The sequence below is a fragment of the Lolium rigidum genome, unplaced genomic scaffold (assembly GCF_022539505.1).
Source record: "Lolium rigidum isolate FL_2022 unplaced genomic scaffold, APGP_CSIRO_Lrig_0.1 contig_28069_1, whole genome shotgun sequence".
In the NCBI taxonomy this organism is placed as follows: Eukaryota; Viridiplantae; Streptophyta; class Magnoliopsida; order Poales; family Poaceae; genus Lolium; species Lolium rigidum.
Genome location: NW_025900086.1, coordinates 218,394 through 278,567, shown reverse-complemented (window position 1 = coordinate 278,567; position 60,174 = coordinate 218,394). Strand labels below are relative to the sequence as shown.

The window sequence follows — 60,174 nt, the reverse complement described above, 5'->3', positions numbered from 1 at the left end:
CCCGCGTGCCTCGGTTATCTCTATACCCGAGCTCTTTACTTATGCACTTTACCTTGTGATAGCCATCGTGCTTGAAGTTATATATATCTTGCTATCACATACTTGCTTGTATTGCTTAGCATAAGTTGTTGGTGCACATAGGTGAACAATAGTATATAGGCTTTGGGCTTGACAAAGTAAACGCTAGTTTTATTCCGCATTTGTTAAGCCCATCTCGTAAAAGTTTTAAATCTCCTATTCACCCCCCCCCCTCTAGGCGACATCCGTGTCCTTTCACCAAGATCTGGGGGACAGGAGTCTCTGTTCCGGCACGCCGCCGGGACGGGGAAGTGCCCCCGGAAGGCTCCTCCATCGACACCACCGCCATCTTCATCAACGCTGCTGTCTCCCATGAGGAGGGAGTAGTTCTCCATCGAGGCTAAGGGGTTGTACCGATAGCTATGTGGTTAATCTCTCTCCTATGTACTTCAATACAATAATCTCATGAGCTGCCTTACATGATTGAGATTCATATGATGATGCTTGTAATCTAGATGTCATTATGCTAGTCAAGTGGGTTTTACTTATGTGATCTCCGGAGACTCCTTGTCCCACGTGTGTAAAGGTGACGAGTGTGTGCACCGTGTGGGTCTCTTAGGCTATATTTCACAGAATACTTATTCACTGTGATGAATGGCATAGTGAAGTGCTTATTTATACCCCTTTATGATTGCAATGTGTTTTGTATCACAATTTATCTGTGTGCTACTCTAGTGATGTTATTAAAGTAGTTTATTCCTCCTGCACGGTGTAATGGTGAAAGTGTGTGCATCGTGTAGTACTTGGCGTAGGCTATGATTGTGATCTCTTGTAGATTATGAAGTTAACTATTGCTATGATGGTATTGATGTGATCTATGCCTCCTTTCGTAGCGTGAAGGTGACGAGTGTGCATGCTATGTTAGTACTTGGTTTGGTTATGTTGATCTGTCATGCACTCTAAGGTTATTTAAACATGAACATCGAATATTGTGGAGCTTGTTAACTCCGGCATTGAGGGTTCGTGTAATCCTACACGGTTAGTGGTGTTCATCATCCAACAAGAGAGTGTAGAGTCTAGCATTTATCTATTTATTCTGTTATGTGATCAATGTTGAGAGTGTCCACTAGTGAAAGTATGATCCCTAGGCCTTGTTCCTAAATATCGCTATCGCTGCTTGTTTACTTGTTTTACTCGCATCTCTATCGTCCGCAATATTACCACCATCAACCACACGCCAGCAAGCACTTTTCTGGCGCCGTTGCTACTGCTTATATTTATTCATACCACCTGTATTTCACTATCTCTTCGCTGAACTAGTGCACCTATTAGGTGTGTTGGGGACACAAGAGACTTCTTGCTTTGTGGTTGCAGGGTTGCATGAGAGGGATATCTTTGACCTCTTCCTCCCTGAGTTCGATAAACCTTGGGTGATCCACTTAAGGGAAACTTGCTGCTGTTCTACAAACCTCTGCTCTTGGAGGCCCAACACTGTCTACAAGAATAGAAGCACCCGTAGACATCAGGCGGTGGTGGTGGAGAACTCCGGCAGGGCTTCGCCTATGCGCTGCGGGAGTAGTATGTGGAGGAGGGGCGCTAGGGTTTGGGGAGAGAGAGGGGGTAGGGCGCCGGCCATGGGCAGCCCTAGGTGGTGCGGCCAAGAGTGGCTGCCCCCTCCCTCTTCTCCTCATTATATAGGTGGAAATCCCCAAGAGTTGTAGTCCAAGTCTTCGAATAAGACCCCAACAACAAAACCTCCCATAGGTGGGAAACCTACTTAAGGAGGGAGTCCTACCCAAGGTGGGACTCCCACCTTTCCTTTAGGTGGGGTGGCCGGCCACCTATGGTGGAGTCCACCTGGGACTCCACCCTTTAGGGTTTGGCTGGTCATGCAAGGTGGAGTCCCTCCGGGACTCCACTTTCCATGGTGATTTCTTCCGGACTTTTCTACAACTTTCTAGAACCTGCCATAAATGCACCGGATCATTTCCAAACTTGGAATATGACTTTCTATATATGAATCTTATTCTCCGGACCATTCCGGACCTCCTCCTCGTGATGTCCTGGATACCATCCGAGACTCCGAACAAAACTTCGAACTCCATTCCTTATTCCATATCTACTTAAACGACATCAAACCTTAAGTGTGTCACCCTATGGTTCGCGAACTATGTAGACATGGTTGAGACCTCTCTCCGACCAATAACCAATAGCGGGATCTGGAGATCCATAATGGCTCCCACATATTCAACGATGACTTAGTGATCGAATGAACCATTCACATACGATACCAATTCCCTTTGTCACGCGATATTTTACTTGTCCGAGGTTTGATCATCGGTATCTCTATACCTTGTTCAACCTCGTCTCCCGACAAGTACTCTTTACTCGTACCGTGGTATGTGGTCTCTTATGAACCATTCATATGCTTGCAAGCTATTTAGACGACATTCCACCGAGAGGGCCCGGAGTATATCTATCCGTCATCGGGATGGACAAATCCCACTGTTGATCCATATGCCTCAACTCATACTTTCCGGATACTTAATCCCACCTTTATAACCACCCATTTACGCAGTGGCGTTTGATGTAATCAAAGTACCTTTCCGGTATAAGTGATTTACATGATCTCATGGTCGAAAGGACTAGGTAACTATGTATCAAAAAGCTTATAGCAAACAACTTAATGACGTGATCTTATGCTACGCCTAATTGGGTGTGTCCATTACATCATTCATTAATGACATAACCTTGTTATTAATAACATCCAATGTTCATGATCACGAAACCATGACCATCTATTAATCAACAAGCTAGTTATACAAGAGGCTTACTAGGGACTCCTTGTTGTTTACATAACACACATGTATCAATGTTTCGGTTAATACAATTTATAGCATGGTATGTGAACATTATCATAAACACAAAGATATATAATAACCATTTATTATTGCCTCTTGGGCATATCTCCAACAGGGGGCGCGCTGGCCTATGGGGTGGGCCCCTCGGGCGCCCTCCGACTCTGCCCCTTCGCCAATTTATTCTCTCCGTCGCGAAAACCCTAGTACCGAGAGCCACGATGCGAGAAAAGTTCCAGAGACGCCGTCGCCGCCAATCCCATCTCGGGGGATTCAGGAGATCACCTCCGGCACCCTACCGGAGAGGGGAATCATCACCGGAGGACTCTACATCATCATGCCCGCCTCCGGATTGATGCGTGAGTAGTTCATCCTTGGACTATGGGTCCATAGCAGTAGCTAGATGGTTGTCTTCTCCTCTTGTGCTATCATGTTTAGATCTTGTGAGCTGCCTAACATGATCAAGATCGTCTATTTGTAATGCTACATGTTGTGTTTGTTGGGATCCGATGAATATGGAATACTATGTCAAGTTGATTATTGATATATCATATATGTGTTGTTTATGATCTTGCATGCTCTCCGTTGCTAGTAGAGGCTCTGGCCAAGTTGATACTTGTAACTCCAAGAGGGAGTATTTATGCTCGATAGTGGGTTCATGCCTCCATTGAATGCGGGACGAGTGACGGAAAGTTCTAAGGTTATGGATGTGTTGTTGCCACTAGGGATAAAACATCAATGCTTTGTCTAAGGATATTTGTGTTGATTACATTACGCACAGTACTTAATGCAATTGTCTGTTGTTTGCAACTTAATACTGGAAGGGGTGCGGATGCTAACCTGAAGGTGGACTTTCTAAGCATAGATGCATGCTGGATATCGGTCTATGTTCTTTGTCGTAATGCCCTAAGTAAATCTCATATTAGTCATCATGATATGTATGTGCATTGTTATGCTCTCTTTATTTGTCAATTGCCCAACTGTAATTTGTTCACCCAACATGCTATTTATCTTATTGGAGAGACACCACTAGTGAACTGTGGACCCCGGTCCATTCTTTTACATCTGAAATACAATCTATTGCAATCATTGTTCTCTGTTGTTCTTCGCAAACAAACATCATTCTCCACACCATACGTTTAATCCTTTATTTACAGCAAGCCGGTGAGATTGACAACCTCACTGTTAAGTTGGGGCAAAGTATTTTGATTGTGTTGTGCAGGTTCCACGTTGGCGCCGGAATCCCTGGTGTTGCGCCGCACTACACTCCTCCACCAACAACCTTCACGTGGCCTTCATCTCCTACTGGTTCGATAACCTCGGTTTCTTACTGAGGGAAAACTTGCTGCTGCACGCATCACACCTTCCTCTTGGGGTTCCCAACGGACGTGTGCTTCACGCGTTATCACTTTCCTGAATAGAGAGTTAGACGAGGAAATTTACATGGAACAACCTGATGGTTTCGTACTAGAAGGTCAAGAAAGAAAGGTGTGTAAGTTAAAAAAAATCTTTGTACGGTCTCAAACAAGCGCCCAAAAAATGGCATGAGAAGTTTGAAAGAACTCTAACATCTGTGGGCTTTGTTGTTAATGAAACCGACAAATGTGTGTTCTACCGCCATGGTGGGGGTGAGGGAGTTGTCCTATGTTTGCATGTGGATGACATACTAATTTTTGGGACAAGTCTCAAAGTGATTGAGGAGGTCAAAACCTTCTTATCTAAGTGTTTCGAGATGAAAGATCTTGGAGAAGCTGATGTTATACTAAACATCAAGTTATTGAGAGATAGGAACAATGGGATCACACTTGTGCAATATCATTATGTTGAGAAGGTGTTGAACATATTTGGTTATGCTGATTGCAAATCTTCTTCCACACCTTATGATCCTAGTGTCTTGCTTCGAAAGAATGAAAATGCAACTAGAGATCAATTGAGATACTCTCAAATCTTTGGTTCACTCATGTATTTAGCTTGCGCTACGAGCCTACGAGGCCTGATATCTTGTTTGTTGTATGCAAACTTAGCCGGTTTGTGCACAACCCGAGAGATGATCATTAGCATGCTCTTGAGAGAGTAATGCGCTATCTAAAGGGAACCATGAGTTATGGAATTCATTATACCGGGTATCCAAGAGGACTTGAAGGGTATAGTGATTCCAATTGGATTTCAGATGCTAAGATGAAGGCCACAAGTGGTTTCACTCTTGGTGGTGGCGTTGTTTCCTAAAAGTCTTGCAAGCAGACCATCTTAACGAGGTCAACTATGGAAGCAGAACTCGTAACATTAGATACAGCTACTATCGAAGCGGAATGGCTTCGTGAGCTCTTGATGGACTTGACTATGGTTGAAAAAGAAATACCGGATATCCTCATGAATTGTGATAATCAAACTGTGATTATCAAAGTGAAAAGTTCTAAGGATAATATGAAAAGTTCCAAACATGTCAAGAGGAGATTGAAGTCTGTCAGAAAACTGAAAAACTCCAAAGTGATAGCATTGGATTTATGTCCAAAGTGCTAAGAATATGGCAGATACTTTCACAAAAGGACTGTCAAGAAACATGATAGACCTTGCATCGAGGGAGATGGGTGTTGACGCGTAAAGCACACGCCCGTTGGGAACCCCAAGTGGAAGGTGTGATGCGTACAGCAGCAAGTTTCCCTCAGTATGAAACCAAGGTTTATCGAACCAGTAGGAGATGAAGGCCACGTGAAGGTTGTTGGCGGAGGAGTGTAGTGCGGCGCAACACCAGGGATTCCGGCGCCAACGTGGAACCTGCACAACACAATCAAAATACTTTGCCCCAACTTAACAGTGAGGTTGTCAATCTCACCGGCTTGCTATAAACAAAGGATTAAACGTATGGTGTAGAAAATGATATTTGCTTGTGAAGAACAACAGAGAACAGAGATTGCAGTAGATTGTATTTCAGATGTAAAAGAATGGACCGGGGTCCACAGTTCACTAGTGGTGTCTCTCCAATAAGATAAACAGCATGTTGGGTGAACAAATTACAGTTGGGCAATTGACAAATAGAGACGGCATAACAATGCACATACATATCATGATGACTACTATGAGATTTACTTAGGGCATTACGACAAAGTACATAGACCGCTATCCAGCATGCATCTATGCCTAAAAAGTCCACCTTCGGGTTAGCATCCGCACCCCTTCCAGTATTAAGTTGCAAACAACGGACAATTGCATTAAGTATGGTGCGTAATGTAATCAACACAAATATCCTTAGACAAAGCATTGATGTTTTATCCCTAGTGGCAACAAGCACATCCACAACCTTAGAACTTTCTGTCACTCGTCCCGCATTCAATGGAGGCATGAACCCACTATCGAGCATAAATACTCCCTCTTGGAGTCACAAGTATCAACTTGGCCAGAGCCTCTACTAGCAACGGAGAGCATGCAAGAACATAAACAACACATATATGATAGATTGATAATCAACTTGACATAGTATTCCATATTCATCGGATCCCAACAAACACAACATGTAGCATTACAAATAGACGATCTTGATCATGATAGGCAACTCACAAGATCTAAACATGATAGCACAAGAGGAGAAGACAACCATCTAGCTACTGCTATGGACCCATAGTCCAAGGATGAACTACTCACACATCAATCCGGATGCGACATGGTGATGTAGAGTCCTCCGGGTGATGATTCCCCTCTCCGGCAGGGTGCCGGAGGCGATCTCCTGAATCCCCCGAGATGGGATTCGCGGCGGCGGCGTCTCTGGAACTTTTTCCGTATCGTAGCTCTCGGTAATAGGGTTTTCGCGACGGAGAGTATAAGTAGGCGGAAGGGCAGAGTCGGAGGAAGCACGGGGGCCCCACACCATAGGGCAGCACGGGCCCCATGCTGGCCGCGCGGCCCTGTGGTGTTGGTGCCTCGTGGCCCCACTTCGTATCCTCTTCGGTCTTCTGGAAGCTCCGTGGAAAAATAAGACCCTGGGCGTTCGTTTCGTCCAATTCCGAGAATATTTCCTGTGTAGGATTTCTGAAACAAAAAACAGCACAAAACAGGAACTGGCGCTTCGGCATCTCGTTAATAGGTTAGTGCCAGAAAATGCGTATAAATGATGTAAAGTGTGTATAAAACATGTGAGTATTATCATAAAACTATCATGGAACATAAGAAATTATTGATACGTTTGAGACGTATCAAGCATCCCCAAGCTTAGTTCCTACTCGCCCTCGAGTAGGTAAGCGATAACAAGGATAATTTCTGAAGTGACATGCTATCATAATCTTGATCAATACTATTGTAAAGCATATGCGATGAATGAAGTGATTCGAAGCAATGGTAAAGACAATGACTAAACAACTGAATCACATAGCAAAGACTTTTCATGAATAGTACTTTCAAGACAAGCATCAATAAGACTTGCATAGGAGTTAACTCATAAAGCAATAGATTCTTAGTAGAAAGTTTTGAAGCAACACAAAGGAAGATATAAGTTTCAGCAGTTGCTTTCAACTTCAACATGTTTATCTCATGGATAATTGTCAACACAAAGTAATATGATGAATGCAAATAAGCAAGTATGTAAGAATCAATGCACACAGTTGACACAAGTGTTTTCTTCTAAGATGGAAGGAAATAGGTAAACTGACTCAACATAAAGTAGAAGAAAGGCCCTTCGCAGAGGGAAGCATGGATTACTATTTTTGTGCTAGAGCTTTTATTTTGAAAACATAGAAACAATTTTGTCAACGGTAGTAATAATTCATATGTGTTATGCATAAGACATCCTATAAGTTGCAAGCCTCATGCCTAGAATACCAATAGTGCTCGCACCTTGTCCTAATTAGCTTGGATTTACATGGATTATCATTGCATAACATATGTTTCTACCAAGTGTCACAAAGGGGTACCTCTATGCCGCCTATACAAAGGTCCAAGGAGATAGATCGCATTTGATTTCTCGTTTTTGATAGATCTCAACTAAGGACATCCATACCGGGACAACATAGAAAACAGATAATGGACTCCTCCTTAATGCATAAGCATTCAACAACAGATAATATTCTCATAAGAGATTGAGGATTAATGTCCAAACTGAAACTTCCACCATGATTCATGGCTTTAGTTGGCGGCCCAATGTTCTTCTCTAACAATATGCATACTCAAACCATTTGATCATGATAAATCACCCTTACTTCAGACAAGACGAACATGCATAGCAACTCACATGATATTCAACAAAGGTGTAATAGTTGATGGCGTCCCCAGAAACATGGTTACCGCTCAACAAGCAACTTATAAGATATAAGATACATAAGTTACATATTGAATACCACAATAGTTTTTAAAGCTATTTTCCCATGAGCTATATATTGCAAAGACGAGGAATGAAATTTTAAAGGTAGCACTCAAGTAATTTACTTTGGAATGGCAGAGAAATACCACATAGTAGGTAGGTATGGTGGACACAAATGGTATAGGTTTTGGCTCAAGGATTTGGATGCACGAGAAGTATTCCCTCTCAGTACAAGGCTTTGGCTAGCAAGGTTGTTTGAAGCAAACACAAGTATGAACCGGTACAGACAAAACTTACATAAGAACATATTGCAAGCATTATAAGACTCTACACTGTCTCCTTGTTGTTCAAACACTTCACCAGAAAATATCTAGACTTTAGAGAGACCAATCATGCAAACCAAATTTCAACAAGCTCTATGGTAGTTCTTCATTAATAGGTGCAAAGTACATGATGCAAGAGCTTAAACATGATTTATTTGAGCATAACAATTGCCAAGTATCAAATTATTCAAGACATTATACCAATTACCACATGAAGCATTTTCTGTTTCCAACCAAATAACAATGAACGAAGCAGTTTTCAACCTTCGCCATGAACATTAAAAGTAAAGCTAAGAACACTAGTGTTCATATGAAACAGCGGAGCGTGTCTCTCTCCCACACAAGGAATGCTAGGATCCGATTTTATTCAAACAAAAACAAAAACAAAAACATACATACGCTCCAAGTAAAGCACATAAGATGTGACAGAATAAAAATATAGTTTCACTAGAGGTGACCTGATAAGTTGTCAATGAAGAAGGGGATGCCTTGGGCATCCCCAAGCTTAGATGCTTGAGTCTTCTTGAGATATGCAGGGATGAACCACGGGGGCATCCCCAAGCTTAGACTTTTCACTCTTCTTGATCATATTGTATCATCCTCCTCTCTTGATCCTTGAAAACTTCCTCCACACCAAACTCAAAACAAACTCATTAGAGGGTTAGTGCATAATCAAAAATTCACATGTTCAGAGGTGACATAATCATTCTTAACACTTCTTGACATTGCACAAAGCTACTGAAAGTTAATGGAACAAAGAAATCCATTCAACATAGCAAAAGAGGCAATGTGAAATAAAAGACAGAATCTATCAAAACAGAACAGTCCGTAAAGATGAATTTTTCAGGGGCACTTAACTTGCTCAGATGAAAAATCTCAAATTGAATGAAAGTTGCGTACATATCTGAGGATCACACACGAAAATTGGCAGATTTTTCTGAGTTGCCTACAGAGAGGTCTACTCAAATTCGTGACAGCAAGAAATCTGTTTCTACGCAGTAATCCAAATATAGTATCAACCTTACTATCAAGGACTTTACTTGGCACAACAATGCAATAAAATAAAGATAAGGAGAGGTTGCTACAGTAGTAACAACTTTCAAGACTCAAATATAAAACAAAAGTGCAGAAGTAAAATAATGGGTTGTCTCCCATAAGCGCTTTTCTTTAACGCCTTTCAGCTAGGCGCAGAAAGTGTGAATCAAGTATTATCGAGAGATGAAGCATCAACATCATAACTTTCACAATTTGTCACAATAGGTATCTTAGATGCTCCATCATCCATAGTGGTACTAAGGGCTTTGTCAATTTTAGGCCTATAATAGTTTTTTGGCTTAGGCACCTTAGAGACATACATGAACTTTTGCTCCTTACCCACATAAGCTTTCTCCTTAAACTTAAGAGAAGAAAAAGTTGAACCCAAGGTTCCCATAGCTTCTTCAAGTTCACTAATACTATGTGTTTGATTATCATGAGTAGCACAAGTCTCTAAAACGGCAATTCTCTCATTAATTCCGCTTAGAGATTTATCAAGTTTATCAGTGTTATCAAGTAATATTCCCAATTTAGTCTCAACACTTGGAAGATTTTTCTCTATGGCCTCCAACTTTTTCATGACATCTTCAAGGGAGATTTCAATTTTAGCTTCATTAACAGGTGGTATTCCAACTAGACTCTCAATAATGCAACTAGCTTCTAAAGCAGAGTGCCTAGGAAATTACCTCCCGCAAGAGTATCAAGAACATACCTATTCCAGCTAGAGATACCAACATAAAAGTTCCTAAGTAGGATAATAGTGGAGTGTTTCTTAGTGCACCTATGATGAGCATCACTAATTCTATACCAGGCATCTTTAAAACATTCTCCCCCTTGTTGCTTAAACGAACGAACTTCAACTTCAGGATTACTCATTTTTAGCAATAGTAAATAAAGCAAACTAAATAAAGTAGAGTAAATGCAAGTAACTAATTTTTTTGTGTTCTCAATATAGAGAACGCAAACAAGACAGTAAATAAAGTAAAGCAAGTAACTAATTTTTTTTATTTTTGATATAGAGAAAGCAAACAAAGCAGTAAATAAAGTAAAGTAAAGCAATACAAAAACAAAGTAAAGAGATTGGATGTGGGAGACTCCCCTTGCAGCGTGTCTTGATCTCCCCGGCAACGGCACCAGAAATTTAGCTTGTTGACGCGTAAAGCACACGCCCGTTGGGAACCCCAAGTGGAAGGTGTGATGCGTACAGCAGCAAGTTTCCCTCAGTATGAAACCAAGGTTTATCGAACCGAGTAGGAGATGAAGGCCACGTGAAGGTTGTTGGCGGAGGAGTGTAGTGCGGCGCAACACCAGGGATTCCGGCGCCAACGTGGAACCTGCACAACACAATCAAAATATTTTGCCCCAACTTAACAGTGAGGTTGTCAATCTCACCGGCTTGTTGTAAACAAAGGATTAAACGTATGGTGTGGAAAGTGATGTTTGCTTGTGAAGAACAACAGAGAACAGAGATTGCAGTAGATTGTATTTCAGATGTAAAAGAATGGACCGGGGTCCACAGTTCACTAGTGGTGTCCCTCCAATAAGATAAACAGCATGTTGGGTGAACAAATTACAGTTGGGCAATTGACAAATAGAGAGGGCATAACAATGCACATACATATCATGATGACTACTATGAGATTTACTTAGGGCATTACGACAAAGTACATAGACCGCTATCCGAGCATGCATCTATGCCTAAAAAGTCCACCTTCGGGTTAGCATCCGCACCCCTTCCAGTATTAAGTTGCAAACAACGAGACAATTGCATTAAGTATGGTGCGTAATGTAATCAACACAAATATCCTTAGACAAAGCATTGATGTTTTATCCCTAGTGGCAACAAGCACATCCACAACCTTAGAACTTTCCGTCACTCGTCCCAGATTCAATGGAGGCATGAACCCACTATCGAGCATAAATACTCCCTCTTGGAGTCACAAGTATCAACTTGGCCAGAGCCTCTACTAGCAACAGAGAGCATGCAAGAACATAAACAACACATATATGATAGATTGATAATCAACTTGACATAGTATTCCATATTCATTGGATCCCAACAAACACAACATGTAGCATTACAAATAGACGATCTTGATCATGATAGGCAGCTCACAAGATCTAAACATGATAGCACAAGAGGAGAAGACAACCATCTAGCTACTGCTATGGACCCATAGTCCAAGGATGAACTACTCACACATCAATCCGGAGGCGATCATGGTGATGTAGAGTCCTCCGGGTGATGATTCCCCTCTCCGGCAGGGTTCCGGAGGCGATCTCCTGAATCCCCCGAGATGGGATTGGCGGCGGCGGCGTCTCTGGAACTTTTTCCGTATAGCGGCTCTCGGTAATAGGGTTTTCGCGACGGAGAGTATAAGTAGGCGGAAGGGCAGAGTCGGAGGAGGCACAGGGGCCCCACACCATAGGGCGGCGCGGGACCCATGTTGGCCGTGCAGCCCTGTGGTGTCGGCGCCTCGTGGCCCCACTTCGTATCCTCTTCGGTCTTCTGGAAGCTCCGTGGAAAAATAAGACCCTGGGTGTTCGTTTCGTCCAATTCCGAGAATATTTCCTGTGTAGGATTTCTGAAACCAAAAACAGCACAAAACAGGAACTGGCGCTTCGGCATCTCGTTAATAGGTTAGTGCCGGAAAATGCGTATAAATGATGTAAAGTGTGTATAAAACACGTGAGTATTATCATAAAACTAGCATGGAACATAAGAAATTATAGATACGTTTGAGACGTATCAATGGGTTTGATACCCACGTGAGTTGCCGAGGGGGTAACCCAACCTATGTGATCGGAGATCCCGTGAACTAGGACCTAGGAAAACAAAGTGAAGCAACTGAGTTGAGAGAAAATTTAAGACTCCCACTCTGCTGTAGATGCAAACTCTCTCATAGTTACTGTAAGGCAGGTTGACAATGTCTTAATATGTTCTGTGCGGCTCTTGATGAGCGAAGACGCTTCCTACAGGGTGATGTTTAAAGAACACACCTATACGAGTGACACTGCTGGTCACTGTGTGGGAGATTTGGGTGAATCGCTAGTAAGCTCATGAAGGGCCGAGGAGTATGACTTATAAGCTCCACCCTAGGGGAAGGCTATGGTAGCCTAGTACCATACCAACATTGAGTGAAACTTGCTGCACAAGGCTAACAATTCAGGCATTGTCCATTGTTCAGTTGTAGTCAAACGTAGGTATATTAAACAGTGAATGAAACTAATGTGCCATATGATGTGCATCTGAGATCTGGTGTGCGATTGTTGGATGTAGATGGGCTGCAGTCCAGTAAGGCAACCCATATAACCTACAATTCATGAAATCTCAAGGCCCATCACGTTGGCAGCTTGGGACAGCCTTGTGGGACAAAGTTTAGTCCCACATTGCTACTTGGGAGGGAGTTGGAGTGGTATATAAGGGTTGCTCTTCTAGTCATTCCAAGTGAGTGAGAATAGAAGGAGCCCTCACGCACTCCTCCTCCTCCGACTGCCCCGCCTCGCCTCGTTACGCACGCACATCGCGTTTTATGACTCGAGTTCGAGTTCTAGACACACTCAAGGAAGCCTATTTTTTTTGCTTGGTGCACCAACTGAGTTAGGTACGTGTCGACCTGCATGTGTGAAAGGACGTGATGTCGCCTAGAGGGGGGTGAATAGACGTTAAAAAAACTCTTACGGATTTGGCTTGTAAGAATGCAGAATTAAACTAACGTTTATTTTACAAGCACAAATCCTAAATATGCTAGGCTCACTAAGTGCAATAACAACAACTAGAGCTAAGCAAGATAGGCACAATATATATATGAACAACAAGTGATAGCAAGATATAATTAGTACTTCAAACTCGATGGCTATCACAAAGGAAAGTAAACTCAGGTATAAAAATAACCGAGGCACGCGGAGACAAAGATGTATTCCCGTGTTCCCTTCCTTTGCAAGAAGGTACGTCACATTTAGAGTGGTGGGGATCCCACGAAGTATTTCCCAACGCCACGAAGGCTCACCTTCTTCTCCGAGCCTATCCCACAAAGGAATAGCCCTTTCCTTATGGCTATCTTTTCCTCCACTCCGGAGATGGCAAGCTCCACAACCACTTCACAAGCTCCACGAAGGAGAAGCCCATGCCTCTTCACAATCTTCCACGAAAATGTCACCAGGACATCAACCAAGCCAACTAGGAGGTCAACCTCCAAGAGTAACAAGCTCACGGACTCTCACTCGAACTAATTGTGGTGGAGAGCTCAACACTATGCAATGATGCAAAGCAAGAACACAAAAGGTGTTCAAATCCTTCACACTCAAATCCCACCAAAGCAACAAATGCTAGGATGAGATTAGAGAGGAAGAACAATGAAGAAAATCAACAAATGACTCCAAGATCTAAAGGGTTCCCCTCACTTAGAGGAGAAATGGATTGGTGGGGATTGTATATCTAGATCTCCTCTCTTAGATCCCTCAAGAATGAGCAAGAATCATGGGGGGAATCAAGAGATAGGACAAGTTCTTCAAAGTCAACAATGAAGGAGAGAGAGTGGAGGAACTTACCCAGCCGAAGGTGGAAGAAGGCCTATTTATAGCCTAGGAGAAAATAGAACCGTTGGGTGAGAAAACGGGCAGAAAATCGACCCAGCCGACCAGCCAGCCGGTCCACCAGGCGGGGCGCCGGACAGGCCGATAGCGCCGGCTGACAGGCCGAACGGGGTGCAGCAGGCCGGCAGCTGCCAAAAGAGCCCAACCTGCGGGGGCGGGGGGGGGTCGACCGGGCGCTGGGCCGGCCGGTCCGGCGGCCACCGGGTGTGGTGCCGGACTTGGGCCGGGAGACCCCCTAGGGTGGGCCCGGTGTGCACGAGCCCAGCAGCCAGTTTCTACCGAGTGGGCCGGCGGGAGGCTCAGCGGTGTCGGGCGGTGGGCCGGACTCCCCAAAAACCTTTTTTTTCTTCTTTTAAACAGAAAATGCTTCTGAACTCCAATTGTCATGAAACCAATTTTGTTGGAAAGATAACGACAAATAGAACCATAACAATTTTGTTGAAAATATTGAGACTCCTCCGATAATATTTTTAGATGATTTTCTTCATGGCATCCATACTTGAATCCAACACATGGACTACAAGTAGTACCTATGGAATATTCCTTCATATAAACTCAATGAAAATATTAGTCCATAGGGGTTGTCATTAATTACCAAAACCACACATATGGGCAATGTACACTTACAATGTGCATGCTCGCCGCGTGTTCCTGGCTTCCTACGCGTGGCAACGCAGTCGGGTCGGCTCTCCTCCCAGGCTATACCAGGAGACAGAACAGATCTGGAGTCTCCAGCTCTCAGAACTCTCTAGTCTGCCTCTCACGAAGAAGTTCCTTTTGTTGCGCTACGCTCTAGTCTTCACCATCCCGACGGCTGCGTGCACAACCGTCCGGGAGAGCAGGCCTCAGAAACCCCGTTCGTCGAGATCCTGCACCGGGAGGCGGGTGATAAGATTTTTGGGGAGCGTCTCGGAGCGACTGCTCGCTGCTGTTCGTGCTCTTTTTCGCCGGTTCGACTGCTTCCTCGACAAATCCGACTACATCATGGGCAACATCAACGCTTCCCATGGTGGTGTTGCTGGTGTGACCTTCCCGGTCGTGATGTACGTGCTTTTCCTCTTTACCTTATACTGCTACTTGTTCCATGTTCAGATCTGATGCATGTGCTTAGTCTGATGTGTGTGGTTAAGTATGCTTGTGCATCTGTAATGTTGTTTTCGTTAACTAAACTCACACGGAAATTTCCTAATACTCTAACATCAAAAAGTTCGGGCCATCAAGAACCTTAAAGCAGTCCAAAAAGCCTCCGAGATAGGCTCCGCTGCTACTGCAGACCAGGCCCGTGCGGGAAGAAAAAGGGAGAAATATTTTGGAAAGCGCGTCTTGCCGCGCGCAAGCAAATGTAAAAAAACATTGGGAAAAAAATATAACTAAGGAAACATATCTAATAAAGATAAGTATCATACCATATTTTTTTGAGAGAAGTATCATAACATATATTGTGCCAGAACATAATACACGTGGACGGCAATATCATTAATGAATGAGTGACATATATACTGGTGGGGCAAGCCACTGATTACATGATGAAAAGAGATGGCATGTGACTTTAACCAACGAAAAGGTTGCTCTTCCAGTGACATGTAGACTGTATGCGAGAGTACATGGTAAAAGGAATTAAGGGGCGTATTAAGAACATAAAGACCACGGGCTGAATCACATGCCGCCACCTTCCGATCTTCTTCGTCAAATCCAGTGAGCCACAACTCCAGGAGGCCATATAAGGCAGATAGACGAGGGATGTTGAGGGGTCCTAACCTCTTGGAGTTGTGGCTTGCAACAGACCATTCCTACTTGAAAGTAATTTTTTCCAACCTGTTAAAAATGGTCTTTCAGCACAATCTTAATAAATAAACATTGTAAAAAATTAAGGTAACATAAATTTGTGTTGAATATATAAGAAGTTGACGTTTGTCAACACGGAATTAATGATAATGCACATTGTCAAGTTTCATGAACCATGCATGTACACATATCTGAGTATTTTACATATGAAAATAATAGAGGAAGATAGTACAACAAAAAGGATATTTCTACTCTAATAAAGATGCCACCCTACTTTAGAGTATCGTGTGATTACCACAAATGCATTAAATAAGAGTACCATAAAAATCTTGTGTAAATGAAGACATTAAATAAATGCATCTGTGATTAGTTTTTCTGGAGGACATCGTGAGAGCTGTTAGCAACCTGATGCAAATAAAAAAGACCAAAGAGAACAGAAATACAAATATAGAGCAGGCAGTGCATTTTATACATGAAGTTGAGTAATCATCATAGATTCATAGATCTTCCAAGAAAATAAATGGTACCCATGTTTAAGAACAGAGCTTATTTTAAGTTCACAAGTGCTATAAGATAGCACCATGAATTACTATGCTACAGTGCAGTGTCATAAAGACTTTTGATGGATATATAGTCATAGTAGACACAACAAAGTAAAATAATGCCTAACAGAAGAGTTCAATAGATAAACTGAAGGAGGCTTCATTAAGAACTCGATCAATCAAAACATGAGGCTTCAAAAAAGCCTACAAATTACTGATGCAAATTTATAAAAACCTATTTGGGCATTTTACACGAAACAAAAGAGTGGACTGCTCTAGAACGTTCTGTCAAGTGTGGTGTGGCTAGCGATGGGAAGGTTTTTGGATGAATTTGGACAAACCCGATTCTTCAAGTGGATAAAATCTATGGTGGTGATCAGCCCCATCACGTATGAACATTATGACCTCAGTTAGTCTATTCATTCCAGTATTGTGGTAATTTTGATAAACATGGTATAGTTGTAACACGATAAGAAGTTTTTTTTTTTGCAAATTTACATACGGTGATATTAACATAATTAAATTTCGATCTATATATATCTATTTCTTGATAAACCTCTAGAAAAATAGAACAAAACAGTGTTTCCGAGAGCCATGCCAATAGAGCAATCCTCTATACAATAGCAAATCGTGAACCGCAATTGTTTTTATAAAGCATTTGTAGAATAAAATGAGTTAAGCCTTCCCAGATATTTAGATCATGTGGTGAGTTGGTTCACCTTCAGTAATTGTGATACGTCACAAATAACCCTGGTAATGGAACATTAAAAGATTTCGTAGTCCAACGGATGATAATACAACTGAACTAAAGAAAAGCATCATACATCATGTAGCAAAAGAAAGAAAAACACGATCTTCACCTGACCGAGGACCATGACTCGATGTGCTGACCAGTCAGAATTGCACTCCCAAAAAATAAACGCCTTATCCTTGTTGAGACTTGAGACCATGCCTTCATGTCTATTCTAGAAATAACATTCAAAGGCAATCCTAGATCAGATATGCACTTCAGCTCGACACCAAGTACAACTATCCGTATAGAATAGTATGTTATTTATAAATATAAGAGATTTCATCATGCAATTTGGCTGGTACTAGCACCTGCAATTTACGACTTCAGACTTCATCATTTCACATGTAAAATAAATAGAATGTTCATATAGAAGTCCTAACCTGGGAAGACAGTCTGGATCATGAACATCTATGTCAATTTGCACCAATAACATGGTTTAATTTTGCAGTGACACATGGAAGCTGAGAAAATGACAGTCAATAACCTCATATCAATCTGCGCAGACAAACAAAAATAACACAAAACTACACATGAGCAGCAGCAGGAAAAGAAGGGAATAAAAGTATAAACAGATCGGTCAGCAAACCTCTATCTAGTTTGCAGATACAACAATGAAGGTAGTGTGCAAACGTAAATTACGAGAACACAAATGAAAACCTATTCGTTTTTTCACTTATTGATTCATCCTACGAACAACTCAAAGTTTCCGCACAAAGGGAGAGAGAGAGAGAGAGAGAAAACATGGCACATGCTTCATCTGAGAAATAAAATCAATTGTGGTTAAGTTAGAGATGCACTTGAAATCTTTCAAACAGGTGAATACATGGGAAAGCATCCACAAAATGCATACACTGCCTTAATAATTCTAAAAAGGGCAACTTAACAGCATGCCTTTGGTGCAATCCATAAAATAATACTCTAGTTAAAATCACAGAAACAATCTGGAAGAACAAACAATAAATACATGAGAACTAATAGTCTGTCAAATACTTGAAGTGGGAATGAAAACAATCGTATTCCAAAATGGTAGGTTGTGGGAAGAAAAGAAATCGAATGCTTAGTTTCTACAATATAGAGCTGGTTGCAAGGCAATTAAGCATATAAATTCAGCTTATTTGTGCTACCAAGAATTTTTGAATAGTTGAAGGCGGGATAATATAAAATAAGGTAAACTGGAGCAAAACAAAGTTTTTTTCGGTAATACAGGTTATTCAGAAATCACATATTTAAAAATGCGCAGCTTACTTTGGTCTGAAGTGATTCTGCAGTACAGGTTCATTGGAAATCTCATTTGGAGAGATAATCTCAAGCTGCAAGAGAGTTAGTGTGTACATTGGTGCTCTAATCACTGCAATATGCCCAAAGTCAGATAAAACAATCACTACATTAACTATGATTAAGTAAAGCCAGTGTGATGCTAGTTAGGTGCAGAACCACACATAACATTTTGTATTGTTGCACCTAGCGTTATATCATATGCCTGTTACTCAGAATTACAAAAAGGTTTGTTATTTGGTCCCAAAAAGCATAACTTAATTATAATACTGACTTGTCGGCTCATTCGAAATACTTGATGTTATGTGCATAACAAATAAGTGGAGGCATGCACAAATTGCGCTAAATGGAGAGAATCTGAGTAAATAAGAAAATTTTAGAAGCAGTAGAAATAGCGACGCATCTCATATTACACAAAATCAAACGTCAAGTCTTTGGAAATCAAAAAAAAGACCATCATATCAAAGATTTGATGGTCTGATGCCAAGGTTTGTTATTTTGTCTCATAAAACACACATTGATAATTATTTTCTGTTCAACTACAGACTTGTGTTCTCTCGTGCTAAGTATGATTTGATATTTTGTAGCTTTGGCCACCTGTAACATGCTTAATCAGTGGATAAGCATTTGACATCTCATACTACAAATGCATCTTGTCCTATTTTCCTAATAATCCCTAAGTTTCACAGTTAATCGTTGATGGCATTTTTTTTCTTTTTTCGGTACATTATGGAGGCTCAGACATTCATAGCAGATTTGAGCTATATCCAGGAATAAGCTAAATATTTTGCACACCTTTTTTTTGCGAATGTGCACACTTCTGAAATATAAATAAAGCAATGCAAAATCAAGTCACGAAAATAGAAGAACAATTGAACTCTACTATCCTAGTGCACACTGCACAATCTAACTGTTTTTCTAGTGATACAGAAGTATGAATTTTAAGCAACAGAACACTATCTCCTTATAAACTATGTACTTTGACTGCATCCATGGAGCTTCAGGTGCCACACGTGCCTTCAAAATGGACAATATGAAACAAGAGGGAATGCTGAATTTTTTATTTGGTTCAACCCTGAAAAGGAGGCACTATGCTCGGTTATCAAATATTGTTTAGTTACTTAAAAAAATAATTGGTGTCGACCCAGCATCCACCTTAACTCTGATCGTAAAAATACTCACAGTAGAACGACCATTCTTCAGTACTTTGTATCATTTTGATGAATATATCAGAAGTACATGTGCTACTAATGATACTTAATAAAAGCAGTGAATATATCGGAGGTACTCGGCTCCATGCGAACATCAAACCTTGGTCGCTTGATTTATCATCTGTCTTGCTTAAAATATTAAGCATTCAACAAATGATATACCCAAAGTGGACGTTGTCACTACTACCTGTGCAGTGATAGTATTGATTGCTGAACTTACCTTGAAGACATCATAATATCAAGAAGTCAACCTGGTGGAAGACTCTAGTACACCATAAGTTAACATATACTTATATTTCCGCTCCGACACCAGCCAGCCTACATAGTAAAGGAGGCTATAAATATAAAAATAAAGGAAGTGTGTGGCAGAACATATATATTTGTGCTTTTACACGACGAAACTTAGTACACCTGAAATTAGAAACACAATCATTTGTTTATGTGAGTAAGAACAGCTTAGAGCCTTAGACAAACCTTAGTACACCATAAGTTAACATATACTTATATTTCCGCTCCGACACCAGCCAGCCTACATAGTAAAGGAGGCTATAAATATAAAAATAAAGGAAGTGTGTGGCAGAACATATATATTTGTGCTTTTACACGACGAAACTTAGTACACCTGAAATTAGAAACACAATCATTTGTTTATGTGAGTAAGAACAGCTTAGAGCCTTAGACAAACCTTAGTACACCATAAGTTAACATATACTTATATTTCCGCTCCGACACCAGCCAGCCTACATAGTAAAGGAGGCTATAAATATAAAAATAAAGGAAGTGTGTGGCAGAACATATATATTTGTGCTTTTACACGACGAAACTTAGTACACCTGAAATTAGAAACACAATCATTTGTTTATGTGAGTAAGAACAGCTTAGAGCCTTAGACAAACCTTAGTACACCATAAGTTAACATATACTTATATTTCCGCTCCGACACCAGCCAGCGGTAGCGGCAGCAACAGCGGAGCAAGAGCCGGCAGACGCGCATTCTACTGCTACACCTGCGTCGGCCTCTGCCTCTGCGTCGGCGACGGAGGAGACGGAGCATGCACAACACCGGACAGATCGCGACGAGGTGATCGTGATCGACGGGCCTACGTCGACTCAGGATATGTCGCCGTCGGCCAACCCCTTCTTCTAATTTAGCATGCACCACCGGTCTGTAATATGATCGCGCGCCCAGTACTTTGATCGCCGCTACTCTGATCGCGACGATTTGGCGGGAACGATCTCTTTTAAATGCAAACTATTTGAATTTCTGATTGGGAGCGGCGTTTGGGGGACGCGGCTGGGAAGCGACGTCCCCCAAACGCGGCACGAATAAAACACGTCCCCCAAACGCTCGATCCGGCGCTCTTTAGAAGACGCTTTGGGGGACGTGACTGGGGATGCTCTAAAGATCCAGCTGAGAATTCCTTGAAAGCCCACCATATGTAGCCTAAGCTACCAAACAAACCGGCAATACTATCTTTTGCATCTTTTGAACGTGCTAAGCTCTAGTGGGCAAAGAACGTGTCTTGCTTCGAAGTTAGATGCAACTTTGCGAGACTATTTGGGCGGTGGGAGATCGAGCTGCACACTCTTCCCTGGAGTGGAGTATGTAAGTCTGAGCATTGCAATCCGTGGCTATCTTAGTCGAGTTTGCAAAGGAATCATAGTTCAGGGTGCGAGATGCAAATGTCACAAGAAGATCAATCCGCTATGATCCTCTCACTCCGATTCAACTGAACGGCTCAGATGTCTGGAATCCAGTAGCACTCAAGTAGACTGTAGTTATAGATATCTTCTCCAAAATGCGCTAACTGTTGATGCAACAAGGATCCTCTGACGTTGGCCGCCCTGCCGTGTCAGGTGGCTAACCCCTCGCCCTGCTGATATGTTTAGCTGGTCCCCCCCCCCCCCCCCCGATGTGTTTAGCTGGTTCTCGGCAGCAGCTTGCTTAGTGTGGGCCGGAAATGCTTAGTTGGATTAGCAGAAAGATTGTCGTATTACTGTGCCTCCACCTCAATTCCTTGCTCGCCGAAATATAAAGAATGTGCACAGTAGTCTAGTATATCGGATTTTGCTGAGAAATAATGTTTTCATTTTAAGCGAGCGTCTGTTCCATTATTTTACCTCCATTTCAAAAGAAGTGTCGCAAATTTATCTGAATATTACTTTAAAACAGGGAAGTAACAAGCAAGAGGATGAAAAAAGAGAGAATTTGATGGACCACGCAATGGAAAAACCCGTTGGCTATGTTCTGGTAGCACCACAAGCCGTAAAAGCAATTAATGGAACTTCATGACCTGGTTCGTAAATACTCACTCCATGCAAACATCGCAAATTTGTCTAGATACAATGCCTTTTAGTGTACATGTGAAACTAGACAAATACTGATATTTGACATTTTTTGCTGAACAGATGGAGTAACCTAAGTGGAGCTACAGTACAGGACCTCACACTTTTTCAGGAGAAAATATCTAACATTTTTATTTTACATTTCCTTTTTTGGCGAATAGTTAGCACTTTTTTCTTGATTCTGGGGGGAAATTAAAACTAGGAAATGTTTATTTCATTTTGCAGTGTCTGCAAAGGCAACAACCAGGCCGATGAGCCCACTAAGTCCATCGTTTACTGTAGGGCCCAATAGTTATCTAGCCGGACCGGCCAAATAACTGGACGGCCCCGGTCAATTGCCAAGACCATATAATAACCAGGGCCGACGCCCGGCGAAAACCCTAGCGCACGAGGCGGTGTAGGCGGCAGCTCGCGCGCGCGCAACCCATTCCCCGCCGCAGGCGGACCCCGCCTCTTCCAGTCCAAGGTGAGAGGTCCATGCCCCGATCCCTTCCCCTAAGCGATGCCTCGATTTGATTCTGGATTGCGCCAGTCTCTGTGCATTACCTGCGTTATTTATGGTTTACTTTATTTTTTTTGCGAATTATGGTTACTTGGTTCTCCTCAAATCAACCGTGCAAAACCTTCTCCGTCCATCTGCGGACGCCCTCATTGCTTAGTGATTGATCCATGCCGTATGAATAAACAGTTGAAATTCTGTAGTAGTTGCTTTGACCTGTTTGACTGTTTCAGTTATGATGCGTGTCGCTTGCCAGTTTAGATGCGTATGCAGTTTAGAAGAAGAATTACCCATGTAGTTGTGCGTGAGAATTTCGTTTCCATGTACCCTGCTCTGTACATCGATCTTAGGATGTGTTGTTGTTTACGACATCCAATGCTGTACTGTATTCAGTACTAGTCTCTTAAATCTATTTGATGAACCCATGCACGGCCTTGTGGCAAAGGCTTCACATTTTAAGCGGTGTTATTTGAGGCAATGCTTGGTATTAATTGATATTGACTGGTATAGTGATATTAGAGGCTTTGGTTGAAGAACCTCATGAAATGCTGTAGTTGCTGGCGTGATTTATTTCAGTTATGATATGTGCCGCTTGCCAAGCACCTCGGAGTTGTTGGTGTGATTTACTTCAGATTATATTTCCATGTACCGTGCTATGCACATTATTCCCAGTAGTTGTTCCTGTTATTGTTCAGAATTTCTGATGATGCAATGTAATTCAGTTTAGTTTGGTAATCTATTCGCTATGCCTTAAGCAACCTACCGTGAGGCTTTGTCTTTGAGGCGGTGTGTTATTGGAGGGCAATGCTTCTCGATATTGGTTGATATTGTGGATGCTGATAGCTATACTTGTTTGTAGGAGAAGCTCTGTAGGTTTGTCAGGGCGGAGAAGATGGTTCTCAAGTATGTTACTCTCTTTTTCTAAGCTTGCCACTTATCAAAATCTGATGGTTTGCAGCATTCGGATATATGTAGCATTGTCTCTGACAGTCTTACTTACTATTTTGTCTGTTGTGTTTCTACAGGACTGAGCTCTGCCGTTTCAGCGGTATAAAGATATACCCGGGAAGGGGCATCAGATTTGTCCGTTCAGACTCTCAAGTAAGCTTCTTGGATCCCCTGTCATAATTCTGCAATGACTTGAAATAATCTGAAACACACTAAAATTGTTTGCCTTGTTCTTTGCCCGCACCCAAAATCAGGTCTTCCTTTTCTTCAACTCCAAGTGCAAGCGCTACTTCCACAACCGTCTCAAGCCTGCTAAGCTTTCTTGGACTACCATGTTCAGGAAGCAGCACAAGAAGGTGCATGCACTTATACCTGTTCTCTTTAATGATATCTATATGCTAGTTCAGCTTATTTCTCTCACAATCTTGATAGTTTGTGCTGCTAGTGTGCTCTACCTACTTTTTCTGAGTGTAAGTGATGCTGTCAACCGGTAGTTATTCATCCTGCTTTATTATTTTTCCTGATAAATGGCATCACTTGTCAATTGTTATTAGTAGTAGTCCCGCAAAGTAGCCTGTTTAATCAATCCTGCGGACTTGATTGATCTGTTGACAGCATGAAGGATATATGAGTCTGTGTGTAATGCATCTAAAGCTTGTGCTTATCAGTTATTTTCTTGGTGTGGCTGTAGGATATTCATGCTGAGGCTGCCAAGAAGAGGCGCCGCACCACGAAGAAGCCGTACTCCAGGTCTATTGTCGGTGCTTCCCTTGATGTCATCCAGAAGAAGAGAGCTGAGAAGCCTGAGGTCCGTGATGCTGCCAGGGAAGCTGCTCTTCGGTAATTTTTCATCCATTGATTTCAACCTTGCTTTATTTGTTAAGGCCTATCATACAAAGTCCAGTTTGCCATGTTACTCTGTTGCATTTGTACAGTAAAGAACTTTATACTCCTCCGTCCGATGAAAAGTTGTCTTGGATTTGTCAAAGTTGTCTTAGAATTTTATACTCATCCCAGTTTTCAGAAATCCAAGACAAGTTTCATATTATTTGTTCTCGTCAAGTTTTTTGAGCCGCGACTCAAAGTGAGTCGCTGTATAGTCCCGAGTTGCAGTGATTTTGATAAAACGGCTTGGCGTCTATACAGCAACTTACGTCGACTATACAGCAACTCAAAAGCCATGGTTCTAATCATGTTACTGAACTGTGTGCCTATGTGGTGGATTTAATGCATTGTAAACTTCTAATGAGCCAACTAGTATTTGTTTCTTACATTTATGGTGTAGCATAATCGTAGTTATGCCTTGGAGAAGATGGCTTTTATTTGTTCTCTGAGAAGCCACTTTTGTAGAGCATGCCTCTGTCCATTGAAAAACATGCACATAGTGTGGCCTATTTTATTTTGTTCCCGTTTATTCAGTTTACCACATCAGGGCAGTCTTGTCAGCTGTTTTTACTTTCTGATTATCAATGAGGCACTTACGAAGTTACAATGGTAACTGCTTTCTAACAGTGAGATCAAGGAGCGCATCAAGAAGACCAAGGACGAGAAGAGAGCAAAGAAGGTGGAGGTGACGAAATCGCAGAAGACTGCTGGTAGAGGCAACGCCCCCAAGCCTGGAAAGGCCCCCAAGCTCGGTGGTGGCGGTGGCAAGCGCTAAGCGTGGCCCACCCTGCTCTTCAACCGCTGAGCAACCTGAGTTCTAAACTAGTTACATGATGCTTTAGCACCTATCTTTAGAAAGCATTTTTTTGGGCACAAGCCTGTGTCTGGGTGCATAAACCTGTGGTGCATCAGTGTGAAGATTGGTCTCTGTTTATCTGGTTGGTTCTTTTCGCACCCATGTTGTCGATGTTTGTTTCTGTATTTTCTTTGCTTACACGTAATCAATAGATACTGTGCAGGAAGCATCAGTAGCCGCTGCCCTTATACTAGCCCTGGTAGGTTGGTGTTGAACAAATGCTGCTGAATTTTTCAGTTTCTTGGCGGATAGGTTTCAGTGCACCCGGCTCTGAATAGGTACCGTACGATGTGCAACGTGCAGATTTAAGATTGACCATTGAAACGGCCAGACACTTGATTAGAAGAGCCGTTTACATGGAACTACCTCTGGACTTATTTAATTGATGTCGATTGAATCCTACCGAAGGGAGTACTAGTAATAGATCGCTTGAATCAACACCGGGAGGAGACAGCTACTCTATGAGAAAGGCCTGCATACCATAGACCATGAATCCCCCTTTGGCTTAGTTTCTGTAATCAAATAATTCAATCGTGCTTAGAGCATGTCTTATAACTCGCCCACCCCGTAAAATTCCGGCGACATACGGGGCAGGCGTGGTTTGGGCCGTCTAGCAGGCCCCGTATTCGGGCCGCCCCGTTTCGGCGGAATACGGGGCCCAGGAAATCGGCCCCTCCGCCCACTATTTATACTGGGCGCAGGTGCGAGTGAGGGGTTAACCCCTCACTCGCAACCCTAGCTCCGCCGTGCGCCGCCGCCTCCTCCTCCTGCTCCGGCGAGCAATTAGTCGCTCCCCGCGCCGCATTCCACCCGCCGCCACCCGCATGGACTCCCGCCGCCGTAGTACCGCCTCGCCGGCGAGCGGATCGAAGCGATCCCGCTCGCCGGACACCGTGGAGGAGGCGTGGCGGCTCAAGTGCAAGAGATCCGCCGTCGGGAGCCGCCGTGCGGCGTGCCGGTACGCCGGCGCGCTGTACATGCCGGATTCTCTCCGGGAGTACGCCGCGGGCGGGCGGTGGTACCGGCAAGACCCGCCGCTGAAGCCGATGAGCGGCGAAGCCTTCGACAAGTGGCTCGCCGAGTGGCAGCGCGACCGCGCGTCCAAGGCGGCATGGGCGGTGTCGAGGGTGCTCCTCGGCAATGCCCTCCGATAGGGGCTTAGGGTTGATGGAATCCTGCAAGCTGACACGAGACATCGGTACACAGACAAGCGGGGAGAGCGATTTACCCAGGTTCGGGGCCCTCGATGAGGTAAACTCTTACGTCCTGCCTGTCTGTTCTTTGATTACGATGAAACCAGGTTACAATGGGGTGCCGAATAGTTCGGCTGTGATCTCGTCGAGATGCTAATTGCTAGGGTAACCTAGTTCTAAGCTTCTGCTGGTTATCGTTGCTAAGGTTGGTTGTCTTTTTCGGCAGCCCCTCTCCTGGCCTTTATATAGGAGGCCAGGTCCCAAGGGTCCTAACCGAGGACGACTAGGTTTACAGTAGTTTTAGATCCAATCTTTTCTTGTTTGTTCGCTTCCTGGTCTTGCCCGTCAAGGAATCTTCTGATGCACCGACCTAGTGGCCCATCTCGCCTTCTGGTAGCTTCATGGGCCTCCATCTTGTCAATATCAGATAGAGCAATACTGGTTACCCGAATGGTAATGCCCACGTCAGGCGGCGACCATCGGCAGCACCAGCGGCGGAGGAAGCGGAGGCGGCGAGGAGGAAGAGGAGGCGGCAGAGGAGGAGGCGGCCTTCCGGCGTGCGGTGGCCGAATCCGAGGCGGATGCCGCCGAGAAAGCTCGGGCGGAGGCAGAGGAGCAAGCGGCGGCCATCGCCGCCGTCCAGGAGTTCGAGGCGCGGGAGGCGCAGGAGGCGCAGGAGGAGGCGGCCTCCATCGCCTTCATCCCCTACGTCATCCTTGACGAGTAGACGTAGGTTGATCCGTAGTTAGATGTAGTATGATCCGTAGTATGATCGGAATGTATGTATGATCCGTAGTATGATCAATGAAGATGAACTTCCCGGGGTTTTTATTTTTGAAAATACGGGGCGAAATACGGGGTCTGCTAGACGGAATGGCTCTTCCGTTAGCAGTTTTTCGATACGGGGCGAAATGCGAGAGTTATACGGGGCAGCGAAATACGGGGCCTGTTAGACATGCTCTTACAACCCCTTAACAAATCGATCCGTATACCCAACGCAAGCCAAGCCTTTTAGTGATCAGTAACAACGTTTACAGGTATCATTACAAAATATGGATTTCCGAGCAAGTATGGCGCCCTACTCTCAAAGAAATCGTACTCTTGGCTAGTCGTGTGCTTAGAAGTTCGAAGCCCTACTTTTGAAGACAATGCTACATTATTGAAACTGAGCCGCTCTTGCTTTTATTTTGCTTCCACTTGTAAACACATTCATCCATGGTAGAAGGCTTCAAACCCTTGAAATGAAATTTAATGACCCAATACGTTGTCAAACATGTTGTGCATGAGTAACAGAATGAAGTCGAAACAGCCCACCAGTTTGGGCCATTACGAATTGTTTGTTGCGCCGCATATAGACGGTCCACGCAACTCCGCATCATCTGCAAGAGGGTTTTTTCTCAAAAAAAAAAATCTGCAAGAGGGGTTTTCGAGTTGGGGATCGGGACTCGCGAAGCCGCCGCACCGTCTCAATCCACGCCAATCCCAAACCACATCTCCGGCGATCTTCCGCCATGTCCTCATCGAGTCTGCCGGGGAGGTTTGCCTGGGTAGTGCTGAGGGAGCACATCCCGATCTTCGACGCCGACGAGAAAGATCCGGAAGACTTGGTCATGGCCAAGGCGATCAAAGATTGGGCGGCCATCAAGGATGGTTCCTCGATACTGGAGCAGTTCTCGCTGGACGCCCACCTCCTCGAGCCCCCGGAGCTCTCCACCTTGTACCTGCGTGCCAAGCTCGAGGTGCAGCAGCGTGGCATCGATTGCATGATCGAGTCTGTTGTGGAGAACTTCGTCGTCATGACTCTGCAAGTCGACACCGGCGCCTACGGTCTTGTCTACGACGCTGCCAAGAACTCCCTCTCACTGTTCCCCACCGCCGTGGAGGCCTTCGCCAACCAGTACTTTGCACAGCAAGATCTCAGCATGCCCTTCCAATTCCTGAGGCAACCTGCCGTCCTGCAACGCGACGACGACGGCTCCTACGATCTGCTCAACCTGGGGCTCTGCTTTGAGAATATCTGTCGCGGTTTCCGAGTGTTGCAGGCTTGCAGCCGTCAGCCATTCTCTTCCGGTGGTCATCGGCGGTGAAAAAGTGGACAAAGCAGGATGCGAGGTTCAATCCGCAGACCCTGCTGCCGCCTGGACACCCCAAGCGGTCAAGCGGATGATGTACGAAGTTGACGTGGTCTTCACTTTCGAAGGGAAGGTTTTCTGGGTTGACCTCCTGCTTGGCGCCATTGTCTGCGACGTGCTCTCCACCACCGACGCTTGCGACAAGGACAGCGTGAAGCTGGACTTCATCCATCTTCCCGACGAGTGCAAACTGCAAAGGCCAGGCCCTGGAGGACAGTTACCGCCACACCTTCGAGGACAGCTACCCCAAGCACCGTCGGACCATGGGCCGAGTCGGGAGCTCCATAAAGCTCATCTCCGTCGTTACCACGGACGGCGACACCCCGAACGACCACACGCTCCCCAAAGACGTCGTGCTGCAGAGCTGGACTCTGGGGCCGGACTTGAGGTCGTGGACGAGGGGCGACGACCTGGAGCTGCCCTTGCCACTGCTCTGGCAGTCGGATTCCTACAAGCGCGAGAGCCTGCCGGAGGCAGTCCCGCTGAACCCAGTCCTGAAAGCTGACGAGGATGGCGTCTACATCTTGCTGGGAGATTACCACGTTGATTGGCGTCTACATGCCAGGTTATGCAGGGAGATGGAGTGTGTGATCAGCATCGACATGCGCAGGAAGTCTCTCCTGTCCCGCAGCCGTCGTCCGATCACAGAGGGCTTGCTTCCGCGGCTGGAAGCCCAACCTTCCAAACGATTCTCTCCTGACATGCCTAGCCTCTTTGGTGTCAGGTTCTGCGCACAGCACACTGAATGGTCCGATGGTCTTGGGCAAAAGGGAAATTGGAATCATCGGAAATAGATGGTAATTTGAGTCTAAATCTAACTTGATGTAATTTTTGCACATTCTCGATTCATAATAATTGTTGTAGGTTTTACCTTAAATTTAAATTAATACCACGAGATACTTATTGAAGATCAGAAAGAGTATTATTTTTGCACATCCGCCTAGATTGAAAATTTGCCTTGTTACCTTTTGTCTGCACATTCTGGTAGATTAGAATTTGCTTGTTACTCCATATTATTTCTTGAAAATTTGCTAGATAAAAAATTTGTTTGTTATTGCTGTTGCACATTCTGCTAGATTAAGAATACTTTTGTTACTGTGCGTGGACATGTTGCTGGATTAAGAAAATCTGTATGCGTAGCATGTCCTGTTTCGCTCTGAACAAATATCTTATACTACTAGCATTCATGTGTAGCTAAATTATTAGTATCTGGCATCCAAGTGGTAATTCTAGTTAGCAGAACTTTGAAGAGGCAAACCGACTATCCGTGTGTAGGTAGTATCGAGTCTTGATGTCCAGGATAAAAACCTAAAATCTTTCTTTCGTTAGTTAGTTATGAGAATTTGCTAAAGGCATTGTTTGGAAAATTTGGATTTTCTTCAATGTTGGAAGCGGCACTTTTGGAGAACATCGGTGTTGTGGTGGTGGTTTGGTTCTATCGGCTGCGAGTGCTCGATCATTGTGGCATGAGTTTTCTTTTTGGCTATGGCATGCTTAATATTTCGACTAGTGCTTTATGTTATATTGAATTATTGATGCATAGCCTTTTTAGTAATATTGATATCATGTTCATACTAATATATTTTTTTATATAAAAGAGCATGATCTGAGCCTCCAAGCTAGGACCATGGGCTCATTTGGGTGTAGTAGGCAACTAGGCATGGACAAAAATCGGATATTCTTGATCCAAAACTCAGCCGTTAATCTGTGATAGGCTTCCTTGGGCGTATCATCGAAATAGGTGCTGCACCGACCGACCACCGCCGACTCAACATACCACCACTTGCGGAGAACTGCCCTGGCTGAACTTGTCGCCAGAAAAGAACATCGACGCCGTACATGGCCCGAGGGAGATGACGCCATGTCTCGCTCGTGGTGGACATGAGACAGGCAGACAACAGCGACCGCCCGCAACCGGGTACCATGTCGTGCCCTCCGAGCGCTCCCCACCAGCGGGGCAGAGCCGCACGTCCTCTCAGTTGATCGATCACACGAAGGCGACCGTCCGCAAATATCGTTCCCTTATTGAATTCGTCGCTGTGGCGGCACTCGGCTTCTCCACTTACTTCGGGTGAAAACCCAAGATGACCGGATCAGGTGGTAGCGGTGTTTCTGCGTCGTGATCTTGAAGATGCCATCTTGGAGTTCTTATACCGTGCGGTTCTTCATTGTTTGGGTGGTGGAAGTCCTCCTTGGTCTGCCCTCTTTGACAAAGTTTTCTACGTGTTGACACCCACGGTGTTTCTCGTGGGGCGCTCCCTTAGCGTTCCTCACCGGTTTGCGAGCTATGTTGGTCGATTTCTGGTGGTGGTCAGCCTTTGGTGGCATCTGCGACGGTGGTGCTGTCTCGTCGATTGGTTGCGGTGGTTGTCGGTTTGCCCTTGCTAGAATAAGCACCGGTTCGACAATGCGGTGGTTGTCGGTTTGCCCTTGCTAGAATAAGCACCGGTTCGACAATGCATCGTGTCATGTCCTTGCTCTTCCTTATCGTAGACTGTAGTAGTCATGTCGACTGTTCATGTTTTCTGGCTGTAGCTATCTCGGGTGGTCCTTGTTTTGTGTGCGTATGTGTGCAGTGCTATCTTGTAAGTTCAACACTTTAACGTCTTGTTGCACCTGTTATTAATTTAACGCCGTGTCTATGGCTTTTTATTAAAAAAAAAGAGAACCTTGATGTAGTAGGTGGCCCAAGGGAGATGACGCCACGTCTCGGTGGCGGTCGACATGAGACAGCAGTGACCGCCCGCAACCTGGTACAACGTCGTGCCCTCCGGGGTCCGGCCACCCCCCACCAGCAGGGGCAGAGCCGCACGTACTCTCTACTTGATCGGGCACACGGTCCGGGACTCGTGTCTACCGGTGAGCCCAGTGGACGATCGACGTGCCGGCGCTTGATCGGACAGTGGCACTGCTTGCGCCGCGACAAGACCGGGAAAGCTCGCTGCTCTTTTCGGCGTTTGGCTCAGCTTCGCTTCCTTCGGTCGGCTTGCACGTAGCTAGTACGTGCCAGCCAAATTAAGCAATGAGCGAGCGGTGACGGTGGTGCAGAATCTTCCCGACGAATGCCGATCTTGCAACTTCGGTGACCGCGACCGGAGCTCTGGCCGTTTCTGTCCATTGGTGACCGGAAAACGGCTTCTTATCGACCGGCACGTCTCTATCCACTTCTGGGCCGTGGAGGTGTTATCCTCATCTCTTCTGCATACGTGTTTGTTGCCTCGCCTGCACAGCAAACAACCCTCCAATTCAAATCTACCTAAATATACAGTATTTGGTAATGTAGATGTCCATAGTTTTGTCTCTAAACTTAGTCAAACTTAGAGATTGTTGACCCTTGCACTACAAGAAAAATAGAGCGTGGAGACATTATTTTGGTCTCCTATATACATTATCACCGCCTCAGAGACACTTGTTAAGTGTCACATAAGTGCCACTATGGGCAGTGTGTCTAGGGTTAAGATAATTTCATAGTATGTCTTTAAATACTGCAAGACATTTCATAGTGGCACGATGAAGAACATTTTTGATGTCATTATTTCTCTAGCATATAGAAAAATAAATTATAAAAACATTGGAAGAAATCCTCGAACTCAACATCTTTAGAAAAAAGTTTATACTCACCTAAAGACTTAACCTCACACAAAATCTTGCTAAGTGTCTTAAAGAAAATCTTATCATATATTGAATGTCTCAAAATTAAGTAAAATGCCGAGACTGAATGTTAATAATGTTTCAAATTGTGTCTCTAGCTATTATGTAAGGTCATTTTAAGAAGTGTCTTAAAAATGCATCTATACGAGTTTTTCGGTAATTTATTAAGTGTCTCATAGAAAGCCTTTGAACACATATTTGATACTCACGACAAAAATGTTTCAGCTAGTGTCTCGATCTACAGTTATGACACTTCAAATGGTGTCTAAAAGAAGTGTCTCTACATCAAGAAAAGTTCCTCTACATGATTATTTAACAATTTGATAGAGGCAAATCATAAAGTGCCTTTAGAGAAGTGCCTCTACAAGCTGTTTTTGTTGTAGTGTTGACTAAATTTATATGTCATTTTATGTAATGGAGGTAGCTGTTGACGCGACTTTGTTCAGATTTCTAAATATACATGCACCGGATGCGTTTCTGTTTCTAGGTTCGCTAATTTTTTTTAAAGAGAGGCTAAATTAACTAATTTTGGCTTATAGGCATAGATGCATATATTGCCGGAAAAAATATATTTTAAAATATCTAAAAATGTGAAAAAAATTAGGGTGCTTTTCTAGACAGTCTATGCCTACAAATAAAGTGTCTTGAAAAAATATTATTTTCTGTGACCTATTTAAAAAATAATATTTCCGGTGCTCCAAAATAATTCGTAATGGGACAATTTTGTCTTTTATACATAGGTCACAAAAAAAGTTGTAAATTCTTCTGTCAACATAGGATGTACGGATGCACACTGAGAAAAAATTCAATTCTTTTAACATTTTAATATAAATTTGAAATATATTTTTCCTGATAGGTGTAGATACACCGATGAGCCAAAACACCGTGTCCGGAAATACATGGATATAGTCTTATCCTACTAGTAGATGAAGACAACAACCTGCATATATGATGAGCCGTTCAATTTAAACTACCAAAACGTTTTACATTAAGGAACTGAGGTTTCCTGCAAAATCGTGTTAACCCAGGCCTTTTGAACTTTTTTTGTTTGGCCGGGGCTCAAGATATGTTGTTACTGTCATTCAGTATGCACTGTCCGCGGTAGACAATCCTGTCGTGTATTAGTGTGACGATTGTTTTAGACTATGTGGTTGAGCTCTGTTATTCTATGACCTAATGATCCAATCTGGTCTTCGTAAAACCTTTGCCATGCCTCTGTAATTACCTCCCCGGTTTCCACGAAACCGTGTGTTCGTCGATGCGGCGCACGGACGCCATGTCGTCAGAATGCGACCTTTGATGTTCCCTGGGGTGAAAGCCGCTGCGAAATGTGCCGTTTCAACGCTCGTAGCCGTCGCCCTTAGATTCACCCCTGGTTTGTAGTCGTTGGAAAGCTGCTGAATTCTATACACCTTGGTAACCGGCTAGGTTCAGTGCACCGTGGTCTGTTGAAATGGTTCAGTGTTTGCCCCTTTTCAGGAGAACACACGTGTTCACCCTTTTTATTTTCTTTCTGGCTTGGTGTTAGTTTGTTTAGCGTGCTTGTTTAGATAAGATTGCTGACTGGGTTGATACCATGATACTAAGCCACTAGGCTTACAGAAAAGATCTCTATCCCCCGACAAGTTCTTTTTTCAGTTGTACTAGTAGTACGGCTACTAGTGCTAAAGACGCCAAGATGTCGCGAGGGCACACCCACCACACGGGGTGGTAAGATCGTGTATGTGCGGATCGCACAATGTTGCAAAACCTCAAAAAAAAGTAGTACGGCTACTAGTCGGCGCCGAAATATCACTTAGCCGACACAAAGCACGTGGTAGCCTGGTAGGTGGCATGATTAATTCTTAATGCTTGCGTGTCCATATCATGTGTAGTTAGAGTTTTTTTTTTGTTTGGCATCAAAACGTACATCGTCGATTTGTTTTTATTATTTGGATGGCCGTCAAATTTGTTGCATGTCGTCTACGCTCTTTGTCTGGTCCGTTTTCTATGTGGGGAACCTTTGTCGACCACTTTCAAAAAATAGTATGACTAATTCTGAACGAATGCTAAATTAGATGTGGTTATTGAATTTCAGTTGCAATCCGCGTTGCAATTCATGGCGGACACAAATCCCAAACCAATCCAATAGTTTAGGGTTTTGTCAATAATGTTGCAACTTATGATTAACATAAATTACGAAAGCAATCCGATTGTCCGTGCGTATTTTCTTAGTTGCGACCCTAATGGAACAGGGTTATAACCTTTAGGATAGAGGGCTTGAACTAGAGTATAACACGTAACCTTGTACTGGCTTGCATAGGCTTGACTAATGTTATGTTTGAAATGTGCTCACTAGGTCTCTTCGATCATATAGGTTTGGCTTCTACTTGTCTAATCAAGATCCTTATTTTTCTTTGAAAAGGAATACTGTAGGGGAAGCTCCTAAATTTGCATCCACAGAAACTTGAATCTGTTGGCTGGGTTGTACGTTCACTTCACTTACCAAGTGAGATAGGCTACAATTTGTAATATACTATTCTCTTTAGGACATCCTTTTATCTAAATAACTTTTTGTTGCTCTTCATTCCATAAGAGTGCTCCTTGGAAATCTGTCCTAGAAATGGTTCTGCTATCCTTGGGGCATGGATAGCACTTAGGGTTATGATATCTTTTTTGGTCCATTTGATATTGAGTTAATTAACCTCTTCAACTTCTAAGTGAAACAGATTATATACTAAAGCTCCAACTCACGAGTTGATAGTGCCTCTTGAATAGGTATAGATCTCCCGGTCTGATATTTGGTATGAATAGATTTGAACAGAGAATAATATGGTAGATCAATTTTTGACGATAAGACTTGTGTTGACTTCCTTGTGATGTGTTCAAGGCTTTAATTAAAATGACAACCCTGAGAATCATTGTAAGAACAAATATTAAATAGACATGGAAAATATATATCAAGACTTGGTTATTAGATTTATTCTAATTTGTTTTACACTTCAATTTTATCGAAGAGTTGTTGTAACGCATATCATGATGTGATCTTTGGGAAGATCTGGTATTTGATCCTTAGATAGTTGATGTTATGTTAGTTATATTCCCATTCGATCTAACCCATAGATTTAAGAAAGGTTGTATTCAAGTTTATCGCGTTCTACTTGATGATCTACTTCAATTTTATAAACATTAGTGAAATTTCAATCATTCAGACAAGTTTTAATCAATATGACAAAATTTTCCTGAATTTTTGATGCATAAATGCAATGCATAGTGTGCTCCCTCTTTATTTCTAGTCACTAATCCTATCACGAATCATAGTGTGCTTCTATAGTTTAGGAATCAATCGAGAATAAAGCTAATATATTCTCGGTCGACTCGGAATGTATTCTCTGTTGACCTAAAAATAGCAAAATCGTGCACTGACACATAAGCATATCACACTTGGACCACACTTGTAAGGACAATTACTCCATGCTAGAATTTCCAAATTTAGTCTCGTAGAAGTCATTAATATATCAAATGTTTCCTTTATCAAAAAGGAAAAGAAAAGCCAACAATAAACGTCAACCAGAAAAGAAACTTGTCATCTAATGAACCGAAATAGGCGAATAGATGTTAAGAATAATGCGTTGTTGTACATAAAGATAGGACGTGAATTTCATTGGTGATCAATGACTAACACGAGAAAATGTACATCTACGAGATATTGGTTTTCTGAATTCAACTTCCACGAAAAGTTTTTAATATTACAAGAGAGTACACGTGGGGTTTAGAATCATACTGGGCCATCTCATTGTCAACAATACTACCTCCATTCCAAACCTTAAGGTCTATTTTTTTTTCAGAAAGTCAAACGAAGTAAATTTTGATCAAATTTTTAGAAGAATTTATGAATAAATATGATATTTTATAGATACCATATGAAAATATATTTTATTATCTATCTAATAATATTGATTTTGTATTTTTCATGTTAGTCAAACTTAACATAGTTTGACTTTCTGAAAAATATAGGCCTTAAGCCTTGAGATGCAGGTAGTATGCATGGATGAGAATTCATATTACTATAATTTAAAACGTGACCTCATGACAATAATTGGAACTGGTCTATCCTCCAATGGTCTCGAATTAGCCCTGCACAGTGAACTGCGCTGAATTTCATATTTTTTAAAGGTCGTTCCATTACTTAATATGTTTAAATATTACACCTGCATCTACGTAACTAAGATGCATATAGCTGACCGAATTCAAAAGTACGGAAAGAAAAAAAATAAAATGTTGTCTCAAAAACTGTAAAGACGCTGGTGTTGATGGAGGACCAATCCGTTAACCGTGTAAAAAGACAGCGGTCCTCCACATGCTATAGAAACGACCATGAACGAAGCGTAGTTGTGCGTCGGTAGATAACCTGCATAAGGAAATAAATTTTATGATTAATAACCTGTGATGGTTGCTGCTTCCGCGTTGGCAAACGCCTCGATCTCGGCGGCCCTCGCCGCCTGCAGCACCGTCGATGTGTCCTCCCGGAACCGCTCCGACACCACCTGCACGGTATGCAGGCCGCCGCTTCCGCCTCTAGCACGGCGTGGAGAGCGGCATACTGTCATGAGGCCTCAGCCGGCGTCCGTTGGGCGATCTTATCGCCGCCCGCTGGGAGTCGAGATCGGCCCAGGCGCGGCGCTCTGCCGCCATGAACATTCACCCGCGCTCTTCCAAGGCTCCATAAATATGGTCTGCCGTTGGGGCCTAACGCTACCAGGAACGGACCGACGCCTCAATTGTGTCAACGGCATACAGACAAAAATGTTCTGATTCCATGTTTAAAATGCGGTGAATGGCCTAAACCATTCCCATCGTTGTTGATTCACTTGGGTTATGGGTAGGAGGAGGTAGGGAAGGTAGGTACTAGGTAGAGGCGGTACCTAGCTAAATGGCCCGTTCAATTGGTCTGCATATAGGATTATAGGAGTAGAGGCGATACTAGGTAGAGGCATGTACCACCTTTTAGGTTTTTGATGCAGAGCATATACTGAAAATCAGAGTCCCCTCAAATGGTATAGAAGATACCCTAGTTTGGATGGCATCTTTACAGTAAAGAGTGCATATAAGCTTGCAACAAGACTGAATAAATCAGACCATAGTGCGTCAAGCAAAAACCCTGACGGAAGCAGATTCCTATGGCAAAATATTTCGAAAACTAATGTTCCAAACAAGGTGCAGGATTTGGCTTCTAATAACCTTCCTACAAGGGAGAATAAAAGGGTCTGAAAATCTAAAACACTTGTGTTGTTTGCGGAAATGCAGAGGAAGATAGCTTCCATGTGACTCTTGAATGTACGTACTCATAAAGAAAATAAGAGAGTTTTAGGCTTTGCCTAAAGAAGAAGATTTGAGAAGAATGGGTACTGATTGGCTGTTGATTCTTGATAAAACAAAGTCATGCACCATACTATTGTCTTACTTCTATGGCGATCATGGCATACAAGGAACGACATCTATCATGCAAAGGGAGATCCTACCATTGAACAATCCGCGATGTTTCTTCTCTCTTATGTTCATAATTTAAATGCTAATCCTTAGAGATGTGGGGTTCCTGTTTGTACAGATACAAAAGGGAAAGGACATGCTCACGAGTATGTTGAAGTACAAAATAAAAAGAAGACAGATGCAAACCAGATCGGGTGGATCGCACCCCCTATAGGATGGCTAAATGTAAATGTAGATGGATCGTTTGTACAAGATACTGGAAAAGGAGCAACCTGTGATGTTATTAGAGACCATCAAGGACATGTCTTTGCTGCATCGGGGAACGTTCTTGCAACTTGTAATAGTGTAGAGGAGGCTGAAGCTCGAGCGCTCATTGATGGTGCTAAATTGGCTAGTGAATGGAGTAATTCACCTATTATCTTCGTATCTGATTGTGCCAATGTGGTACAGTAAAAGAACAACAAAAGGGACAATAATCCGCAACACACTTGAGAAGCATCCATTATGATTTTCCTGTCGCATGTACTGTTTTCCTAAGGTGGAAGTGTGTTTTAGCTAGAAAAGCACAAAATTACTCAGCGCACGACCAATGTTAGGCATTTAGATGTTGGGTGTGTTTGAAAGAATCATTTCCCTGAACGTATGGCTGAAGCTATGGCGTCAGATCATAACCCATCATATGTTTTGATATAAAATGAAGCTCTTTAGCTCTTAAAAAAAGGTAGAGGCATGTAGGGAGAGGCGCATGGGCTCACTGGTCACCTGCACCCTCGATAGTGCAGGCAGGCAATGGATATTCCGGCGTTCACAGACGCACTCCTGAAGCCGGCGCCCGTGCAGTGCTCCGAGAATCCCGTTGCCGGCGTACGTGCGTTGCACTTGCACCTAGCCATGTACGTACTGTACTACCTGCAGCGGCGGCCGGCCGACACGTACCGCCCAGTTTACGGAGCCACGTTCGCCATGGAGCCGATGCGCGCGGCGAGCCGAGACTCGTCGTGGCCACACGCGCCGGCAGATGATTCGTTGCTTCGACACTTGATTGCTCGCTCGCGACAAGGCTGCGAAAACGTGCTGCTCTTTGCGGCGGGCATGTGTCTAGAGCAGGTTCGGTATCTTCGGTTGGTCTCCACGTACCTTTACCCGCCAAAAATAACCAACAGAAATCGTAGAATATGTGCGTGCCACTTTGCGGCACATGACATCTATCACCACTTCTTTTTTTGAACAAGGAGAGGCTCCGAAGAACTTTCATTAATTTAGTGGTGCAGGTACAAATGCAGTATGGACCTTACAAATGCACACAACAGTAAATAAGTCCATGCTAGTTACAGAAAAGACCCTAGAAAGAAAAAAAGAAAATGTCATCGGATCCTCTGAAACCACCGCCGCACAAGAAGTAGAGAGCGCGGCCGTCTTCATCAGCGTCAGGGACATCTTTACCACTTCCACACCCGTGTACCTGCTGACCTCACCTCTTTTGCCGACTACTTCAACCTACATACTCCCTCCATCCATATTTAGAAGTTGGATTGCAATTTTTGCAAAAACACCCTTGGTGTTTTCAACCGAACCCATGGTCCACTCCTTTCGCGTCGTCTTCCCTGCTCGGCCACTCCTCTCCGTCGCGAGGTCCGACAACTACTGTCACAACCTTCCGCATTCTCCCAGGCTCCTTCTCGGTGGCTCCATCAGAAAATGGAGATTTTTTTACGGTACCCCGCCGTAGCTTCCCAGCGGCGCCGCGAGGAGGAGGTCTACGCCCACATGGATCATGCCCTCCTTGCACCGCCGTCTTCACCACGGAAGGGAGTCCGTGCACCACCTCCACACACCGGATTTCAAGGCCGGGTATGAGCGCCCACACCGCGTCGACCTCCAAACTTTAAGGTCAAATTTTTCTCCGTGGAGGTAGCGGGACGCCAAGGTTTTCGTCAAGGTGGCCGCCCCTAGGGTCAACCGCGCCGACAGAGCCCGGTGGCAGGGCAAGTACCCGCCACCGTCTGACGTCTTCCTCCACCCAAGACTCCGTTCCCTCGAGCTCGGGTCGTCCGCAAACAGGCGAGGCCGACGCCCTCATTTGCCCCAAATTTATTTCCCCATGGAGATTGTTGTTTGTGCAGCATGCGGTTGTTGTTCCTGTGCGCCAAGCTCGAGGATTCGCGCGCGTAGTTCATCGGGGAGGTCAGACGCCGACATTTTTAGCTGAGAGCTGACGACAACGTCACAGCTGGCTATCGCGTTTTTCCCTGGGTGGCTCTCTCCCGTAATCATGCAGGCCTTCGCCGTCTCCTTGCATCGGCCGTGTGACAGACAAGAGTAAAATCAGTAACGTGTGTTCTACCAAGAGATGCATGATTCTCACGAGTCACATTTAAAACAACAGATAAATCTTTCAAATTTTTGGTTCGAACTAGCTAATGATTGATCGATGCATCTGGATTTTTATCTGAATTGATGTAAACCCGTTGCAAAAAGTTCTCAAACTCACGATAAGCAAAACTAATGCCCTCAAGGCCTCAACCATAAGACAAATACTGTAGGAGATAAGATCATACAGGTTGTCAAGAAAAGATAAGATCATACAAGGCTAACTAATTCTGTTGCATGATTCTCACGACTAAGAACAAAGGACAATTGTTTAGTAAGATTAGGTGAAATATCATGTCACGCGATTGTTTTGGTTTCAGGTCCTAGACTACTGGAGAAAGATCCAAAGCGAGGAAAAACATACTCCTCTAGGTTCTTGTTCGTTCAAATCTCTACATGGACAAATGAACTGAACTTGTTGTTTCTCCACATAAATATCCTCCAGGTTCTTGCATCTTGATGTGGACCAGGTTTTACTTTCTCTAACGGTTAGCTTACTTCTCTAATGTTTTTTTCTCTCTTATTTTAGTTGCAAGAATGTTACATCTGAGGATCACGAATGGAAGCCACATTAATGAAACATACTAAACTTTTACACTAAACTTTTACACTCTTCTACAACTTGTTATTATAATACAATCTTAATAATCATACATTAATCATTATATAGTTAGCGTAGTTAATCAAATATAAAATGCAACTATTATTAGTTTCTCGTTATTTTGATTGCAATATACATTAATTACTATACTTACATGGGGCTAAACATATGTATTTTGTATGAAAACTTTGTTATTTTGCACCATACATACATTGACAAATTAAATTGTAAGCATACTTGTTTTTGTATCTACATTAATGTTTATATAACGAATATCTTAATAGGGAGATTTCTAGTGTGTGATTATGTAAGAAAATTTATAGAAACTTTCAGTTTATAAATTGGACCGTTTGCTTGAGAGTCTACCTATTTTTTGTGGTCCGACCTCCCACGTGTCTTATAAGTTACAACATATTCAATTATAATCTAACAATGCATGCATTATATATACTGAATTTGAAAATTACTAATCACCAATTATCATAAAAAAAATATTATGAATTCTCCAATTTTTTCGTGCTCATGACTGAATTGCTAGGCTCATGAAGATGCCTTTGGTATTCACAATTATTCATGTCAGTTTTTTTTAACGCCAGATGAGAGAAAGACGTCATCTGGCGATGACAGACAGACGTCCCAGAATCTCTCTACGTGCCGGTGTAAGTGCATCAATGTACCTTTTAACGCTAACGCATCGTAAAAGATTTGCAGCTAGCCATGTATACCCGCCGCACCAACCAAATTTTGGGTCGAAACCTTGCCCCGCTCACGGTCGATCGTGAGAGCATCTCCAGTTGTCTTCCCGGCGAGGCTTCGGGACACCTTTTTTTTCATCCGGATGGATGAAAACGGTCCGGCCGCGTCCCCGAAACTTCGTTTTTGCTCGGATTTGAACTTTCATCCGTCCAGCGAGCCGGAGCCATCCCGGTCCCCCGGGGAGCGCTCGGGGACTCCGGACGAAACGGAAGTGCGGGAAACATCGAGAAAACTTCCCGCGCGGATGGTGGCCCCGACTTGTCGGCGACAGAGGCCAATCGTCTTCCGCGCGCTTTAAAAGCCTGCCGCCGGTCAGACTTCGCCGGACGCGTTGCTTCCACGCGGCGTCGCCTCGGATTCACGCGTGGCTCCCTTTATTTATCGCGGAACCTACCGCGTCTCGCCGCATTCACCACCGCCGTCTCCCTCCTCTCCCCAGCCATGTCTTCTCTCCCCAATCCATCTCCACCAGCGAGCAATGGCGGGCCACGGCGAGGCGAACAATGGCTTCGGCCGCCGTTCTCTACACCAGTGGGAGGTGGGACTCCTGCACATGGCGAGCTACCCGGCGCCACCGGACTTCCGCGTGCCCGGAGGATAGCGCCTGAGCGCGGCGGGGGGGGGGGGGGATCGCGATCCCGCCGCTTCCGGTGCGAGGCGACGAGCTTGACGCCGCTATCGACGCTGTGCTGGTCACCCTCACCGACGAGCAGCGCGCGGAGGAGCGGTACCGCACTGACAACTACGACGATTGGAACGAGTTCTTCCGTCTCCGGCCCGAACGGGAACTCGCAGCCTTCGACGGTCCTCCCCCTTCTCCAGCGCGTAACAACGCCGCCGGCCGCCGCTGGTGGGGTGCGCCGGGCCGCACGCTCGCCCGTGTGCTCGCGCACATCGAGGCCGACAACTCCCCCCTTGGGGATGCCAGCGGCGGCGCCGAACACCGAGAACTCGAGCAATGACGACATGTAGTACTTTTTAGTTTATGTTTGCATCTGGCAGAATTCAAATATATGTACGAATTCAGCCTATATATGTACGAACTTGCCTACGTATGTTAAATACCTTTAAATTTCGCTTTTGTTTGAACGAATTTCGCCTTGTTTTGTGCGAATTCGCTGTTATTTATCAAAAGAATTCATCCATCCTGAACTCGCTGCTAGGAAAATGGACTTACATCCGACCCAAATACCGTCGGATTTCAGCCGGGAGCTCCGGTTGGATGCTCTGAAAGACTGAGAGCATCTCCAGTCGCGTCCCCCAAACCGTCCCCCAAACCGCGCCGGATCGAGCGTTTGGGGGACGTGTTTCGTTCGTGCCGCGTTTGGGGGACGTCGCTCCCCAGCCGCGTCCCCCAAACGCCACCCCCAAACATTTAAAATAATTTTTCTGGCATTTTTATTTCAAATTCCACAAACTAATACATAATTGGGAACGTGGTTTACACGAAGACATAGTTTGGAACATGGTTTTCCACAAACTAATACATTGTTTGAACCATGGTGGACACAAATATAAAATATTGCAAAGAAACTAAACCTAACTAGGCCGTGCATCGAAGGTTTCGTGTGTTCGCTGCTAAGAAAGAACACTCGAGGGCACACCCAGTCACCTAAACTGGAAAATCCAGCGGGAGGATGATGCCCTTGTTGGTTCTACCGATGAGACGAACATGCAGAAACCTCCGTGCACGTATTCGCTGCGAAGAAACAACACTCATTCAGTCGTCCTCCTCGTCGGTGCTGTCGTCGTCCCTGTCGACGTGGTAGTCCCGGAGGCAGCGCCTCTCGTCGAAGACCTTGACGCTCATGTCCCTGTTGCCGAAGTAGGAGAACACGAGGATGAAGCCGGCTTCGAGGCTGTGGTGGCGCGCGAACTTCTCCCGGCCGATGTTGAGGTACATCTTGCCGCGCGCGTCGTAGATCGCCTTGACGATCCACCGGCGGTAGCCGCACGAATGCTCCCGCGGATGCATCGTGCGCGGGCGTACGCCGCCGACGTACTCGGCGAAGGAGTCCGGCAGCCTCCGGATGCCGCGCGGGTCGCCCTTGAGGACGTGGACGAACTCGAACAGGACGTCCGGCTCCACGTCCATCTCCGACGATGAAGACGACGGCGTGGGAGGCGACGGCGAGCGTTCGAGCTGTGCCGCGGCCACGACCACGACCACGACCACGGCCGCGGCCGCGAGGTCGGCCTCCGCCTCTACCGGACATAGCGTCGAGTCTTGTTGAGAGATGGTGGCGGCTAGGGTTTGGGAGAGAGGCGCTAGGGTTTGTGTGTGAGAGGGACGATGAGAGGCGCCCCTTTTTATAGGCCGGAGGGAGGCGGAGGAGCGGTGGCGCTCATTAACGCCGGCACGCGAGCTAGGCGCGACGGGACGCGTCGCTGCGCCCTCTGCGGGAACTGCACCGTCGCTGCGCGCCAATAACTTCCGTCGCGAGGTAGGCGACGGTTAGGTTTAAATTAATTGTGCCGCGGACGGGTCGGCCCCGCCACTCCCCGCCTCGCTTTTCGTTGTGTCCGGCGTCCCCGGTGCGTCCCCTGTGGGACGGGGACGGGCTCGGGGCGCCGGACACCATATAGGGGCGTGCCGGACAAAAAAGGGCTTTGGGGGACGCGGCTGGAACGCTTTTTTTGTCCGGCGCGCCCCAAATCGCTTTGGGGGACGGTTTGGGGACGCGACTGGAGATGCTCTGAGACGTTCGGCCACCGCGCGGCGTGAACAGCCAACAAGGGCGGAGACCACGTGAGAGCATGGCTAATAGAATCGTCGACTGCCGGCTATAGAGCTACTCCATGTCACCAAAAAGCTAACTTACAGCCTACTCATATAATAGATCAGCTATACGTTGGCTGTTAGCTTGCTTCAGGAATGAATTGAATATTGGTCTTGCATGTGCTCGTACAAGCGTGATTGGAGGGATGGGCTACATCCAGCTGCATGTCCTCGTACTGCGTGCTGCAGCCCGGCGACAGCAGAAGCGCCCGCTTCACTCTCTCTCCATGCTTCTCTCTCTGCCAAATAGGATTTCAATGAGGTGGCAAGTGCTATAGCCAGCTGAGTCAGCCTTATTATACTTGCTCTGAGGTGCCCCGTGGGCAGCACTGCGCCCATGGCGTTGCCACACGCGCCGGTAGCTGACTCGTTTCTCGTGACAAGGCTGGGAAAGTGTGCTGCTCTTTGGGGCGGGCATGCATGTGTGCCTGGCGACCTTCGGTTGAGCTCCACGTACCTGCGCTGCACCCGCCAATTTAAAAGCATACGGATTAGTAGTACACGTGCGTGGTGGCCGCCAGAAGATGGGAGTGGCGATGAGGTAGCGGGAGAATCTTCCCGACGAATGCCGAGCTTGCATTTGCGGTGAGAGAGACTCATTCGGTGGACGTTTGTGGAGCTCCACTCCATCCATCATTTTGCGTGCTCGTCTATGAAAACTAGATTTAAATGTGCGCCTTGGCGCACGATCCCGTAGAACTCGTGATGTGATGTTAATATGATAATATATTTGTTAGGCTTTATAAAAGTATCGTCTATAAACTATAGTACCTTATATGAACATGGGTGCGTATGCTCTCTATATTTTGAAATGCATTTTACATACATTTTGAATTTCAAAAAAATTGGAACAAAAATTTTGCGTGTACATCTTTATGTGCTACGCGCTCACAATTCACAAAGTCATTTCATAAAAAATCGACTTGTCATTTGACGTGTGTAAAAAAGATAAAACTCAGTGCTAAAAATAATGTTTTTCGTAAGATAAGTTTTCTCTTTTTTACATAGACCATACAAAATATTATTTTTTTCGTGAAACTTGATGAACACACATATATTATGGAGATGTACATGCAAAATATTTTGTTAATTTTTTTAACACTTTGAAATATGATTTTTTTGGTAGAGGGAGCATACGCACCCGAGAGCCGAATTGAATTTCCGACCTTATAGAAATTTGGTACGTCTTTAAAATAAAAGCATGTGCCAAGCCGATCTGGCACCTATTAGTTTTACTCTTTTCAACCGGTTCCTTCTCTTTGAGGGAAGAAATAATCTCTCCAACATATAAGTAAAATTCCAAAAACCATTGGTCAAGGTTATTTTGTTTCAAGTTAAATAAAAAATTATGGTCTTCGCAATATCAAATGAAGAGTCATACTGAATGTAATTATCCAGTTACATGGAAGATTATATTAGGGAACTACTATAATTTTATCTTCTAATCAATTTCAACAGAATCATTGAATGGAAATTTGACCACACGATATACCAAGCATTAACACCTATAGATAACCTAAGAAATGAACAATACAACTGTACAATCACCGTGCAACACTCGTAAAGAATAAATATTAGCTTCACCGTTAACTGGTCATAGTGAGAAGAATATTATTTATGTACCAACTTGAGGCTTCCAACGTGGAAGAACATTGGGCATGCATATCTACCAAGCAACTGTACCAAAATATGTGTGTGTTTTACAGAGCATGTACATACCACAAGGCAGTGGCGGAGGACGAAAAAATATTGAGGTAGGGCGAAATCTTAACATAAAAGATTGATGCAAAAAATCGAGTTTTACTACATATATATGGTTTATTTATGATATGATTGAAACCTTATTTATAAATAAGTATTGAGATGAAACCACCTAACTAATTAAAATTAATGTATCCATATATTTTGGAAACAGTTAACTAATTAAAAAATAATCGATAGTCTACACTCTACATGCTCAGAACATGGTGCTCATCATGCATATGTTTGTGTTTGTGGCCTTGGAAGAAACGAAAGAGGCCTAGTAACCAGGCCGGCGCTCCTCCAACTCGGGCCCAATAGGCCCGGTTACAACCCACTTCCTCACTTCCCCTTTCTTCTCCAAACGCCCTGGAACTAAGGAACAAACTAACTCACGAACAGACGACCGTACAGATGAACTGATCGATCGGATGCATACATATACTTGAGTTTTCATCAAAAATCAAGGTAGGGCGGCCGCCCTACCTCGCCCTACTGGGTCCTCCGCCCCTGCCACAAGGTGATGCAATAAATGGCAAAACTATGAGACGGCCGCAACGACAAGAAGGCAAAAGAACTTATGTTTTCAAAGGCTCGCATTATATTCCTACATGACCTACTTGTCCATGTGACTAACATGACACGTACAATTGAGGAAATGCATAATACAAACAAAGAAAAATGTGGTCTTCGATTTTTCAGGTTGGAATTGATCTACCGGATCGAAAGCATATATGTACACCGCTACCAAGAGAGGCTTTTCGTCCTTCCTAGTCCACTCCATGTTGCATGTTCAGTGTGATGTTTCTCTTCCTACACGTAAATAGGAAATGCTCAGTTATCTCCATGCTGAGAAAGAGCCTCAATAAATGTAGGAAAAGCAATAAAAGTAATTTTCACATGCTGACTTCTTTTATTTTTAAATATTGGTATTTTCGGTGCTATTTGTTCAATCTGATATTGGGTGTTGGGAACCCGGCGATAGGTGATCGGGGAGTGGTCACTACAGTGGTGTGACAGAGTGGGGTATAAGTAGCGGAGGATGAAAGTAGAAGCGGGCAGCAGCTAGCTGCTTACACCAAGTAACAGTGCACCAGGTAGCTAGAAGGAGACAAGACGAGCGTGTGGGGGAAGCAGGCAAGCTGCTGCGGCGACTCCTCTCTAAAGTCTGAAGATATACCTGAGTTCTGCAATGTCTCTGCTAGAGAATCAAGTGCAAATTTCACTCGTAATTTCTGATGTAATCGAAGCTGGTTTATTTTGACTGGGTCATGTGAATTGGCTGTTGTAATCTGTGAATGCCTACAGACAAAAATAATTAAATGCAATGCATGCTATTACTTGTTGAATACAAGTCTCTTCTCTGAATTTATATGCACTACCAAGCTCTTTTCTTGTGTTAAAAGTGAGAGCAATAGAGCATGATTGCTAGAGTAGTTTACATATTTGCTTTGAGAAACTGATAAGATGCATGGTACAAAACATAATTGACATATTGATAGACATTGTTCTGGTCATCAGGCATCTTGCAAAGACATTGTTCTGGCTTTAGGCATCTTGCTCTGGGCTTCAGGCATCTTGCAAAGACCTGGAACAAAATAAAATGACATCGTACTTAGCTATTTGGAAAGAAAGAGTTTTACCTTCGGAGAGACATGTCAAACTAAACTATTTACTGAAACTCTAAACAACTATAAAATGTCAATTGTTCACTCGCTGACTGAAGCGGATGAAAGAAATGTCTATAACTTGGGATGGAGGATATGGTAAGGCCTTGGGAAAGAAATCTCCATGCTTGGATGTGTAACAGTGGTTACCAAATTATACCTAGATCGAGATAAATGCCCCCGCAAGAAAAAAGGGAACATAGAATGTACATGCATAGACCATAGATGAGAGAAATGCATAGGTCCTATCCAGGACAATCTACATAAGAAAATGTGCTAAAAGCTCACAAAACAGGTGTAGCAAATGCTCATTACGAATAGGAAAAATTAAGAAATATTCTCCTTGCCTAAATAACGCATCAATAGCAATGGCATGTATATGAGTGTATTTCATAATTTGACAATAGCACCACCATACCTGATGCTCAAATAGACAATACTAAGCTATTTGAGTATCCAGAAGTAACAAAAGACATCATCACTGTGTTTGCTAATATGATTTCATTGTCTCACTTGAGAAATATAGACTGAACACACAATGCTTCATCACCTTTGATCTGAACCACCAACCTTTGATCCTTGTATTGGGAAATTCTCTTTAGAAGCCATTAATGCACAAACTAAAAGTAGATACTGCTACAGTACACATAATTATAGTTGATATATTTAAATAAAATAATTTATAACTTGTAAGACTCTCTTTGGGTCTAAATATTATTTCCATCTAATATGGTCAAGGCATTGCTTCGAATCACCAAACTGAGTATAAATATTTCCTTCTCTTGATCCTTTGTTTTTTTTCTTAGAAACTAATCTAGCTTCCTCTTTGAGCAGTACATATACCAGCAATAAACTGACAAGGAATAAAGGCAAGTAGGCACGAATTCATTTTCATGTAGAGAAATATGAATAGGATGATTTGTTCAAAACAATGTTCAGGTCCAAACATCCAGTTACAACACCATGAGTACTTACGTTCTGAAATAAACAAAATAGTTATGTGCAACATCTAATGTAAGTTAGTCCTCAAGAATCAGAAATTCCTAATATGATAAATCAATACAGTAGGTACTAAATCAAAAAATCTCAACCTTCCTATAACCATCGGTCTTTATGTATTATTCGAATATGCCCTTATAAAACCAAACTCCTTCAATGAGGAGTTCAAAAACAGAATAATTTTCATGGTACCAGGAAAAATCTAATGCTACGAGCGCTAGCCAAGTAGCATAGCATAACAATTGATACCACTTCATTTCGGCTAGAAAATTGTTTTACACACATGATAAATTAATTTATATTTGCTAAAACCTAGATCAATGATAGAGCTTGAAACTCAAACATCATGGAGATTTTGAATATCAATTTAGTGATAAATATATGAACATTCAAGGAAATAAATGCAGGCCATACCTTTTTGGAAGCACCTGTTGCTTGGAAGTGAATAATAACAGACATCAGGCTACCAAGGATGTGTGCGGGCATGATTGTCTACGATGTTACGTTAGTGTCCTAACTTAAATGAAAGTTGGCATGTGTATAAAGTTCTCGTTGCTGTTTAACATGGAGCATCATGACGGCGAAGTGGCAAAAGCGAGTGGCAATTATAAGTTGATAGCTGTTATAATTTTGTATCTTTTTTGTTAGAGCCATCAGATAAGAATTAATACAACTCTATCTTTTTTAAATTAGAAAAGCTCTAAGATATACAAGAAAATAAGCATATTCATATTATGAAGTAATTCCTTCTTGATCAAATACAACAAATAAGAACTTTTGATAACTCGAAGCCACAACATTAATGGGAAAATGACCTACTCGTCATAGCAGTATTTGGGGAAAGGACAAATCCCACACAACTATGGAGAAGAAGAAAAATCAATTCTTGATCCTAAGAAAGCCTATGCCACAATGAGGAAATGGAGAAATCTCACCAGGTGACAGCAAGAAAAGAACAAGAGATCATGTGCACCTTGGAACTGCTCGCTGACATCCCACAGAATATCAAAACATCCAGAAAAAACATGAACAGATCTAGGATCCCAAGCGTATCTGGTTAAACTAAACCAAAACATTATATAGATGTGCCGATTAGTTTTCTGGTAGCTTCATTGTGAATCTCTCACTGTTTTTTACTAATCGTCTTTCTTGGGTGGACAAATGAGCCACTTCAGCAGTAGCAGTACACAAACAAAATCCCCAAGTTATCTATTGTGTTTTTTACTTATGGCTAAAACGTGACATCGAATGAGGCAGCGAAAGACAAGTTTAAAATAGAAAGGCTCGTCATCCAGTAAAACTCACCTTTAATTCTTTTGGCACACATTATAGAAGAAATCAATGGAAATCTTTGAGTATACAGAATGCATATGCAGACTGGCCCAGACCACTATACCTTGTTTGAATCAAACTGCATGTATAAGAAACAACAATGAAATTCTCTTTAGAGACAAAGATTAGAAGCCGATACAGATAAATAACAGTGGGCAAAATTAGCAAAACATTGGTTTCAGCTATAAAACAGCCGCCTTGAGGTAATTGCACCGACAAATAAACATGAAGAATAAAATAATTAATAGGACTCTATGTATACAGTTCAGTTGTTAGGAATTCAACACAAATAAGAATATGTAGCAAGAGCCTGTTTACTAAGCAGCCAGTAGTTCAGACCGGATCAGCTAGTGCTCTGCTGCTAGCCACTGTATATGTAGTTGAAAAACACAAGACGGAGAGTAAAAATTCAAAAGGTAAAATAATAAAAGTATTCGTGGAAGCCATGCAGCAACACATAATTCAATGTGGCGACACAATCATAAATATACATGTTCATGTTAGTACTATCATAGTAGCAAGCGAGATAGGTGGAAAGGAGTCTAAAATCAAATCTTGCATCAAATTTTGGAACACTTGTAAACATTGTAATGCAGATTGTGTGATATCCTCCTTCATTTCTAGAAACATGATATCAGCATATAGTGGAAACTGAGATTTTTGATAGGTAATCTACCGCATATTCTCGCACCAAAAGTATGCATCAGAGAGACTCAGACTAACATTATACACTAATCAAAGATGATATTGGCTGTTTTAAGACAGTTCAAAGACACACACTGCCTAATGCTGCAAATTTTAGCATAGCTTCTTGCACATCCTTCTATATGCATAGATGGTTATCACAATTCATTTACCTACATCATGTGCAAGGAAGCCAGATAGTAATGTTTATGTATGTAAACAAAAAGTAGCTAAATCATATTATTCACAAAATGGGGACTTGTTCTGGATCAAACATTTAGCAACTTTTGGATAGAACAATCAGGAGGCAGTAGTAATCAACTAACCATCAAATAAGCATCTGTACATGTAAGGAAGAACGGAGGCAAAATGAACTAAATCTTTTTTTTAACCTGGAGAGTAATAAATCAAGTGAAGAAGATCATCAGCTAGGATTAGAAATTTATGTATATTGCAACCAACAGTGACCTCACAACATCCTTTGCACAATACGAATATATATGTGAAATCACAAGCGCATATCTGGAAGTAGAAAAAATAGTATGTACTACTTTGATCCATCATCTTCAATATTAACCATGTGTAATATCACATTCAGTAAGCCCAACCAGGTACAAATGGCTTATGTATGTCACAAATAGTAGATGAATGCTATTTTTCACAAAAGAGGGAAATGTTCTGAATCAAGCAATTAACAACTTCCCCGAATAATAATTAGCAGGCACACCAAATAATCAGATTGAATTCGTGAAAGATAAGAAACAAGAGGCAATAAGAACTGAATCTGTACTAACCCAATGTCTCACAAGCAGTCAACACCATAAGGAGGAGCGAATATGAGACCTGGACCTACTTAATGCCGTGTGGATTTTACCTCTGTAAAGGGAGCAGCTTGTGGATTTTACCTCTGTAAAGGGAGCAGCTTGTGGATTTTACCTCCGTAAAGGGAGCAGCTTGTCACGCGACTCGTGCTTGTTCTTACAGATGGACCAACAGCCATTAACAAACCTGAAATCCATAATAATTCATGAAAACATTAAGTAAAAGATGAAACACAATAAGTTGGCTAACCAGAACATACACTATATTCATGAATAGCATCTGCCAGAGCTTATGGGGATTAATCAGAGGAAATATCATGAGACAAATCAGGAAGATAAGAGTGCGGCTACCTCCAAGAGGTCCAAATGCACCAAGGCTTCAGGTGTATCCGGTGCTGTAATATGACGGATGTTCCATGTGAGTGCCCTAGAGAGAGAGAGAGAGAGAGGAAGAGAGAGGATTCACAGCAGCACCTCGGCTTGTTGACCGTGCTCCTCCTTCTGAGCATCGAAGAGGAGGAGCATCTTCCGCCTCCGTCCCCGCCATCTTCTTGGCGCCGCTGTGCACGATGATTCAGCGGCCATGCCAATTCTGGACGAAGAGTTGGGCAACCACGTCATCTTCCTGGAGAGAGATAGGGGATGGTGGATGCACATCTTGGGGCATGGAACCGGAGAGGTGGAGCTCGGGGAGTTCTTGCAGCGCTGCTTCCCTCCCGCCACCACGGCCAACTCGTCCGGCTCCATCCACCCGCAGCTCGACGCCGCCTGATTACTGAACTCAGTTCCTAATTCTATTTAGTAATCAAAATATTCAGACATAAACATAAAACTTTGTCATTTATACACTGATTACTGAAAATAAACTTGTGTGGACATAGCCACCATCAAACACTAACTAAGGGCCTCTAAACCTCTCAAAGAGAATATTATTAATATGAAAATATTCACTTAGCTTTACCCTCCATTTAACTCTACATGTGCAACATGAACATTTTCAGGTCACTAAACAATAGGCCCTTGCAGATGCATTTCATGATACAAATAAACGGACATGGCAGTCTCCTTTCAAATAGATTATGGATGCTTATTTGACTGGATGTTAATAAATTAACATGCGACAGTTTTCCAACATTAATTCTGAATATTTGTCTGCCAACAATATAGACAGTGATATCTCATTGTATGAACATATTTTTTTGGGAGGGGCACTTGACATAATACAAAATTTTGCTTCAGATGAACATCATCCACTCTGATTTGTGATGTTTAACATGTTAAGAAACCAAGTCATAATTTGAACACTATAGTAAATGAACATTCAATCATGTGCATAAAAAAATGTTCCACGTACAGAAAAGACCTACAATCGCTCTATTACTAACATCTATAATAGGATAGAAGGTGGATGGCCCTTAATCTTGCAGACAACAAACCTCAACTTTGTTCCTACATTTAGAAACAGAGCATGCACAATCCAGAAATAAATAGCAAGATCTAACATAGACAATGGCTCTCTAAGCAGAGGAACTTTGGAGAAAATTTATTCAGGAAGGGTAACAGTTTCTAACATGAAATCCACAAAATGAATGGCTGAATAATTTTCATAAGAAACAACCTCCATGTTAACCAGCGATGAAAGAAAAATTAAAAATTAACCGCTGGAAACTACATGAATTTTCTATATACGAAAATTAACTTTACGTACACATGAAAATCAATAAATCAGGATACTGGTACTGAATCCACGAACCACTTCATCTTTGCTCAGTGAAAAGATCAATAGACGGAAAACCTGACTGGACTTTTGTCGAATACCTTGTTGGCATATCTAAATAGAATCTACACAAACAAAAACAATTTCAAAAACAATTTCAGGGATTAGAGAGAGAGAGAGAGAGAGAGAGAGAGAGAGAGAGGATTGAGAGAAAGAGGACCGACCTGGAGGGGCTGGAGGTGGAATTATTCTTGAGGTTAAGGACGACATCAATCTCGCATCCTAGTGCCATCCTCCTGTCGCCCCCTTCTTCTCCCATGTGTAGCTGAAATGTAGGGATGGAGGAGGTGGAGCCTGGCCGACACCTCCTCAGCCATGGCTCCCTTCCCTTCGCATCTCCTAGTTTGGTGCCCTCCCTTCGCTCTCCCTGTACCATCCATAGAGGAGACCAGCAAATAGGGGAGAAGGAGAAGGGGACCGAATCTTAGGGGATTGGGGAGAGGCGGACGTGGTGATTGGGGGAGAGATGAGGACGAGGAGAACGAGGGGATTGGGGAGAGGCCGTACGCGGGCGCCGGGAGGATGGCGAGGCGGCGGCTGGAGGCGGCGGCGGGCGACCAGGGCGGGCGCGGAGGGGATTGGGGAGAGGAGGAGGCGTGCGAGGAATTGGTGGAGCGCTAGCGACGTCGGGCCGAGCGGGCTTTTAGTGACCCATGCGGGTTCGTGCGAGGGCCTCACGCCCTGGACCGAACGGACGGCCGAGATCGCGCCACGTCAGCTCGATCGGACGGCCCAAAATCCAAACGCCTGTGAGAGCCCCATGGGGGTGCAGCAATCATACCGTGAGATGCAGGGAAAATGGTATGTCGTCCACCGGACCGGCACATCTGTACCACTTCCGGACCGTGTAGTACATGCTACCCTTGCATCTTTTGTCGAGTCCTAATTCAAATTTGAAGGAAATCTTCGAGTGACCAATTATCTTATTAATCTAAACTATATATAGCAAATTTGTCGATGCGTTGCTACGGATTATGTTGGCAGTGACGTTCTAGCCCCTACGCTGGAACTAAAAGCCTTTAAATTATCCATATGCAACATTTTTTGGGGGGCTAAATTGTATTGTGCAACCAAGACTTCAGACAATTATTAATATTTAACTTTGGTTGCACCGTGATCATGAAGTAACTAAAAATGCCAGATATAACCTAAATAATAGCCTCAAGTCACACGCATTTAGGTATTTAGAATGCTTGTGACCAAGTGGGGTCTTCAATTCTGTTTCATCAAGTAAAGATTATTAGTTTGTAATGATCCTTATTACAAAATAAGAATTACCAGAATTTTCTACAACTTACATTGCACGATGTAGTTTGTAAACTGAAAAAATATGACCACAATACCTTTATACATTGATTTAGATGCATCGGACAGTATGAAAATTATAGCAGTGTGTCTTCAGCTCTGCCCAATTAAGAAAACACCCAAGAGCATGTAAACATAAGCCTGGCTACAAAAATAATGGAAGCCTAAAACCGGAACAGAACAACTGAGGCGTGAAACCAGTGCACCATCCATCCTTGTTATGGATTCTATGCTTCTTTTTCTTCTAGAAATCGAACACACACGTGGATAAATCTGTCTATGAAGCTACATAAATCAAATTTCCACCTTTCACATGAATCACAACATATGGAGCCCAAGTTGAGACTTGCGTATACAGAATCCCTGATCAGAAGATAACAGAGAGGGAAACACGTGAACCTCACTAGGTTACAGATATGCGCAGCCATGGAAAACAGTGCTAAGCAAATTGGATGATCATTACATACATGCAGAGATAACCAGCCAACGTCGATCAATGCGATGCCAATATTCAAAACAATCAAGCAGTGGTTCTATTTTATATGAAATATTGGATGGCACTAAATGTATACTTTCATATGTATTTCGGGCATTTGAGTGGATTAGATGTTTGCTATTAAAAATCATTTACTACCTAGTTTAGACTAGGTTAACTTTGACTGTACCAGCTTTGCAATATCTAAATTACATCTGAATTTGCTAGCGCCTACTCGCTTGTAAGGTAGGTGAAAGTTTGATAGCGCTCATATCTGAATTTTCTTCAACTTGTAACTTCAGTTTGTTCTTCTTCAGCCTCTCGTGCTTCACCTTCCTTTTTAGCATCTTCTTCACATGCCCATCTGAGGTGGTGATTTAGCATCGCTATGTTTTTTTGAGGGAAGCATCGCTATGTTTATCTTGCCATCGTGTACACTATAGTTTTTGTACATTTTGACAATACACACGTTTACGAATATACTTTCATGTAAACATGTCGTTATTTTCAGTAAGTATACTTTTATTTTGGCTCAAACATAATATTACTGTTAGTCAGTATCATGGCCAGTCCAAATAAATTTTGGATCTATGGCAAGATCTAAATATTATTTACACTAAACTTTTATACTTTTCTATAACTTTTTTCTTATAATACATTCTAAATAATCATACATTCATCATTAGAAAGTTAGCATACTTAGTAAAATACAAATGTAACTAATATTAAATTTCCCATTCTTTTCATTACAGTGTACCTTAATTATTCTACTTACATTAGGCTAAACATATGTATTTTGTAAGAAAATTTTGTTATTTTGCATTGTACAGACAATGACAAATTAAATTGTAAGCATCTTTGTTTTTTGCATCTACATTAATGTTTCTATAAATAACATTAATACTTTGGCAGATATCTATTAGGCATATCCTAAAAGTATCTTAATAAGGAGATTTTCAGTGAATGATTATGTAAGAAAATTTATATAAACTTTTAAATTATAAGTTGGACTGCTTGCTTGAGAGTCTACCATTTTTGTGGTCCAACGTGTCTTATAAGGTACAACATATTTAATAATAATCTAAAAACGCATGGATTATATATACCGGATATTGGAAATTACTAAACACTAACTATCATAAATATTATTATGAATTCTTCAAATTTCTCGTACACATGACTTGAATTGCTAGGCTCATCAAGATGCCTTTGGTATTCATAACTATTCATGTTTTTTTTTAAATAACGTTAAAACTAAAAAAAAATACTGGTTACATCATAATTTACCGCCATATCTAGATTACATGGCAGAGTTAAGATAAGACTATCTTATCAACCATTGCACATGTCAGAAAATAAAGGAAGACTATTTTCTCCATTGTATCACATATGTCTTCCCTTAGCAACAAATTTTCTACCAAAATTTAATTATTAATATTAATTGCTAGAGATGAATGTAAGAGATAATACATTGTATGACTTATATCTAATACTTTCTCTAGTTGATGTGACGGGTAAGGGAAGACATGCCTTCCCTACCATTGTAGGTGTCCTAATAACCCTCTTATCCACCGTGATCTATTTTTTCTTTTTGCAGATAATATTGTTCCTCACATGGTTCAGGTGAACATGGCAGCAAACTTAAAGTAGTACCCAAGCTACATAATTTTAAGTACAGGAGCCACACATGATTGAGATTAACATAGCACAAACTTAAAGCAGTGCCCAAGCTACTTAATTATAACTATGACAGCCACACATGGTTCAGATTGACACACCACCAAGCTTAAAGGTGTGCCCGAGTAGTAACTTAATTTAACTAGAGCTCCACTTGACTTTTACCGGATACCATTAACTAACCTGACACCATTCTAGGCAGAGACTTGGGTTGCCTTGTTGTGGCCCTGCTGCATCACGCCTGGTCAGGTGTCCACCTAAATTCTCCTTTCTCAGCGAGAATCTTGGTCTGGCGGCACTCTTCGCTGTCTTGGTCTATGTCACCGATACAGGACCGCCTCGACGGGAGCTCCTCATCTTTCAAGTCTGCAAAACAGTTTATTGGAACCAAAGCCTTGATGTTGTCCTTGAACACATTGAACCGCATAGCCTTCTCTTCCTCGTCTCGGTATGTCATGTCGTACTTATTCACCCAAGCCTCGAACCTCGCCTTCATGTCCTCCTCCTCTTGCTTGCGAGATGCTTCATCATCTGCTGTGTCTTTCCTGGAATACAGAAGCGCCAACGCTGCAGAACTAGCAAGCGCAGCCACGGCCACACCAGTAGCACGACCAATGCCATCAGCAACGGGGAAATCCCTTAAGGAGCGGAGAGAGCCTGCAGGAGCTGTCCTTGGGGTCGCCCGTGCCGAGAACCTCCGTGTGAGGACGAAACCAACGGACCGACGTAGGGACATGATTGCCTCTTCTTCCTTCGACTCCTCCTCGATTTCCTTTTCGCTTCTCTCCACCACCGCCGCCTCGCCTCGATTCAGATTCAATTCTAAGGCCTTGTTTGGTAGTGGAGTATTAGTGGGGATTAGTGGGGATAATTTAGGTGGGGATTGGGTGAATCCCCACCCATCACCCAATCCCCACTAATCCCCAGCACCACTAATCCCTAATCCTAAAAACAGCCATTTGGCTGGAAGGGATTGGTGCACAAGGGAAAACAGAATAAAACAATGCAAATCAACATGCAGTAGCAAAGATTCAACTTTTAATACATGAAACTATAATTCAAAATACTAAAGTTCACTCGATGCACTAGCTCAGATGAAATGACTTAAGATTACAAAATATTTTCTTCTTGCATCTGACGTAGTAACATACCAAGTTAGCAACAAACGCCAAGAGACGGTACAAGCCAACTCGATCAAACAAAAATTAAACAGGTCGAGCAGTACTCGAAAGTTGCTTGAGCAGAGTATCATTATCTACCACCACACTACAGCTCATTTTGAAGCGTTGCCTCTCATGCTTTCTCAGCTTCATTCAACACAAAAAATTAGAGAGCCTCCACATCCCTAGGTCCTGCAATATCACCCAGGAGTTGGATTAGGTATTGGCTTAGCTGAATACCGAAAGAAACGAGAAACTAGATGTCAGGTGCACATAAGCAAGTGTGAGCATAACTATCAACTAAAAAAACAAGAGTACATTGTGTGTGCTAGCTGTAAGTTGTAGTAACAGTACTAGATGTCAGGAAATAGTGGTGCTGGACTAATGGTACTACTAGCAAATGATAATCATAATGGAAGGCTGTAACTTGTACTGGAACACCAAACATACTGAATTATGCTTTCATGTGGATACAGATACTCTATTATGCTTCCATGTGGATACACATACGGAATTATTATGTCCTACACACACAGAGAGACGAAAAATACATGGGAACATATATATTACTAGTACTTTCTTAACCATTTCTCTACACAATGCCAGATTGTTCTGTCAATAACAATCAGCTTAATAACCAACTAGGATGACTGTATCCAACTTGTACAACACTATTCAAGAAATGCATAACACAATTTAATAGATGTATCCTTGAGAGCACAGGCACAACACCAGCAAATTTACAGAAGATGGATAAGCTTCTCTGTTATTCCCTGTCATAAACAAAAAATACATCAGCTTTACTAACTAACAATTAGAGTGTACTGCTCTTATCTGTTATACAACTAGTATCGGGTTAATTAACCATGCGAGCATATATACAGAACTTGCAAAACAAGAGTTTATACATATTAACCATGATGATGATAATTAGTTGCCGGCGGAACCAGCGAGGAAATACTACTCACATAGCAGTGAACACAAGAGCATGGAGGTACAAATGCAAGCATCTGCATATGTAGTTTATAACTGAATTCTGGTAGCTACAGGGAGTCACAAAACAAATCAGAAAGCAACGGTACAAGCAAACACGAGTAATTACTTTGTCTATTTGCAACACCTAGAGAAAGTTGGTTTGTACTGCTGCATCAATTCATGATGACAGGATGAGTCTTCCACTCTTCCATGAGAACTGCACTACTACAGGCTACAGCTCGATAGATTCATTCAGGTCGGGATGAGCACAGGCGCTGGTTAAGGCTAGATGCAGAGTATCTTGGACAGCTTCACCACAGGCACGGTGGCACACAGTGGAAACCTACCATGGCAGATGATTACATGCGCTCAGATCAACAGCCATGGAAGGAAAAGGGCGAGAGAAAAGGGAGGTTACCGGAGATCGGAACGGAAGTAGTTGGCGGCGCCGGTCAGTCTGCAAGAACGGCGGCGATCTGATGTGGTAGCAGCTAGGCGGGATCCATCTCATCCCGCCGGTAAGATGAACGGCCTCTCCCGCCCCTCCCGCCGGTATGATGCTCCGCCCCTCCTGCCCCTCCCGCAGCAGCTCCGCTCGCCTCCGGTGGCTCGCTCGGTAGGGTTTGGACAAGGACGAGGACGGGACAAGAGGCGGAGTTGAGGACGGGGATAATACGAGAGGTCCACGTCCGGGATTCAGTCCAAGTCAAAAAATGGGCCGGGGACGGGGTTAAGGCCTCGTTCGGTTGCTCCCAGCCCGGCCGGTATTGGGCCACAATCCGCGTGGTTACACAGGTGTTGGGCCCCCGGGGGTTAAACACCGGCCCACGTCTAAAACGCGTTCGGTTAAACCGCGCCGGTTTTCTACACCGTCGGGTTTTGCCCCAAACCTCTCCATTCGACCGGTTTTTAGAAACACGAGGGTCGACCCGTGGATTTCATCCCGAGCGACGCGAGCGATACGAGCTTCCACGACACAGCGACGGCGGCGGCGGCGGCTTGACCGGAGGGGACGGTGGCCGGCTGGACGAGAGCAACTCCACCACACACGCTTCCCTTCCTCGACGCTGAAGCCGCCACGGAGGCCGACCGAGGATCTCCGGCATCTCCTTCTTCCCCGCCTCCGGCATCTCCTTCTTCCCCGCCTCCGGCATCTCCTTCTTCCCCGCCTCCGGCGCCGGCCTGCAGAAGGTAATATTATCTCCTCCTCGTCCTCCCCTTCCCCTCTCTGTGTAACGTTAGGGATTGCTCGTGTTGGAAGGTGATAGGTTGTGGTAGGATCAGATCTTGTCCTCCTGGGTGTCTCCTGTCCCTTGCGACGCCGACCATCATCTCCGTCGACCGCCAAGGTCAC

At 43.4% G+C, this 60,174-nt stretch overlaps 1 protein-coding gene and 1 pseudogene across 1 annotated transcript; both read left to right on the top strand.

Moving 5' to 3' along the window:
- Positions 1-22,465: 22,465 nt before the first annotated feature.
- LOC124680779 (60S ribosomal protein L24-like) lies at positions 22,466-25,382 on the top strand. Its single transcript, XM_047215825.1, has 6 exons — positions 22,466-22,535; positions 23,428-23,471; positions 23,594-23,669; positions 23,771-23,872; positions 24,208-24,356; positions 25,029-25,382. The coding sequence occupies exons 2-6, from the start codon at positions 23,461-23,463 to the stop codon at positions 25,174-25,176; spliced, it is 486 nt and encodes a 161-aa protein (XP_047071781.1). The 5' UTR covers positions 22,466-22,535; positions 23,428-23,460; the 3' UTR covers positions 25,177-25,382.
- Positions 25,383-27,961: 2,579 nt separating this feature from the next.
- Positions 27,962-29,376, top strand: LOC124680772 (annotated as a pseudogene).
- The last annotated feature ends 30,798 nt before the right edge of the window (positions 29,377-60,174 follow it).

Bases quoted from the DNA above. Each gene is read 5' to 3' on its own strand.
- LOC124680779 (XM_047215825.1), top strand. The intron at 23,873-24,207 runs GTGCATGCACTT...GTGTGGCTGTAG, and splicing joins TCAGGAAGCAGCACAAGAAG to GATATTCATGCTGAGGCTGC. The intron at 24,357-25,028 runs GTAATTTTTCAT...GCTTTCTAACAG, and splicing joins GCCAGGGAAGCTGCTCTTCG to TGAGATCAAGGAGCGCATCA.